Genomic DNA, 72,089 nt, shown 5'->3' on the forward strand with positions numbered 1-72,089 from the left:
GCAAGAGGGAAGGGAAGGTGAGGAAGGAGCCAATGGAGAGGAGGCAAAGGAGTTTCCCTAACATGAACTACGGAGAGGAGCATATATACATGTCCCATGGTTACGATAAGACCTTTTCCATTTTACTAGTTCCCTTCCAAAGCTTAGAGAGAATTTCGATAATAGGTATACCTAGATGGAGCAAATTGTGACATCTCCAGGGTTATGTGGGAGAACCTAGATGTGTTTGAAGTAGCGGCCCCAAAGGATCTGTGGGCAGAATTGAAGAGGGCTGTTGAGTGCCCTATTCAAAAATCGCCTCATTTGCCTGGGACGAATGCCCCTTCACTCATTGTTAGGGCCAAATATGATGAATTCATAAGGCATCTAAAGACGAAGGTTCCCCTAAGAGAGGTCAATTGGCCTAATATTTACATAATCTCTCAAGAACCCAAGGAATCAGTCAAAGCTTACTTTGAGGCATTGATGCTGGTGTATAGGGAGCACCAATGGGATGTATATAGACTAAGGCCAGAGATCAGAAATCAAATTATTCAAGGTATTCTTTGTTGGCAGAGAAAGTTTATTGATGAGATCTTGCAGTATGCAAAATATTGAAGTGAGACATTAGAGGCAAAGCAGAAGGGACTTTAAGAGAAGTTCATGATAGCCCTAACACAACTAGCCCAGAACATAAGGACTAAAGGATTTAAGATCCCACCTCATGGGTCCGAATTAGATCCCAGTTTTGGAATGGTAATGCAATGAGTTTCTCCATATTATGGTGTGAATACCCCTGCAACAGAAAGAGGCTGGGGAAATATGTTAGGAACAAACATAAGTGCCCTAAAGAAGGTTCCTCAGTGCAACATTTTCAACAGAGTACAGCATTGGAAGTAGGAATGTAAGTACAATCCAGACCAAATTGTGACAAACTCCCAAGTGATGACATCAGCAGGACAGGGAGACCTTTGCCCAATATGTAGACCCCTATGGCCACCCAGAAAGTTAAAGAATCTGGAGTTTCATCCAACACCTGTACCCCAATACAGATGCAAGGAGGTATTTCACCTCCTCAGCCAAATCACACAGTACCCCAAAATCCAAAGATGTTGCACAGAAGCCCAGTCCCCATGATGTTTGAAACTTCCATAGACCAATGATGGTACCTGAGTGGGGAGAAGGAGAGAATGCTCTGTGCAGTCAGAAGTGGATCATAGTGGGCAGAATGTGGACAGAGAAGTTAATGGACACCTCGTATCTTTCCTAATAGACACAGGAGCCTTTTGTTTGATTGTTAGAACTGTTGAAATCCCTTACCTACTCCTCTTATAAACAAAAGTTCAAGTTGTAGGCATTACAAACCAACAGAGTATGCACCCAGTTACTACCCAGTGCCAGTGAAAACAGACATTAGAGAGCTACACCAATTCGTAATCTGTCATTCCAGTCCTGTAAACCTCCTAGCTCATGATCTCCTTTGCAAACTCAACCATGTCATATACTGCATACAAGAAGGGATCATAATTGAAACCCATATAACAGATTCCGAGTTCAAATTACAGTCTCTACAGCCTGTCGTCAGGCTATACCTGGTCCTTCACTACGGAGGATTTGCCAATAGACTTGAGAGAGACTGTCAAGGAAGAGGTCTAGGATTTTACAGGAAAAGCAATTGGATCGATCAAAGGTGCTACGCTCTTAAAGATCACCCTCTGATCCAATGCCATTTACTCCCAGACTTATCCATACGAAATGACCCTAGAGGTCATCTCAGGAATCACAGAGAGCATGATAGAACAAGGAATCCTGAAGGACGTTATCAGGAATCCATGTACCTCCCAAATAATAGCCTTACAGAATTCAAATAAAAAGTGGAGGATCATTCAAGATCACTGAAAGATTAACCAAATTGTTGTTCCATGCTATCCTGTGGCACCGAACCCTGAAGTGATCATATTCCAAATTCCTCTAGACGCGGAGTGGTTCACGGTCATTGACCTTTGTCAGGCATTCTTCTCGGTCCCACAGCATGAAGAGAGTCAGTTTCTCTTCACGTTTCAATTCTAAGAGATGACCTTCATGTGGTGTTGCACCCCACACGGGTATACATAGAGCCTATCCTATTTCATTCACATTCACAAAACAAACCTATAATCCTCGCAGTTACCCTGTAGCTCAACATTAATTCAATACATAGTCGATTTTCTAATCGCCTCAGTGACTTTAAATCGTGAGTCTCCTGAGGCGGAAGCCGGGAGCGAACCTGTAATTTTAAAAACTTTGTTGTGTGATACCTTGCTCATTTTAATCACTCACCCCTTGCACTTAAACAGCGGATCTAGCGCTGCAACGAACCCTCCATTTCGCCATCACTGAGGGCGAGGCGCCACGGCGGACACGCCCACCTAAGCTGGCCACGCCCCCTTGCTCGTCCTTATAAGTGCGCGCAGCTGGAAAGCGCGTCACTTTAAATCGTGAGTCTCCTGAGGCGGAAGCCGGGAGTGAACCTGTAATTTTAAAAACTTTGTTGTGTGATACCTTGCTCATTTTAATCACTCACCCCTTGCACTTAAACAGCGGATCTAGCGCTGCAACGAACCCTCCATTTCGCCATCACTGAGGGCGAGGCGCCACGGCGGACACGCCCACCTCAGCTGGCCACGCCCCCTTGCTCGTCCTTATAAGTGCGCGCAGCTGGAAAGCGCGTCACTTTAAATCGTGAGTCTCCTGAGGCGGAAGCCGGGAGTGAACCTGTAATTTTAAAAACTTTGTTGTGTGATACCTTGCTCATTTTAATCACTCACCCCTTGCACTTAAACAGCGGATCTAGCGCTGCAACGAACCCTCCATTTCGCCATCACTGAGGGCGAGGCGCCACGGCGGACACGCCCACCTCAGCTGGCCGCGCCCCCTTGCTCGTCCTTATAAGTGCGCGCAGCTGGAAAGCGCGTCACTTTAAATCGTGAGTCTCCTGAGGCGGAAGCCGGGAGTGAACCTGTAAGTTTAAAAACTTTGTTGTGTGATACCTTGCTCATTTTAATCACTCACCCCTTGCACTTAAACAGCGGATCTAGCGCTGCAACGAACCCTCCATTTCGCCATCACTGAGGGCGAGGCGCCACGGCGGACACGCCCACCTCAGCTGGCCACACCCCCATGACGCCCATTTCCACAGACATAAATTATGTGTCTCGCTAGGAAGCGCAGCGGACGGGCGCAGCGGGCGCGCTGTCAGCGCGCCGAAGGCGCGCCAAAGGCGCGCCAAAGGCATGCCCGTCTGGGCCCGTCCGGGCCTGGACCGGGCCCAGGGTCAGACCCCCTGCCTTTTCCACTGACTCCATCCGTACGTGTTGGACCAACACCCAACTACACCAACTAAACCCCCGCCCTTGCTCGACTAGCACTCGCTGCATCCCAAACCACCTTGAGTCTGCTCATTTCCTTTGCCCGCAATGCAACTTCACTCTCCCGCCCTACCAACCTTGTCTCTCTTCTCGTCCCCCATCACAGCCACCCTCCTCCAATCAGCGGACCCTGAAAGCTGGCTTGATCAATTGCCGTTCTCTCCCCCGTCATGCCAATGACATCTGGATGTCTATTTCCTCAGACGAATGGGATATTTTATTCCTCACCGAGTCCTGGATCACTGACTCCTCTTCTCCGGATCTCTATCTGGCCATTCCCCCAGGATATGATATTAAATGCTTGAACCGGGCTGGCGGTAAGTCTGGAGGCGGTCTAGCCGTCATTCTTAAATCCTATCTCCAGTTGACCTTTACCAAACTTACTAATATTGGTATAATTGAAGCCATGTACTTCTCTATATCCGACTCCGCGGCAGTTATCCTGGCTGGCACATTAGTCTACAACCCCCCCACCGCCACCTCCCCCTCTCTCACTGCCCTCTTCCACCAACTGGCTGATTTATCCCTCAAACACCAATATTTCTTAGTCCTTGGTGATTTTAACCTCCACGTAGATAACCCGCTCTGCGCGAAGGCAAACAATCTGTTGGAAACTATGGAAAGCCTGAATCTCAAACAATTAGTCGTAGGTCCCACTCATGTGGCTGGTCACACCTTGGACCTCATATTCGCCAATTTCTCGAATATCACTGTCCTCCCACCCCTCCCTCTCACCTGGACTGATCATTACCTCATCCCCTTCTCTCTTGCCCTCGGACAAAATACTGCCCTCCTGGCCCCTAGGAAGGAGTTGGGAAGAAAGTGGCACAAGGTTACATGTGCCACCTTGGACCCGGTATTCCACTTTCAGACGGAGTACCTCTCCTCTGATATAGATGAAAATGTCTCTAGGCTGAATGCTGCTCTCGTCAATGCGATTGACTCCATTGCTCCTCAGAAAATTATCACCTCCACTAGATCGCGACCCTCTGCTCCCTGGTTTTCTACCCCCCTCCGTGAGGAGAAAAGCAGATGCAAGGCTCTCGAACGTAAGTGGAGACTAAACTACGACCCTGAAGCCAAACTTTTATACAGATCTACCCTGAAAAAATTCCTCAAACAAAAAAAACTCGCTATGAAAGATCACTTTGCCTCTCAAATTACCAAGGCCAAAAACTCATCTAAAACCCTATTTAGCATTGTCAAAGACTTTATTAATCCTCCGGCCAGGGCTCCTCAGAACACCGCGAGTCAGGCTCTATGCGAGGGACTTTCAGACTACTTCCTCGAAAAGATAAATAAACTTTGTGTCTCCTTCCCCACAGGGCTAGCCCCCATGCCTTCCCCCACTAGTCCCCCAGAGTCCCCGTCCTTTCTCTCTTTTAATAAACTCAACCGGGATGATGCTATCAGGTTACTCACCCATTGCAAATCCGGCGCCCCCTCCGATCCTGTCCCTGGGAAACTCATGGGAGAACTGGCGCCTTCGCTAGCCTGCTCCTTCCTTTCCATCTGGAATGCCTCCCTCCACCATGGCTTCTTCCCTACCACCTGGAAGGAGGCCTTGGGATTCCCATCCTAAAAAAAGCGGATGCAGATCCCACTGTTTTTGCTAACTATCGCCCCATCTCCCTTCTCCCTAAACCCGCAAAAGTCTTGGAAAAAGCCGTGCAGCTGCAACTCACGGAATATCTGGAAAACCACTCTCTACTGCATGAATCACAATCCGGATTTAGAGCTGGATTCAGCACTGAGACGGCATTGTTGGAAGTTTCCGAAACAATTCGGGAATGCGTGGACAGGGGCGAGGAGGCCATGCTGGTCCTCCTCGACCTATCCGCAGCTTTCGATACGGTCTCCCACCCTATCCTCCTTGACCGACTTAAACAGATAGGCATTGGTGGCACTGCTTTCAGCTGGATCGAGTCCTTCCTCTCGACAAGAAGTCAGAGGGTATTGTTGCGACCCTTCAAGTCAGAGAAAAAACCCCTGTCTTGCGGGGTGCCACAAGGTTCTGCTCTTAGCCCCCTGTTCTTCAACGTCTATCTTGCCCCACTGGCCGACGTTGTGGAGTCCTACGGAGTCAGGGTGGTCTCTTATGCTGACGACACTCAGCTGGTGTTTTCCTTCAGGGACCACTCGGACTCCGCATTCGCCAACTTCCGCCAGTGCCTCAACAACATCAGTGTCTGGATGACCGCTAATCACCTCAGACTGAATGCAGACAAAACGGAGGTACTGTTCTTCAATCAAAAAGCCTCCATCCCCTCTTCTTGGTGGTGGCCCACGGCGCTTGATCCCGCCCCATCTCCCGTTCACTCGGCTCGGAATCTGGGTTTCCAGTTTGATGACTCCCTGTCATGCAAAACTCAGATTAATAAAGTGACCTCTGCCTGCTTCCTGAAGTTGCGCATGATCAGAAAAATTCTTCCCTATCTCCCCCTGGATTCCCGCCGTACAGTTACCCAAGCCCTCATCACGTCCCACTTGGACTATGCTAACAGCCTCTATGCTGGTGCCCCCCAGTATCTGGTAGGCCGGCTGCAGATTGTCCAGAATGCTGCAGCCAGACTGATTGGTAACATCCCCTACCGCCAATCTGTTTCTGCGTATCGTAAGGAACTCCACTGGCTCCCAGTGGCTAGCCGCATTCAGTTCAAGGTCCTTACCCTCACCTATCGAGCCGTCAACGACCGCGGACCCAACTACCTGAAAAAACGTGTCTCGATATCCCGCTCCACCAGATCCTTGAGATCCAATGACCTCCGCCTCCTGATCTCGCCCCGTTTTAGATTATCTAGAATGGGTGGCAGAGGGTTCAGTGTCATTGCTGCTAAACTGTGGAACTCCCTACCAATCGAGTTGAGATTCTGTCCCTCCGAATCCATCTTCCGAGCCAAACTCAAAACTTGGCTCTTCTCCGGACTTTGAGTCACCCTACTGTTTCTCCTTGCTCTTTGCTCCCTCTTCTCCCTTGGAGGCTCAGGTTTTTTAGCGCCGGGACACCCCTTCGGGGGTAGCTGTGCGCTCTATAAACTACATAAAATAAAATAAAAAAAATAAACTAAGGAAGCCTGCAAACAGGACACTATTGCCTTACTCAACCATTTAGCTGAAAACTGACATAGGTTTCTTCCCAAAAAATTACAATACAGCTATGGGAAGTCATATATTTGGGACGCCAGATAGATAAGGGAGTGTGGCAAGTATCTAACAGATGCATAGACACAGTTCTTAAATAGAACTTCCTGACTACTTAGAGAGTAGTAAGGAAGTTTTCGGGCATGGTTGCCTACTGCCAACAATGGATCCTAAACTTTTCCTTTGTGGCGAAGCCTCTGATAAGGCTGACGCACATCGATGTCAGTGACCCAGTACCAAAGGATGACGAAAGCACGGAAGCCTTCCAGGAGTTCAAAAATATTTGCTTTGCAGAGCTCTCGCTATTGGAATGCCAGACTACACAATATGATTTGTGCTCTTTTGTCACGAGTGAGATGCATGTGAACTGTCTGTATTAACACAAGCCCACAGGGACACCAAGCGTCCCATCATCTATTTTTCAGTAACTCTTGATACAGTGGCCGCAGCATTGCCTGCTTGTCCCAATGTGATCGCAGCAGTTAGCCTTAGTATACAGCAAACTGAGGGGATTGTGATTGGCTAACATTTAATTGTGATGGTGCAGCACTCTATTGAGATCATCATGACCTGTGCCGCAACACAGCATTTGACAATTGGCTGCCTAACCCACAATCAGAGAACAATTTGGCCAGCTGAGTATGTTTCCATTCGTAGATGTAACACAGTAAACCACACTTCGCTATTACCAACCATAGAGGGAAATGAGGAGGGTGGCTTCGACCACGACTGTGTCATTTTAACTGAGTTGTGCACACAACCAAGACCCAACATACTGTAACTTCCCCTTCCTGAATCTGAGCATATCCTCTTTGTGGACGGGTCTTGTCTGAGAGACCAACGTGGCATCTTAAGAGCAGCTTATGCCTTATGTACGCTGAGCGGAGTAGTGGAAGCATCTTACTTGTGCCATGTAACCTCAGTGATAGTAGAAGAATTAATTGCCCTTACCAGAACTTACTGTATTTCAGAAGGCTTGCGAGTCACCATTTATACTGACAGTCCATATGGGTTTGAAGTTGTGCCTGACTTTGGCCAGTTATGGTCGCAGCAAGGATTTCTAACTTCGGCTGGTACCTTCATCTGAAATGAGTTGTATGTTTCAAATTTACTGAATGCTCTCCAAATCCCTAAGGAAATTGTAGTAGTGAAGTGTGTTGCACACAAGAATGGCAGTGACTTTGTCACCAGAGGCAATCGTTATGCGGACGAAGTTGCTCAATATTGTGCTCTTGAGCAGGAACGGTCCGTGCAGGTAAGAGCGGTGGGGCGAGTGGGGAGGGAGTTGACAGACGACAAGGGTAATTTACATAAAAAAATAAAAAAACACTTACCTTGCTCTCACTGGAGTACAAGGTACATGGTGTTCTTTTTTTTTTTCCTCATCATCGTCTGTCAACTCCCTTCCCACCCCGCCCCCATCGTCCACCGCTCTTACCTGCACGGGCTGCTTCTGCTCTTGAGTCCTGTACCTTCCATCTAGATGAATCATGTAATACAGAGGGAGATACTGTGTCCAATATGTTGTTGAATATTGTACACACCTTCAAAGAGTTGATGGAACTAAAGCACACTGCTCCAGCGATAGAAAAGGCAAACGGGGAGAGGATGGAATGTATGAAATATGCCAGTGATATTTGGGTATCTAATGAGGGGAAAGTAGTTCTTCCTGATTACCTCCTGCCCGCGATGTTGAGGCACATGCATTGACCAACTCATTATGTAGAGACAAAATACAATCTTACTTCCACTTGTGCCAACGGTGTATGTTATGACCTGTCAAAAGCAAAATGTGGGAAAGAGAGTTGCGGTGGCCCCGAGTCACATTAGAAAGTCCGATGTTCCTTTCAACCAGCTTCAGATTGACTTTGTGGAAATGCCACAAAGCCATTGGTTGAGGTCCATCCTTGTCATTGTTTGTCTGTTCTCATAATAGGTTGAGGCGTATCCCACCGGTGTATCTCACCCAGAGATGTGGTAGCCTAACAGTTGCCAAGCTATTGTTGCATGAGTTAATACTGCAATTCAGGATGTCAGCTCATCCTGAATCACATCAAGGAACTTACTTTAAAAGTGAGATAATGCAGTAACTATGTAGAGCTCTAGGGATTTATTTATTCCTCTGTAGACACAGACCAGCAGCATCAGGGATTGCATAAAGACTAAACAGAAAAATCACGGCTAAAAACTGGCTAAGGTTTGCGACTCTACGTCACTTGAATGGCCTGATGCCATTCCTTTAGTGCTCATGAGTATCCGAAGTACCCCTTGTAAATTAATCTGATTATCCCCACACTAAGTGTTAATGGGGAGAGCCATGCAAATGCCCTCCATCCCAGCTGCTGTCCTTGGGAATATTACAGATGACCTGGTCCTCGAGTACCACAACGGATTGTCTGATATGGTGCATTCTATCTCTCATCAGGTTGATGTCGCTACCCTAGCTGACCGACAATCTCCAGCGCATGACTTGAACCCTGGCACCTGGAGTGACCTTGAGAAACACATCTACATGTGTTGTCTAGAGGAATGCTGGCGAGGACCCTACAAGGTGATCCTAGTCACCAACACTGCCGCCAAGTGTGCTTATCTGCTGAATTGGATATACATCTCCCACACCAAGAGCACCAAGAGAGTAAGGTACGAAGTGGAAGAAGCTGAGTCAACATCTGCCAATTCCTGAAGTCGCTCCAGGTTTGAGGTGTCTGGGGCTTCAAAAGAAGAAGAGAAAGACCAGACCAGATATTCACAGTCTCCGTCAGACGAGCATCATACAGAACCAGAGATCGATGAAAGTGTTATCACTCCGGTAAACACTCTGATACCAATGAACAGATTGAGAATACACATTCCCCAGGACAGTAAAAACTCATGGGAGGCTGAGACTAACTTGCCGCAGCAACTTCCCAAGAAATAGAGGCAGCAGTGGAGCAAAGAAGCTCCTCCTCACAAAGGCCATCAGCCCCATCAGACTGAAAATCTCGAGCACCTCCAAGGAAGGTTTGGCCAAGATCTACCACCCCCTTAAAGAGACTGTTGATGCCCAAAACGAAACCAGAGATGATTAGGGAAGATAGTGAGTTAGAGGAACAAGAACAGTCAGATCAGGTTGGCATCACAGATGTAGGCTCTAAGTTGAACAACACAAAATGAGCTAAAAGAGAAAGAACGATCAATCGGAAATATGCAGGCCCAGACTTGACATATCTTGTAAAGATCACGTTTGACACTTATTACTGCTTGACTGACCCTGACAAGCTTCCCTGAGATTAAAGACTTGTGGTGACAAAACCCTCTTCAATGATAACTTACATACGTTTAAAGGATGAATAGAAAGTTAGGAATGCGATCAGAGGACAACAGCTCCTTTAGGCCTCCAGCTTACACAGAATAAAAATCAGGGTAGATTTCGAAATAGGATAGAGACAGTAGGCTAATAATTAGAGGATTCATCCTTTATAAGAGATTTCCTTGATCTGATTTAAGCTAAACACAGTTCAGCCGTGCTGCAAAATTTTGAGTACAAGTCTAGCAGTTACCATATTAGTTTTTGTGTTGGGAAGCCTTTGGACATTTAATTGCTGGGAGGAAATAATCCTCACGTTTCAACCAATTTCACCCTTAAACCTGTAGACAGATTTCCCTTGCCCGAGAGTAAGGTTTCTCACTTACCACCGCACGAGAGTGTGTGTACTGCTATAAAGTATATTACCAGATGTTGGCTGAATATGCCAAACTCATGGAGGTAGAAGACTAATTTGTCTGTTCTTATCTTCCTGCTGCATTATCTGAAGGAGCAGCTTATTTTCACTTACCCCAGTCATATTCATTGTCATGTTCTGTCTTAAACCTTTTCTACAAAATAAATTATGTTAAACTGTTTTACTCCGACTTTAATGATCCTTCAGAAATGTGCTGATTGTCTGTGATAACAAACTATATTTGTGGGCTACTAAACACATTTCTCGCTTATATAAATGCCCAAAATCAAAGGATCAGGGTGAATATATAATGAAATTCTTTACTCCTCTGAATAACATGAGCACTACTAATCATAGCATGCATGATGTAACTTGCGAAGTTAACCAGTTTGAAAGGGTTTTAATAGATGAATTGAACTAGAGGATAAGAATAGATGACGAAAGAGGGGAAAAGGAGATGGATGCAGAGCATGATATTGGAAAGGATAAGGAGATCATATAGGAACAGCCTCCCAGATTAAGCACTGAAATCACCAAAAAAGGGTCTTTATGCATAATAAAATATCAGAGGGAAATGAGACAGTTGCGAAATTAGGATGGAACAAGTGTGAGCATTAGTACTTGGCCTAAGGGAAAACGTTTTCCATTTTAGAGCTAGCATTAAGGGCATTTATCATGTGTTTAGAAAATCAGCTTATTTTCAGCTACCACAAAATTGAATAGGCAGTTGTTATGCCGCTTTATTTTTCCCCAGGATCTACCATATTAATGAGCTTAAGTTTCCCTTTTGAGCAATATAACAGGCGACACAAGCAAAGCAGTTTCTCAGTGATATCTTTGGAGCACTCATACCTTCCATAGGAGTGGCATTAAACAATGTTAAGATTAGAAAGCTGTCCACCTTAGTTGATCGACATCGAACTAACACTGCAGGTGCATTGAAAGAAATTCATAACAAATTGCTAGCAATGACTGCTATGATTAAGCAACGTCACCTTGCAATGGATTTACTCCTCCCCAAGGAAGTAATTCATGCTCAGGAATGCTGTGCATATATTCCCGTATAAATAGGCAGCTTGGCAGCTATGTTACGAGTATCATGAATATAATGCATGAATTAACTGAGCTGGAAGAATCAGGTGCCTTGGAAGGATTACGATGAATCTTTCAATCCATTGATAAGAAATTTGCTAAAATAGGAAAATGACTTGGTGGTGTAGGAAGAGGAATTCCAAAGTTGCTTCTGACCCCTCTCTTGATTATACTAATTGGAATTGCATGTGTGCTCATTTGTTTTGAAGTTTTGCAATGGAATTTTATCACAGAAGGGGATGAATTGTGGGTATGAGAAGCTGTCAGCAACGAGAGGAAGAAAGCGGAAAAGACTTGGGGCCATATGTAGGTAACTTGGAAATACCGATTCCTAAATACCAAATTTTACCGATTCGGTATTTAGAAATCGGTATTTCCGATGTACTTAAGAATTCAGTACATTTTACCGAATCGGTAAAAATCTGTAAATATTTACCGATTCCACAATACCGATCGGTATATCCGAATCAGTAAATACTGAATCGGTAAATATTACCGAATCGGTAAATACCGAATTGGAAAATACCGAATCGGAAATTCAAAACAACAGCAATTGAGGAATCAGCCAATCCTGTGCAACCACCACCCCTCCCAACCAGGAAATGGCCACACCCAGGCAGGTCACACAATCAGAACCTTCTGGAGAGGCTGGGAGTGCAGAGGAGAGCAACAGAGCCACTGCCTGCACTTTACCTGCAAATCTTGCACAATGGCCAGCCAGGACACAGATAGAGAAGGAGGTGGGAGTAAGAGGAAACTGAAATTCAGTCAAAAGGAACTGCAGGTCCTTGTGGAGGAGGTAGTAAAACAGCATACAAAGCTGTTTGGAAAGCAGTCCCTGCAAGTGGCTCAATCGGAAAAAAGAAAAATCTGGCTTGGAATCCAGTCCCAGGTGAATGCCATTGGAGTTACCCACTGGGACATTGAAGTGCTCAAGAAGCGGTGGTATGATATGAGGAGCATCAACAAAAAGAAGATGGCTGATCTAAAAAAACAAGCCAGCAAGACAGGAGGAGGAAGGAACAGGGCACCTGCCCTGACTGAACTTGAGCAGCTTGTGGAGTCCACGATAGTGCCAGAAAGTGTCTGTGGAATCGGGGATGCAGACAGTTCTGCCAGAGCTGCTACCAAACAAGGTAAGAAGCATGCACAGCATTGTTTACCCCCCTTCCCCTATCCCAAGTCCCCAGTTGGGCTATGTGAATCCCACCCCAGTAAAGGTTTTTGTTAAGACCAGCAATGCATTATGGGAGATGTAGTTAGTGAAACCCCTACCATGACAGGAATTACACTGAACCACAAGGCATGTGACACACATCAGCGATAAGCATCCAGAGGACAGTGAGATAGTGTGGCAGAAATGTATTTTTATTAATGCAATGCAGGGCTGCAGGAACACGGAGCTAATGTACAATTTCTGTCCACAGGCGAGACATCGCGCATGACTGCTCAGGACAAGGGAGAAAGGGCACCCCGGAAGGACAGAACAGAGAAGGCCAGTACAAGTGAACCACAGCCAGCCTCGCCACTACTGCTAGCCTCACCAATACTACTAGCCTCACCAGCAGCAACACCACCTGCAGTGGTTAGACCCAGGAGGCATGCTGTTGCCACACTGCAGGAGTTTGAGTCAGCCTCAGAAGACACAAGGGGGGGGGGGGGCATCAACTGTGCCACTGGATGGCAGCAATGCTGGTTTGCTGTCCACTTCTGAGGGAGCACACACAGGTGCCAGACGCCGCCGCAGGGCTCATGAAAGCAGTCCACCTCTACAGGGTGAGAGTCATGGTGTCTTTGCAGGGCTGGAGGCAAACATGGTGAAGGTGCAGCGCCTACAAGGCAAGGCAATTCAGTTGGTTCAGCGACAAATGAAGCACCTCAATCAGAACATGGTTAACATCGAGAAGAGCATTAGCTCAATGGCTGAGGGCATGAAGGAGATGGCTGCGGGCATGCGGGACATGTCCCAGTCTGTGATGCTGCTGTGCAGCAAAATGGATGAGGACAGGGTAACACAGCGCAGGGAGAGGCAGAAAATGGAACACCATACGAGGGCAGTGAACTGCCTACCAACTGCCACTTCTCTGCTCTGCAGGCGGTCCGTGGCCATGCAGGAGGGGCTGGTGCACTGCAGCACTGATGTCTCTAGGGGGCTGGTAAAGGTAACCACTGCACTTGAAGTGCTGCTGACAAATCAGTCTGCCACTACTGGTGCTGTAGAAGTTGGGGACAGCGAGGACACCACCAGTCGGAGCAACATTACCCCCCCCCCCCCTGTCACAGACACCTGGAGGAGCAGCAGATGGCATGGGGCTGGCACTGGTTCCACAGCTAGTGATAATGTAATAATAGCAAATTGATGTACACTGCTCAAATATAGTACAGATATTAACATTCACAACAATGGTACATAGGCCCTGCACAGACAAGCTGTGGGAAAATTGGCGTAAGTAACAAGGACCCCCTGCTAGACAACTGGATTCGTTATACAGGGAAAATAGACAATGTAATAATAGCATGCTAGTGATGACAGTCAGATGATGGCATCCAGCACTGTTGTGCATGGCCGCAGACGCTGATGCAGCCCACACAATCAGAACTGAATTGGGTGAAGTAATCCATCACTTCCTTCTATTGGTGTCACAAATTGGACTGCCAAGTTTGGCCGTTTGTGTTGTGGCGTAGTGCCAGATATTAAAACTACGTCATTACATAACAACTGGCTGTGTCTCCTTACTTACCTAAAAATAGTTGCGTGTGATCTCTTCCCGTCTCTGTCTCCCATCTGTTGCTGGCGCAACTCCTGCTGCGTTGGGCTCTGGCTGTGCAAATTTATCATCATTGTCCTCAAAATCAGTTCATTCCACTTCTGTACCTTTCTTTGTGGCAAGGTTGTACAGCATAGCACAAGCACAAGTTGCAATGATTTTGCAGCGGATGATGGGTGTGTACTGACGTGCGCCTCCGCTTTTGTGGAGGCAGCGGAACCTGCTTTTCAATAGTCCAAAGGTGCGCTCCACAACGTTCTGTGTTGATTTGTGTGCCACATTGTATCGTCTCCCACTCAGGGTTTATGGGTTTAGGTAGGGAGTGAGAATAAATGACCACACGGCATATGCGCTACCACCTAGGTGAGAAAGAGAGTGCTATTAGTTACATACACCAAAACACATTAATCTGCAGTAACTATAAGGGTGTGTCACAGTTCTTTACCTAGCAGGTATCCTTCTCCAAATTCTCCCTCAGCCAGGCGTGTGTAGATCCCACTGTTCTGGAAGAATTTGGCCACGATGTCAGTGATTATGTTGGCAGTATCGCAGATTACCTGCACATTTATGGAGTGGGTGGACTTTCTGTTCCTGTAGACATACTCAGTGGCTGCAGGTGGGCAGATTGGAATGTGTGTGCCATCAATACACCCTATGACATACGGGAACTGTGCCATCTGGTAAAAGTCTGTTTTGGTTTTCAGCAGTGTGTTTGGGAAGCTAATGTAGTGATGCATTCTCTGCATCATGGCATCCAGGAACTTTCTGAAGAAACGGGACAGGCAACTCTGAGACACCCCGCCTACCGCAGCTATCACCCCCTGGTAACTGCCAGATGCAAGTAGATGTAGGCTACAGAGCACCTGCACATGTGGTGGTATGACGTGCGCCCTTGGTGTTGGGTGCTCCAGGAGTGGGTGCAGGTCCCTTATCAAGTCCAGGATGGTGTGGGTGTGTAGCCTGTGCCTTTCATGGATCTCAGCCTCAGTGTGTTGGAAGAGTGTGATGCGCTGTCTGTAAATGTGCTCTTCCCGTCTCCAGATCCTCACTCCTGCTGCCTGTAGCCGTAGCCGCCTTGCAATCACATAGAAAGCCGCCATAGTGATCACACTGTTGCATTTTGGGATTGGTTATATACACTGTGCTGATTACCACCTGCTTTTAGTCAGTGTTAATTACCGACTCCTAAATACCGAATTTCATGAAATTCTGTATTACCGATTTTTCCTACATCTCTTTTCTTGTTTTTACCGTTTCTTATTTACCAATTCGGTAAATAAGGAATCCGTAATTCCGAATCGGTAATTTTGAATTCTGTAATGATGAATCAGTATTTACCGATTCATAATTACCGAATTCTTACCTACATCTCAAGTGCCTAAATACCGGTCGGTAACGGTGTAATTTACCGAATTTCACCGTTACCGACCAGTATTGGCCCACCTACATATGGCCCTTGATTTCAAAGTTGAATAGATGCAAAGCAAACTTTCCAACATTTTGAAGGATCTTGGTGAGACCAAACAAAAGAATCAAAAGTTGCTAAATGATGCGTTGTAATATAGAATTTAAGTGAGTATTAAAATAAACAGAAGAGAGGATTGTGAAAGTTGATTTCCTGTCAATAAAGAGTGTTACAACCAGAGCATATTCTAACATTAGATTGTGTTTACATTGTCCTCCATCTTGCTTTACCACCACAATATACCACATGATAACTATTGCTGTTTTCTGTTCTAAAATAAAGTAGTGCTAGTGTCCACAATACGAAGCAGAAAGGGTTCTCGGAAAAGGTTTCTCATTGTTCTGAACCAAGTACGTTTTCAACAGTCGCAGGTTCTTGCTGAAACAATGTATCTGTTCAACTGTTCAGGTAAAACTGTGAGAATGACTAAATCTCAATGTATTACTATTATGAGAGAATCCTCAAAAGTATTCTATAGTAAAATTTTCCTTCTAGATTATTCCCTATTGGTCCAAATCCTGAGAAACATGTATTCCCACAGAATGTATGATAGTCTTTGTCTACTCTTAAGCCCTATAAAAGTACGTGGAATTCTGTAATCAAGAAACCCCCTTGTTCTCACCTTCAGACGGCGAATCAATGTCAGATTTCACTTAGAACTTTAATGAGTTCCTTACACCTATGATTTGTATGCTTTGCAGCTAAACTCTTTCATGGCTTGTTGATAGTAATTTGCCTATTCATTATTTATATAAAGCTTTCAAACAACAAATCTTGAGGTCATTCTTAAAAGAATGTTTCAGCCTATTCATAAGAATTTATCTGACTAGAAATAGTGACGGTTCTAGTTGAGGAGCACCAAAGTCTGTATCGGGACTACACGACTCCCATTTCTAGTCTTTGGCACACCTATGAAATTTGAGACTAAATTGTCAACATCAAACAGTACTATCACCTGCAAATATTTTCACAAAATAATTGGGAGAATGTATTTCACCAATTGACTTTTATTGAAGCAGAGGCAATTTCAGGTGTTCAGGTGAGAGATAGTCTAACTTTAGCCATTTTTGGCTTAAAATATTGGCAGCCTCCCACCTAAATCGGGTCTATTGGCATTTATGAGGTGAGTGTTTACCTAGCACTGGCTACGGTAGATTGGTTAATTGAAAAGCCAGATCTTTAGTTTCTTGTAGAATTCAAAAAGAGAGGAGAAAGCTATGATGTGGAGGTGGTGGATGAAAGACATTGTGGTACTGGTTGAGGGGTGGGGGGACCCTTCTCAAATAGCAACCTCAATCCTTGTCAGGGTGAGGCCCAAGCAAACCCTCTGGTAGCTTGGCACAGAGGAATCAGGCTTAATTTAGCCGCAATGTATAAAGTATTTATGTAGCATTACAAACAGTAATTATGTGAAAACACAACACAAGAAAAATCTCACACCAATTTAGAGAAATAGAGAAGAATTAAAAAAATAAAACTTGACCAAAACGTCAAAAATCCAATCAGAAGAACTGGATATATGCAGATTTAAATGTTTCCATAAATATAGCACCAAGAAGCACTAAGAGCCAACCGTGAACATCTGCTCGCGCTGGACTGGGACAAAGTCAAAAGTTCAGGGTGACTACATTGGAGCACGGACCGGCTACAGGGACCCAGTGAGGCCCACTGAACAGGAGTACTTTAAATCCTGGTTTGTGGAGTGTTGCCAGGTACCGCACCAAGGATGTGTTGCACTATTGAGTAAATGCATTGGTCCTGAGGAGCTGCAGAGCTGTGATGAGAGGTCCTGCGTCATCCTAGTGACGAGGACTTGCAATGCTAAGGCCAAGCGTCAATGATGCATCATGCAATGCGTCTGTTCGGAAGATCTGCAAGGCTGTAATGTGAGAGCCTAAGTCATCATCAAGGCTGCTGGTGAAGAGAGATTTTCAATGCGAGGGCCTGGGTCAGTGAAGCTTCACATAGCGGTGGTTCCGATGCAGGCTGTGTGGTCGCTGTGAACCCTTGCAGCAGAGGCAATGCGTCTGTTAGACCTGGCACCTTGGCGAGAGTCTCGCTTCCACTTTTTGCTGATGTGCCTCATGTGTTTTGCTGGTGTTAGCTGCTCAGGGCACTGTGCCACTGCCAATCAGTGCCACAGTGCAAGTGCTCCCTATGAAAAGTGTACATTGATTGGTTTCCATGATTGGCTTATTTGTTTTACTATCAGTCCCTTGTACAGTGCACCAGGAGTGCCAGGGTTTGTAAACACAAATTCTGCTGGTGGGCTTGCAGCACTGGTTTTGCCGCCCACAGAAGCGGCCTAGTAAAATGTGTCTAAGGTCTGCCATTGCAGAACCTGCGTGCAGTCTAGTACTGTCATGCTGACTGCGCAAGTGCACCTACTTGCCAGTACCTAAACCTTCCCTTAACTTCATGTGAGTCACCTCTATGGTAGACCCAAGGGCAGGATGCTTTGTAAGCATAAGGTAGGACAAGCCCTGATGTGTGTGGCATGTCCTAATAGTGAATTACAGCCATTTTTGTTTTTCACTATTGTAAGGCTACCTGCTCTCCATAGGCCAGAATGGGCTGCTGGAATTATTACAATCTATAATCCTAACAGACTCAGAGAGCATGGTAGAAAGTCAAGTTTAGTATGCCTGAACTCAGAATAATAAAATACTTCTTTTAGTAAAGGTTATTTTAATATCCTGTGTTTGCAAATGCTACTTTTAGAAAGTTAGCATTTGCTTGCCTAACCATTTCAGCCCCCCTCTGCTAGGATGTGTATCTGCTGTCTGGTTTCTGTGAGTGACAGGGCTGGGGGATTCCAGGAGACAGTCTGGGGTGCCAGGTGGTGAATAGAGAGATCACAACAGGATGGGTGGGAGGAGTGCCCCTTGACTCTGAATAGGGCTGTGCTCTGCCACCACAATGCTGGCTCCACCTCCTGCGGTGCGTCTGATGTCTCTGCCCTGCACCCTGAAAGAAGCAGCAAGAGTCTCCAAAACAAAGTGCCCCAAAACTGGGTTGAACCAGGCTCAGGCCCCCTGGCCTGCAAGAACAAAGGATTTTGCATATAAAAGTAGGAGCCCTGCCCTAAACATCAGATCCTGCTTTTGAACCATGAATAACTCTCTGCCTGAGGAGGAGGAACCGGGAAAGCTGAAGGAGGAAGACTGTCCCTATCCTGGGGGACTGGTCTGCAGTGGTTGCCTTGCTGCCAAAGGAGAGGAAGAAACCTACAAAGACTTGCTACTTTTCAAAGACTTGCTATTTACTAAAAAGAACTTGTGCTCAAAACAATCTCCAAGGGCTTGGAAGCGAGCTTGCCCCCTGAACTGAGCCCCAGGACCATTGGGCTCTTTCCCCCCTTCAAAGACGAGCTGCTGGGCTGCCTATGCTCGTGCCCTGCTGAGACGCCGTCGCTGAGTGTGCCTCATAACTCTTTTTTGGACCCTGAAGTTCCCCGAGTCCGTGCTGTTGCCGCCCGACACCGTGTGCCCCCGCTGGTTGCAGCTGTGCCCACACCGTGTCACCCCAGGGCCGCCCGCACCTGACTGACTCCCCCTTCACGGCCGGAGCCGCACCGCCACTGCCGACAGCCGCCACGACCTTGAATCGCAATTGCCCAGAGTGGTACGGTGCGTATGCCTGAAGCGTACCGACCCGCACCCCCCTTTGAAACTCCCGAAGCCGCACCGCCTTCAATCTCTGCCCAGTACGCCTCGTACTACGTGTCGAAATGCCAGGTGGCCGCTCCAAGGAATGAAGGTGCGGTCCGTACGCTGGAAGCGTACTGAATCCTACCGCTCCGTGTCTCACCCCCCAGAGGACGCGGCGCACAAGGAAAGCCGCCCTGTACGTCGCGTACATGCCGTTCTGTGCCGCATTGCAGCCTCTGAAAAAAAAGCAGCTTCGCCCTGAAGTAACATCAGGCTGGACTCCGACGCAATGAGACCCCTCCGCAGCGCCTCCTGAGTTTCCGCCCAAGCCCCACATCGCGGCGCTGGTCGAGAGCTAAACCTGCACACCAGGGGCTACCGACGACCATCTTCGCTTTGCCTGCATTGTCACAGCAACCTTTCAGGTACTTTTGCACTCATCGCCTAAGGGTGCCCACCTCGTTTTGTTGTTAGAGATTCTTTTTACGCTTGCACCATCAAAGAGTCACCCCAGGCAGTACGAACTGTGCCAACCTGAAAGTAAGCCTATTTACAAAGAGAACTCTTTTTCCAACATCAGTATTGTGCGCAAATAAAACGTTATTTATGGTCTTGGATTACGCCTGCATAAGAGTTATATATATTTACATAAAGTCTACATATTTTTATAAGTCCTAGACTGGTGTCCATTTGTGGTGCTGTCATTAAATTACTGTATGTGTTTACAAATGCTTAGCCTATGACGCCCTGAGATTAGCCTGGTCTGCTTGCGCCACACTACCTAAAGGGTGAGCAGGGGTTATTTTAAAGGGTGATCCCCTTATCCTGACTAGAGGAGAGGGTCCCTGCTTGTCACAAGTACTTACCTGTGCCAACCAGAGACCCCCAAATCTAACAGCGTCAGTTCTGCACCAGATTGTGTCGCACAGCATAAGAGATGCGTTAGTTTGGCAAGGTCCACATAGGGGCTGGCAGAGCATCTTCAGGGTAACTTCCAAGGGTCCAGGACTGGGGTGATACCACTTGGAAACTTAGGACTCACAAATGGCAGAGTCCAGGTGCTGGGTTCAAGGTTGTTGTGAGCCTTTTGTCCCAAAGGCTCTAGTCAGGAGGCCCGCCAACTAGCCCTTGGAGTCACTTTGTGGTCCTGGGCTCCACAAATGCAGGTCCAGCACTTTTCACCAAGGCAACAGGGCAGCAGGTCAGCAGGGCAAGGCAGCAGTTCCTTGAAAGCAGCAGTCCATTACAGTGGCAGTCCTTTCAGCAGCACAGCACCCTTCTTCCTGGCAGAGTATCCACAGGTCCAGAAGTGTACTGAAGAGTTGGTGGCTGAGTCCAATATGTATACCTGATGCCTATCCTCTCGAAGGTAGTTGAAGCTTTTAGTAACTCCCATTGAAGTGAACAGGCTTCCTGATTTCTCTGCCCTTTCTCCAGACTAACTACAGGGGGAATGCAGCCCTTTGTGTAGACGCAAGACACAGCCTATTCAAATGTAGGTAGGGCTGTGCCCAGCTCCGCCATCTTATCCTGGAAGTGATGGCCCATCTAGGCACAACTAAGCTTTCTATTGTGTGTGTGTGTGTCTCGGAGGGCTACACAAAGCCCAACTGACAGCTACATTCAGTCATGTGACCAAGAGACATGCATACTGACACTAAATGGCTTGGGCAGGAAAATGCCAACTTTCTAAAAGTGACATTTTCAAAATTGTAATGTAAAATCTGACTTCATCATGAGAGAAGAATTTTCATTATCATTCCAAAGACATCAAACATGCGGAAAAGAGTGATAGAGACTGAGCAAACTGCAGGATAGGCCATGCTCTGGAGTGTAGGCCTGGTGGGATGGACATAGAACAGTTCCCTATACGCTCCCTAATTGTTATAACGGAATAGTTGAATTGTATACTTAACTCAGCAGATTGAGCTGTTCTTGATGGATACCACGCGCATGTATTGGGCTCCCCTGCTCAGATGAGATGATGCTCTGCCCCCTGGGAGACTGGGAGGCTTTCATATATGTACATAATTGTTTCCGCAGCATTCAGGACCCAAAGCTCTTTAGAAAAAGACTCAAGACTTTTCTTTGTATCTAGTAGTCTTTTCCGCCTTTCCTTCCAGTAGCTTCACACCAGGACACTCTTTGAGTAGCTGTGCGTGTTACAAATCACATAGACATAATTGTTCCCTACCTGCTGCCTGAGGATTCTCTTGGTGAATATCAACAGACTGCCTGTTGCTGCCAAATTATTATTATAGTTTTTTATTGTTAGTTTTGTTTTTTGCGCATGACTAATTTCTATGGGAGTTGTCCTACGTGTCATACTTGACGGTGTATGCCCAGCAATGGCACTTGGAAGCCGAGCACATGGGCGAACGTTAAGACCGCTGTTACATCCTGAACTACCTACCTGATATGTAAGGCAACCTGCAATTCATTTTTCATTGCTTTGCGACCCGATGGGACAACATGTGATGTGATACTTGTGTGATATTGAATAAAAGACAAGTTAAAAAAAAAAGACACCAAACATGAACTGGTGCCCCGTTCCAATTTGGAAATGATCACATATTAAATGTAACAAGGTAACCCCAACATTAGCCTATGGGAGAGGTAGGCCTACAGTAGTGAAAAACAAATTCACGAGTTTTTCACTGCTGGAACAGTAAAACCTCGAAGTACATGCCCAGCGTTTTAAATACATGGCACCTTGCCCTCTGGGACATCCAGGACAAACCTTAGGGGTGACGTATTTGTAATAAAAAGGAGGTTTTGGGCCTGGAAAAAGGTTTATCTTGCCTGGTTGAAATGGCAGTTTGAAATTGCACATACAGACTGCAGTGACAGACCTGAGACATGTTTAAAAGGGCTACTTAAGTTTGTGGCACAATCAGTGCTGTAGGACCACTAGTTTTTTTTTTTCCTAAAAGAATTACCTGGCCACCAGTTTTGGAACTGCTAGTTACTCATGCAGATTTGGAAATACAACGCATCACGTAATTGCATTTTACTTTCACAGTTGTATTGATTCAACTTAATTTCAAACATCCTTTCATTTTTTTGAAGCATGAAAAGAATACACATTTCAATCATTTATACATTCCTCATGAATAAATGTTAATAAACACATAAAAAACTGGACAATTCAAAAACTTAAACATGACAACAATAAATTCAAATCTAACGATTAATTCAAACAATTACACCAGTCGGTGATTCAAACAATGCCTGTAGACGCTATGACATTGAGTATTGTTCAGTTCGTTGAGCGCTTCAAACAGGTATACTGCGGGGACAACTTTCTCTGGAAATGATTTTCTCTCGGGGTATACTTCATGTAGTGGCACCCTCTCTAGAGCTTCAATTAATGTGGATCCCTCGCAGGCAAAATATTAGTATGCCAACGCGTTTCCAATCCCCCTCTGTCTCAGGGGATTATCATCAGGGCTTAGACCACGGTGTAGGCTTATCTTCTTTGCTGAAATTCAATCTCCTAATAGTATCCTCTTAGACACTGGAGTCTTCGTGTTTACTTGCGATGACTCCCACCTTGTATCCTTATTTGCGATTTAAATTGAGCCAAAATACTTCATTGAGGGCTTTACATTCTACCTTGTGAATGTTGTAATCCTCTTTCAGGGGATTTCTGGCTCTTCTTAACAGGTTATGACTTCCTGATGGAAATTTAGGCGATAAAAAAAAAAAAGTAGGACCACTAGTAGCATTTAATGTACTGGCCCTGGGAACATGTGGTACCACTTGACTAGTGACTTACTAGTAAATAAAATATGCCAATTGGAGATTAGCCAATGTTAGCGTATTTTAACCCTTTCGATGCTGATGACGAGCTCAGCTCGTCATGATGCACAGTTGAGCTGTGCTGATGACGAGATGAGCTCGTCATGAAAGCAGCAGAAGTGCAATTTTCAGCACAGGGGGGGAAAACGCCTAGCAGCCAAGGTGTTAAGGAGTGAGTACATGCACTTTAGCACTGGTTAGCGGTGGGAAATTGTGCATGGTCCTAAGGTCAGCGAAACGAGAGCAAAAAAGTAAGAGGTGTGAAGGAAAAAAGTGTGAGGGAAGACCACCCTAAGGCTTTCAGATCCGATAGAGGGCTTTCCACTTTTTAGGAGGGATGTAAGCAAACCCCCATCCTCCTGATATGGTTCTGTGTATGCGTGTAATGTGTGAAAGTAGGAGTCCTGCGGAGCGGAGGTGCCAGGGTGGGTGGTGGAAGGAGTTGCAACCTTTCAGGTAGGTAAGGCCTTAGGTGTGTAGTGCTTTCAGAGAGAGAGTGTGTGTGTGTGTGTGTGTGGGTGTGTGTGTGTGTGTGTGTGTGTGTGTGAGGAGTTTATAATTAACACTTTTGTGTATTGTGATCGAATGGAGCTCCCTAAAGTGTAGTGGGATTTCTGGGTGTAAGGTTGACGATGAGACTGGATGCCAGTTCTGGATGGTTTGTAGTCTTCTAATGAGTTGCTTGGTGATCCAGGCGTAGAGGGTGTTTCCGTAGTCCAACTTACTGGTGACTAGGTCGTGAGTCATAGTTCTTCTTGTGTTGCTTGGGAGCCATTTGAAGATTTTCCTCAGCATCTTCAGGGTGTGGAAGCAGGATGTATTGAAAGCGTTGACTTATGCAGTCATGTCCAGTTTGCTGTCAATGATTATTCAGAGGTTCCTGACATGCGTGTTGGGTGTGGTCCAAGTTTGGCAGCCACCAGTTGGAGTCTCATGGTGAAGTATTCTTGTAGTAAGTAGTTCACTAATTCTGTCTTGTCGGTGTTGAGCTTGAGACAGTTGGCTTTCATCCAGTTAGCGATTTCTAACATGCAGTTGGTAAACTTATTTCTTGTGTTGGGAGTCTTGTCCGAAAGAGAGAGTAGGAGTTGTGTGTCATTGGCGTAGGAGAGGATGTTGATACTATGTGTGTGGATGATGTTGGCCAGCAGGATCATGTGTGCATTGAAGAGGGTCGGGCTGAGTTATGAACCTTGAGACACACCACAAATATGTTTGCAGGCTTCCAAGGGGTAAGATTCCTGGCTGACAGGTTATGTTCTATCCTTTAAGAAGGAGCAAATCCAGCAGAGAGAAGGTCCTTGGAAGTCAATCCCGAGCAGGCGCCTGATGAGGATAGGATGTGCGACCATGGCAAATGCTGCGGAGAGGTCCAGGAGAATGAGAGCTGCCATGTCTTATCTGTCATGGATCATGTGGAAGTCATCTGTAGTGGTGATGAGTGCTGTTTCAGTACTGTAGTTGGGCTGAATCTGGGCTGTGTGGTACCAAGGAGCTGGTGGTTGCCGGGTTGGTCACTAGAGTGTCAGTTGAATCATTTCTGTAAGACGTTTGCTGGGTATGGTAGGAGGGAGATGTGTCTGTATTTGAAAAGTGTGACTGGATCAGCATTTTTTTATTTTTGCAGGGGCATGGCTGTGGCATGTTTCCAGGTGTCCAGGAATGTGGCTGAGTTGATGAAGGAGTTAAGGATGGATGTTAGTCATTTGCTCATCTGTAGGAGTCCTTTGATTAAGGTTTGGTATGACATGGGCCAGATGGGGCACCCCTAGTGGAGGGTCTTCATGGTAGGAGCAATTATATGGTAGTAATAGCGGGCCAGAAGGGCAGGGTTTGTTATTCAGCCGTGATGGGAAGTTGAGTTGCAATAGTTACGGGATCTGGTTGTGGGTCGAAGTTGCTCTATGTGGAGGTGATTTTGTTAAAGAATTCCAAGGTCTTGTGAGGAGATGATGTTGCTGAAGGCAGCAGGAGGTGCAGTGATATCTTTGATAATGCTAAAGATGTCCTTGCTGCATTAGTGGTGTGTCAATGGGATCTGCAATAGTTGTCCACTTGGTGTTTCATATCTGGTCGTGTTAGTTTCCTAAGGCTGAATTGAAGATTTGAGCTTACCCTTCTTTCATAAGGACAGTGGGCAATACCAAAATATAATTGACAAAATATGAGTTGAATTGATGTGTCTAAAACTGCTCTCAAAGACACTTAAATCGATGTAGCCGTTAAGTAAACGGTATTCATAGCAATACCTTGTTAGGATTATGCTGATAGAATTGAAATGCTTTAAAAAAGAAATGAGAAAATTAGACTAAAGACTAAACTGGATGTGAGACACCATCCCCGGGGCCCCAAAACGGAGGCCGCCCTCCCCCGCACATACCTCCTTCGAATCCACCGGGACTGCGACCCAGCAAACCAAACCCCATAGCGGAGACAGGACTCGGAACACCAGCCATAACACACGGATCCCCGCCCTTCTTTCTCCCGCAGGGACCAACCAGAGCAACGAGTCCGGAGGAAGCATATCCCTCTGACCCCGGAAGTCCCGCCCCAGGGGCAGCGCCAGCACAGGATAAAACCGAGACTCGAGAACAGAACAGCGTCGGAGCATCGTGGCAGGACACTCGGACTGGAGGTGGAGAAGGAGAGCAGACGTGCGACGAAGACGTGTGGACCGAAGAGTGGTGGAGTCCTCAGGAGGTGGCTGAAGAGCGGCCGTAACTCATTGGAGAGTTACGGCGGACCGCGTGAGTGCCTTAAGCCTTCCTTTCCCCTGCTCGCTAGGAGTCCTTGTAAAGTCCCTGTAAATTCTTCCCCATCTCTGTAGTATCACGTACCCTGCACTGTAGCATAAATGTATAGCACCCTCACAGCATAACGCCGACCGTTTCCCCACCCCCGCACGTCCCGACTCAATACCCTTTCTATCATCCGACCTGTGTTCCTACCTCCCTATACCTCCCTGTCTCTTTTCTCTCCCCCCCCCCTCACTGCCCGGGTGACGGTGATCGGTATCTAGCGCCTGGTAACCAGGATAAGACTAACGGTCCTTTGTTTTTCCTCTCTTACTGTCCTCCGTGGACCTCCCCGACATCGGAGCCGTCGTTGGAGTATCCGAGGACCTGGACCACAACCCAAGACCCGGAGCGGACTGCGACCCCCGAGCCTTCCTTGTTTTCCTTTGGTTGTGACATTTCTTTCTGCCTCCTTGTACAATAAACGACCAGTATAGCCCACTATATACGGCCTCCTCGCCTGCTTTTCCGGCCCGCAGCACACCCACCATCACACTGTCAGCATCACAAATCCGCCCTTCAATAAAAACTGTTTTATGCCCAGTTCTGCATTTTATTTTTTTATACAACAGTCTGTAGTAAAGTATTATTACTCAACCCGATGTGGTGTACCAATGTGCCACTTGTAATCCTGGCCATGTTAGATTTGGGAGTCTCTGGTTGGCACAGGTAAAGACTTGGGGATCAAACTCTAAAATAATCCCTGCTCACCCTTTAGGTAGTGTGGCGCAAGCAGACAAGACTTATCTCAGAGCGTCATAGGTTAAGCATTTGTGAACACATGCAGTAATTCCAGAATACACCACAAATGGACGCCACACTGGGAATATATCAAAAATAGGTATATTTATATAGATCTCAAGAAGAATTATTACAAGACCAAAATAACGTTTCAAATCAGGCCACCATATTATGCAGCAAAGCGTTATCGTTGACAGCGTACTCTTTGAGTCCTGTGCGACTCGTTCTCTTAAATCCGGGCGTTCGGTACTGGGAAATGCACAGAAGAGTCAACTGAGCGCAGGGGACGCGTCTGTCCGGTGCATGCAGGGATATTGTTCAAGTTGATCACAGTACCTTACTTGCAGGGTTCGTCGTGCACAAGTGGCAAAAGCGAAGGCGAGGCAAGCGGCTTTGTTGGCCTGGAACGGTGCGAGCTCCGGCTCGTTGGCATCGGCAGTCGGAGGCGTAGGTCGAGGAGCTGGCTGTGATGCAGGCAGACGGTGCGGATTGCGGGGTGTTCGCTTGTTGTGCGGCGTACGAGCCGTACCTTTCGTTCAGGCTGTGGACGAGATGTGGGCCGGGCGGCACGGAGCGGCCAGTACGGTGCATACGGGCAGGCTCCTTGGTGTGGCGCGGTCCCCGAGATCAGGAGCGTGGTGCGGGGCGGTTGGTACGCTTCAAGCGTACGGACCGTACGGGCCTGGCGCTGTACCTCCAATCTCACTTCTGGCGGTGGGGGCTGTGAAGCGAGCAGTGCGGCTCGACAGGAAGGAGGAGGCAGGGTGCGGGCGGCCCCAGCAGGACGGGATAGACACGGCTCTGGCAGAGCGGAGTCACCCGTGGCGGGGCGTCCAGGAACAGGCTGCACAATCGATGGGCGATGAAGCGCACTTAGGGTCACGGCTTCCAGCGGTACATAAGGGGTCGAGTAAACGTCCAGGAGCTCGTCAGGAAAGGCGGCGAGAGTCCAATGATCCCGGGACTCTGGTCAAGGGGCAAGCTCAGTTCGAAGCCCTTGGAGATTGTTTGAATGCACAAATAGTCAAAGTCTCTTTCAGTCCTTCTCCTCTCCTCCCTCAGCAAGGCACCTACTGCAGGCCAGTCCCCCAGGTCAGGGACAGTATTCCTCCTCACAGCGTTTTCCAGGTCCTTCTAGTTGGGCAGAGGTTCTTCGTGGTCAAACAGGATCTGATTTCTTAGGAGCAGGGCTCCTATCTTTATACCCAAAATCCTTTGTTCTTTCAGGCCAGGGGGGCCTTTGCTTAATCCAGTCCGGTTCCTGAGCACTTTGTTTTGGAGACTCTGGCTTTTCTTTCAGTGTGCAGGTCAGAGACATCAGACGCTCCCCAGGGGGTGGAGCCAGCATTGAGGTGGGAGAGCACAGCCCTATTCAGAGTCAAGGGGCATTCCTCCCACCCATCCTGGTGTAATCTCTCCCTTCACCACCTGGCAGCCCAGACTGTCTCCTGGAATTCCCCAGCCCTGTCACTCACTGAAACCAGACAGCAGATACACAAAAGAGCAGAGGCGGGCTGAAATGGTTAGGCAAGCAACCACCAGCTTTCTAAAAGTGGGGTTTGCAAACACAGGATATTAAAATAAACTTTACTAAAAGATGTATTTTGTTATGCTGAGTTCAGGCATACCAAACGTGACTTTCTAACATGTTCCCTGAGCCTGCTGGGATTATAGAGTAATAATTCTAGCAGCCCATTCTGGCCTATGAGAACAGGTAGCTTTCCAATAGTGAAAAACGAAAATGGCTGTAATTCACTATTAGGACATGCCACACACATCAGGGCTTGTCCTACCTTATGCTTACAATGCACCCTGCACTTTGGCTACCATAGGGGTGACTCACATGAAGTAAAGGGGGTTTTTAGGGGCTGGCAAGTGTGTACTTGCCCAGATAGCATGACAGTACCAGACTGCACGCAGGTTCTGCAATGGCAGACCCTAGACACATTTTACAAGGCTGCTTCTGTGGGTGGCACAACCAGTGCTGCAGGCCCACTAGCAGCAGTTGGATTTACAAGCCCTGGCACTCATGGTGCACTTTACTGGGGTCTGACAGTAAACCAAAATAAGCCAATCATGGAAACCAATCACATATACACTTTTCATAGGGAGCACTTGCACTGTGGCACTGATTGGCAGTGGCACAGTGCCCTGAGCAGCTAACACCAGCAAAACACATGAGGCACATCAGCAAAAAGTGGAAGGGAGACTCACGCCAAGGTGCCAGGTCTAACACGTGTCCCCTCCAGCTGAAATGTGGGGAGAACTACCCTACCCCAGGGAGTTCCTCATCACTAAGGCGGAAAAATCTGGACAGAGCGTCAGCATTGGTGTGATCTGTGCCAGGGCGATGTTCCACCATGAAATCCATACCCTGTAGGGAAATGGACCACCTCAACAACTTGGGATTCTCACCCCTCATTTGCATCAACCATCTGAGGGGCCTGTGGTCTCTTTGAACCCGGAAGTGAGACCCAAACAAGTAGGGTCTTAGCTTCTTCAATGCCCAGACCACAGCAAATGCCTCAAGCTCAATTGCACTTCACCTTTGTTCCCGGGGAAGTATCCGCCTACTGATGAAGGCTACAGGTTGGTCCCAGCCCTCCTCAGTCATCTGTGAGAGAACAGCCCCTACACCATGCTCTGAAGCGCCTGTCTGCACAAGGAACTCTTTGGAGAGGTTGGGTTCCAGGAGCAAGGGTGCCGTGCACATGGCAGTTTTCAGGGTGTCAAAGGCTTTCTGAGAGGTGTCAGTCCAAATCACTTTCTTGGGCTGCTTCTTGGAAGTCAGCTCTGTCAAGGGTGCAACAATGTTGCCATATCCCTTGACAAACCTCCTGTAGTACCCTGTGAGTCCTAAAAAGGCCCTCACCTATGTCTGGGTCTTCGGGGGTTCCCAAGCCAGGATTGTTTCAATCTAGGGTTGGAGAGGCACCACCTGGCCGCTCCCCACTTGGTGTCCCAAGTACACCATGGAACCCTGCCCGATCTGGCACTTACTCGCCTTGATCGTGAGGCCTGCCTTGCGCAGTGCCAACAACACTTCCCAGAGGAGGCGCAGATGTTCTTCCCATGTGACACTGAACAATGCTATGTCATCCAGGTAGGCGGCACTGAATTCCTCCAGCCCAACCAACACCTGGTTGACCAACCTCTGGAAGGTGGCAGGGGCATTCTTCATCCCAAATGGCATAACCCGGAACTGGAAATGCCCATCTGGTGTGGAGAATGCTGACCTCTCTTTGGCCCCAACAGTCAAGGTGATCTGCCAGTACCCAAACGTGCTAAGGTACCGTGCAGCCCCTAACCGATCAATGAGCTCATCAGCTCTGGGGATGGGGTGCGCATCAGTCTTGGTGACTGAATTGAGTCCTCTGTAGTCCACACAGAACCGGAGTTCGGGTGTGGCACCTGGCGCTGCAGCCTTCGTGACCAAGACCACTAGGCTGGCCCAAGGACTGCTGTAGGACTCAATCACCCCAAGAGCAAGCATCCTTGAGACCTCCTCTTTGATGCAGGCCCTTACCCTGTCAGTCACCCTGCAAGCCTTGTGCTTCATAGGTAAACTGTCGCCTGTATCCACATCATGGACGCACCAGTCAGTGATACTAGGAACCAGGGAAAACAGGTCAGAGAACTGTCCAAGCAACTGGCGGCAGTCATTCTGTTGTTCAGGGGTCAGGGTGGGTGAGAGGTTAACTCCATCCACTGACCCATCTTGCTCTCTGGCTACCAGGAGGTCAGGAAGAGGCTCAGTCTCCTCCTCTATTCCATCATCTGTTGCCAAGAGCATGCTCACTTCGGACCTCTCCAAGTGGGGCTTAAGGTGGTTGACATGCAGGAACCTCAAGAGGTTCCTGGGAGACTGCAAGTCCACCAAATAGGTGACAGGACTCTTGCGCTCCACAACCTCAAAGGGGCCTGTCCACTTATCCTGGAGTGCACAAGGCTCCACGGGGGCCAAGACCCACACCTTCTGTCCAGGCTGAAGCTCTAACAGAGTGGCATTCTGATCATACCAGTGGGATTTCATATACTTGGATATGAAGTTGGTACCTCGGTCAGACACCACCTCTAGAGGGAATCCCACTCTGGAGAAAATTCCCATCAGTGCACGACTCACTACGGGGGTCATCACTGTCCTCAGAGGGATGGCTTCCGGGTACCGGGTGGCATGATCCACCAGGACCAGGATGAACCTGTTGCCCATGGCTGTCCTGGGGTCCAGTGGCCCCACTATGTCAATCCCCACTCGCTGGAATGGGGTACTGACCACAGGAAAGGGCTGGAGAGGAGCCTTCTGCTTCCTCCCACTTTTCCAACTTGCCTGGCAAGTTTGACAGGTCCTACAGTGAGCATCTGAGTTTCTGTGCATTTGAGGCCAATAGAAGTGGGTGACAAGCCTTTCATAGGTCTTGTCCTGCCCCAAATGCCCTGCTAATGGCACATCGTGAGCCAGCCCCAGTAGGAAGGCCCTGAACTTCTGGAGTACCACCAGCGCACGGGCTGACCCAGGTTCAGCAACTTTAGGCTCTGAATACAGGAGGTCATTCTCCCAATAAATGAAATGTGATCCAGACGGATCACCATTGGCCTGGTCTGCAGCCTGCTGCCGCAGACCCACGAGCGAAGGGTATTCTTTCTGCTACCTGCAGAATTCCTCCCTGGAGGGGCCTCCTTCCTGCTGCCAATGGGTCAGCTCAGGCAGGTCCCCCAGTTCAGCTATCTGTTCCCCGGTAGGCTCCAGGGCATCCCCCACAAGGTCTGCTTCCTCCTGGGCCGTGGGAACTTCAGGGGCCGGTTTAGCGCGCCTCCAGCGCCTTCTCTCTAAGGCCGGTTCCTGGGCCACTCCCTCATGCTCCAGGACCTCTTAAGCACCCCTACTGGCTGCCATTGACTAAGTGGTCACGCACGCCCAGTGAGGCAGAACCACCATCCTTAGGTGAGTACTCTTCTCCACCTCCTACCAAGGTGAACTTTCCAAGTCATTCCCTAGCAAACAGTCTACAGGCATGGCGGTCCTCACAGCAACCTGAAGAGTGCTAGAGACCCCCCCTACTCAAAGGGAACCTGAGCAATTGGTACGGTAAGGTAAGGTAATTTTTATTATGCATAGTTAATTAAAACCAGTGCAAACATTTTACAAAACAGATTAAAATATCATTAGAAAAATTGATTCATTAAAACGTCATTAAAAGAACAAGCAGTAAAAGCCCGATCTAATGTCCAGATACAATACTTTTAAGGCAGAGAGCAGGTATCATTGAGTTCTGGTTAGCGTCTGTATGTTTCCTGTGTAATGTTTTTTGACAGTTTCTGCTCAATTAGCGCAAGGAACTTTACATACCTGCAGTTCAGTTTCGTGTTTGCAGGGTTTAGGCAAGCCAGCACTGCTTGCCTTCTGGTGCAAGATCCTATCTGTTTAAGCTGGTCCTTTAGGAGCTGTTGGCGTGCTGGCCGAAGCTCTTGGCAGAGGCAAGTCATATGAAGTATATCGCCCTTCTCTGTGTTGCAGAAGGTGCAGGCTTCGTGGCCATTGCTCCTGAGCCATGGTGGAAAATGCTCTCTAGTGGGCAAAACCCCATGTCTGTATTTCAAAAACTTCAGTTTTATTATCTTGGAATAACCCTGACTGAAGTTTGGTTGTGGTGTCAGGGATTTATATGAGTTTATGATCATCCATGCATGATTTCTTTCAGCAAATGACTCTTTATCCTCTAGTAGTGAAAGAGTTTTAACAGTTTTCCAAACCAGTTTTTTTAACGCATTGTGGCCGAGTTGCATATCCCAGATCGCTGATAGTTTAGTAGCCCCCAAGGCTGTCTTCAGATAAGATCTTGCCTGAGATACGTCCCTGCTTTGAATGTCTTGCCATAGCAGCACATTTAAAGTGTTAGTGGTAGCAGAACGAAGTTTGTGGCAGCAGATAATATAAGCTCCCTGTCTTGCAAGAGCTTGTTTTTGTAATCCAAATTCCAGCCTGAGTTGGGCGGGCGATGTATAGGACGGGAGCGAAAACATTGTTCGGTAAGCTTTTATCTGGATTGAGTCCAGATTCTTGGAGTCTCTCCCACGTAGAGCCTCACTGCCATAGCAGATGGAAGGTAGTAGCTTAGCCTGGGTGATTTTCAGATAAGGAGTCAGAATTGGTCCCATTAGTTGGTTAGCTATGCTTTTTAATGTGGCGGCAATACAAGACCCTCTCCTTTTCGCTTCCAGCTTTTGCTGTGAGAATGAACCGTCTTGGTCGAAGATGACTCCCAAGTATTTGTAGTCCGAAGCTGACTCAATGTTTTGGTCGCCCAGTGTCCAAGTCTTCTGAGGCTTTTTATGTATGTTTATCGACATAGTGCGAGTTTTGCTCAAATTTATTTTTAGTTTGTTTTCCGTGGCATACCTATGCATTTGAATTAATAGTTGCTTGAGGCCGATGTAGGTATGGCTCAGTAGCACGACATCATCTGCGTACAAAAGGTTACTCAGGGATTTCCCTCCCACCCACGGGGAATGGGAATTGCATGTGTTTAATATGCCTGGTAGATCCGCCATATACAAATTAAACAATATTGGGGCAAGCACGCACCCTTGCTTAAGGGCTTTGGTGGTGCCGACTTTAGATGACAGATATATGCCGCCTCCTAGCTTCACCTGCACCCAGGTATCAGAATGGAGAAGCTTCAGCATACTTAAAGTGGAATACGGTATTCCCCATTGTGCCAGTTTCCTCCAGAGTCTGTCTCTCTCAATGTTATCAAATGCCGCACTGAAATCAATGTAGCACATGTGCAGCGGCAATTTTCTTGTTTTTCCTGCATCGATCATTAGTGAGATAGCCAGAATGGTCGTAGTTGTTCCAGTATTTTTCCGGAAGCCGGTCTGGTTCAATGGTATAATCTCATTAGAGTCCGCCCATGATACAATCTCCTCTAAGATAGTACCCGCAAAATATTTTGCCTTATTGTCAAGGAGGGCTACTAGACGATAGTTGTTTGGATCCATTTTATCGCCTTTTTTATATATGGGGGGCAATCGTTGACCCTCTCCAGGATTCTGGAATTTTATTCAGGAGTCTAACTTCCCAGAATAGCGGTTGCATAATAGTAGCCCATTCTATGCTCTTTTCCTTGAAAAGAGCTGGCGGTATGCCATTAGGACCTGGTGCGCTTCTTTCCTGCCCTTGCGAATCTGTTTTGTTATTAGTGTTATTTGCTGAGAGGCTGTTGCAACCATGGTGCTTTCGGGTAGGCCTTGCTCCTTCTTAATCAGAGACTCCTACGAGAGCGTTGTGTGGTCGGGCTCTATTTTGTTGGATTCTTGTGCTCCTGCCTGTTCCAGGTGGTTGTTGAAGTGGCCGTAGAGATAGTTAATCCATGACTGTTCCATAATGTGCGAGCCTAGTTCTTTATATTGTGGACGCAGAATCCTGTTCACTGATTGCCAAAAATGTGCGCTATTACTGCTTTTGGTATCATATAGCAGTTTTGCCCATGTTTCGTTTTCAGCCTCTTGTTTTATGTTCCATTTTGTCAGTTTGAGTTCCGCTCTTTGTTTCCTCAGCTCTATCCGAAGGTTTGCATTCTCGGCGGATGATCTTAGCTTCCGCAAGGTCGAGTTAATTAGTTTTTTGTGTAGCCTTAGTTGTGCTCTCTGTCCTCTTTTTAAGTTTGATTTGCTGCCCTTATTAGGAAGGTTGCTTTTTTGGGCGGGCTTGGTTGCCAGATCTCGTAGCAGAGACTCAGTGTATAGCTCCCAGTGTTGGATATGCCCGACCACATTTGATTGTATGTATGTAGTTGAAGGGCAGTTTCTGCCAGAGTTGTTAGATTGATTGGCGTGCATTTAATTCTTTATTTTTTTCTTTTAAATTCTTTTCATTGACAGATCGCATATAAGACACAGCACTCCGTACCCCGGAGCAGCTGCAACAAGTACATCATAGCATAATCAGCGATCCATAAAACTGTTTAATACGTAACCCCTGCCCCCCTACCCCCTTCCCCGACCCCTGTGGCCCACTTCCTCCCCCCCCCCTGCACAATGTCTCTACATTCCTAAAGAAAGTTTGTGGTCTATACAGAACACAGTGTGTATGATATCACCTCCATGTCACCAGCACATCAATCCCGCTTCATCTTCCAACGGTGCTGGGGGTTCCAACCAAAGACCCTGTAGTCCGCCCACTTTTTCCATATTTTGTGATGTTTCCTAGGGCAGCCCCTGGCTTCAAATATTGGCCGCTCTAACCCCATACAGAAATCCAGGCCTTTTTTCCATACAACCACTTTGGGAGCCCTGGGATCCTTCCAAGCCTGAGCTACATCCCTCTTAGCTACTGTAAGACCCAGCCAAAGTAAATGTCTCTTGTAGATGTTACCACCCACCACTTCAAGCACATGTAGCAGTCCTAATTTGGGGGTACGATGGAGGTCCCAGCCCAGCACCTCCGATAGACAGTCCCACACCCCAGTCCAGAATCCAGCTAAACTTACGCAGCTCCACACAGTATGTATGAAGGTACCCACTTCATGTCCACATCTCAGGCACATTGGAAACTCAATCAAACCAGCCCACCACAATCGCTCCCTGGTGTAGTAGGCCCTGTGTAGGTACTTGAACTGTATAAAGCGCAGGCGCATGGCAATGGCCACTCCTCTAGGGGCCTCAAGGGCTTCTCGCCAATCCTCCTCCTCTAGCTCCCCCACATCTCCCACCCAGCGGTCCCGTAAGGTCTGTAAATTGGAAGAGCAATGTGTGACTAGTGTTTGGTAAATGCAGGATATTTTCTTTTCCTCTAGGTCCCCCATGAATATCTTCGTCTCTATTGGGCTGAATTCAGGCATGGAGTCCAGTCCCTCCAGTGCGGGCATGAGGGCATACCTGAATTGTAGGTACTTAAAGAACTGCGTTCGGGGCATACAGTATTCTGTACTAAGCTCTTGAAAGGATTTAAGTGTCGTGCCTTTCAGGACCTGCCCTAATGTGGATATTCCTATTGAATCCCAGCCACGGAAGCCCCGCAGCGATGCCAGCACCGGCAGCTGCCCATTGTGCCAGAGCGGGGTCTCCTCTGTCAGTCTCCCCCACCATCCCATATGACGCAGTGATTGTCGTCAAATCTGAAAGACCACCTGGGTTGCCCTGGGCAGCCCCTTCCTCAGCCTTGCGGAGTATAAAATAGTGTGTAACGTATCCGGGTCCATCAAGTATCTCTCGAGGGCATATGCTGGGTCCCCTCTGTCTCCGTACCACCATTCATTCAAGACCAGTAGATGGGATGCTTGATAATAGGACAACATATTGGAGGTCGCCAGTCCTCCGCAGTACGTGGACAAAAAGCAGGTGCGCAGGGCCACTCGCGCCACCCCCCCTGCCCATAGGAACTGGCCAAGAGCCGAATTGACCTGCCTGAACCATTACGACGGGATCGTGTATGGGTGATTTTGCAGCTGGTATAGAAGGTTCGGAAGGGCTACCATTTTGAAAATAGCTGACCTGCCATAAAGGTTAAGGGGCATGCGGGACCAGGACTTCATCTCATTCTGAACCTTGTCCCAGACCGGCATTATGTTTCGTTCCCAAGCAATCGCCGGCGAGACCGCCAAAAACACTCCCAGGTATTTGAGGCCCCCCGCTGTCACTTGCAGTATCGATGCCTATGCCCCATTCCTGTGCGGTCACCTAGCACCCAAAGGGTGGATTTCCGCTGGTTCAGGTACAGTCCCGAGACTTCACCAAATATTTTCATTATTTCTAGGACTCTAGGTCCCGACCGATTCACATCTGTGAGGAAAAACAGGACGTCATCTGCATATAGTGCGATTCTGTCCGACGGTCCTGCCTCCCATTCGAATCCCCGTAGCTGCGCGTCCATCCGAACCCATTCGGCCAACGGCTGCATAGCCAGAGCGAACAGGTATGGAGAGAGGGGGCACCCCTGACGAGTACCTCGCCCTATCGGGAAGGCCTCCGATATCGCTCCCGCCACCCTCACCGAGGCCGTCAAATCGGTATACAGCAAATTTAGATATGACATAAAGTGCGGCCCTAGATTAAGACGCAGGAGGAGCGCAAACAGATAGGCCCAGCTCAGAGAGTCAAAGGCCCTGTCAATGTCAGCTAGTAGCAACGCCGCCTGGGCCCCAGTTCTCTCCATTGCCTCTACCGCCACATGTGCACGTCTGATGTTGTGTCTCGTCCCCCTATGAGGCATAAATCCGGCCTGATCCGGGTGGATCAGTTCCGGGATATAGGGGAGGAGTCGATTTGCAAGCGCCTTGGCCAGTATCTTGGCCTCAATGTTTAAAAGGGAAATTGGCCGATAGGACTCATGTCTGTCTGGGGGTCTTCCAGGTTTACAGAACACCACAATTTCTGCGTGTCGCCAGTCCGCTGGCAAGAGGCCATGTTCCCTCGCCGCTTCCAGGGCTGCCTTATAATGTGACCCTAACTGGAGGTGATATTTCTTAAAGAACTCGCTCGGAAACCCATTGGGCCCAGGGGCCACACCGGTATTGAGCTCCCCCAGGGCCGTGCCCAGTTCTTCGGCCGACAACGGGATCTCAAGGCGGTCTTGCACGTCCTGTGGGAGCGCGCGGGCGGAAGGTCAGTTATTGAAATTGTCAACGTCCAGCCCCGGAGTCATTCCTGCGGAGCATATTGGGCCGCAAAATATTGGGCAAAGCTGTCCGCCAGTTTCTTTGGGGCCAAGATTGATGCCCCAGCATCCTCTCTGAGACCCGGCAGTACTTGCGCCTGAAACCTATTCTGGCAGAGTCTATGCAGAATCGTACTCGATTTGACCCCCCATTGATAAATTCTGCTCCTTGTCACCAGCCATACTTGTCGAGCCTCGTCCAGTAGCAGGGACGCATACGACTGCTGCGCCAGGAGTAGCTGTCCCACCTCCCCTCCATCCCGTGCAGCCCCGCACCGAGTCTCTAACAGTTCCACCGCCACCGCGGCCTTCACCAGCTCCTCCTTCCGTTTCCGCCCCGCACCAAGCAATATCCACTCCTCGGAGCGTGGGCTTCAGAGCCTCCCATGCCGTCCTCACGTCAGTCACCGTGCCTATATTCTCCTCCCAATAGTGGGCTATGGCCTTCCCTATATGGCGTTGGTAAGCTTCCTGTTGCAGATTCCAAGTTGAGAGGCGCCACCGAAATGGCTGTCTCTCCCTATCCAATGTTACATCTATTGTAACGGGAGAATGGTCCGACAGTCCGCGCGGTAAGATGGTCGCCGAGTCAACCCTCCCTATTGCGGCGCTCGGGACAAAGATGTAGTCGAGTCTAGAAAAAGATTTATGCACAGCAGTAACATATGTGTATTCCTGATCCTGTGTATGTAAATAACGCCACGTGTCCACCCATCCCATTCCCTGCACCAAGTTTCCCAGTTTGGTGGGTGTGTCTGCAGGTTGCTCACTTCCAGGTCTGCAGCGGTCTAGTCGGCATTGCATAACATCGTTCCAATCGCCTCCTATTATTGCCAGACCCTCCGGAATTTCCACCCATATGGTATACAATTTCTCGATCAATGCCCACTGTAGTGGAGGCGGGGCGTAGACACTCCCAAGTACAAGCGACTCCGTGCCTATCGTCCCTTTTATAAACACATACCGGCCCTGTGGATCAATCCATTGCGTTGAGTGGACATAGGACAATCTACTATGCACCAGGATCGCCACACCTCTCGACCCCCTTACAAACCCGGCATGGTAGACCTGGTCATAGCCGTAGCGCGTCAGGCTTAGCGCGTTATTGCCCAACAGATGCGTCTCCTGTAGCAGGAGAATGTCTGCTCTTTCTCTCTTCCCCTGTCTTAGTACCGCACCTCTTTTAATCTTATCTAACATCCCCCGCACATTCTAACTCATTACTCTCATTGAGGATCTAGGCAGCCTCAGTCCGGGATCCTCAACCGCCATCTAATCGCAAGCATAGCATTGGGTTCAGCAATGGCATAGTAGGCGTAAACACATTCTAAGCAACAAACGAGACAGCTGTGTGCAGTGCAACCCGCCCCCCACCTTCCCTCAACCCCCCTGTCATCCCCCTCCCCCCGCCCCCAACCCCAAAACTCCTGACCCCAACTCCTCCGCATCCCCCCGGCCTCCCCCCCCCCATACTTCAGCAACGTTGAAGTACCTGTCGCGGCATAGGATATCACCAACCCCCAACGGGAGGCTGGAGACCATCTATCCCAGTGGATCCCCATAAACAGCCCCTCCAATCCCCAACATACCCCCCTAAGATATGAACTCCTCTAAACCTGGGGAATGCGTCCGCCCTCCCTCTCGCTCCCCCCCACCCATACCCGCATCCCATGTCTGCAAAGTCATAGGCCTCTACACCACTCTGTCCGTGATTGTGAATGTCTACTGCCATTTTCAGCCTGGCCTCTTACAGCCGCTCAAGGGTCTCGCTCAGCACTGCATGCCACAGAGTCAATTAGTACTTCACCATCCTTCACGGATCTAACTTCTGAGCATCTGGAGCTTCGGTCTCCCCAGCTCCCATTTCCTTTGAGGGAGATTATTTTGACGTTCGGGATCTCCAGTTGCTCCTACTCCATGAGCGTCTGGGGGTCCGCGGTGGTGCTGCCGATGAGGACAAGTGGGAGTCTCGAGCAGGCGGAGTATGCGCCCTGATTCGAACCGTTTCATCGGTCCAGGTGAATACCTCCTCAGGAGAGTTAAAGAACTGTGTGCGGGACTGATAAACTACCCGCAAACGGGCCTGGTAGAGCAAGGCATATTGAATTGTTAGGTCCCGGAGGCGAGCTTTGGCCGCTGTAAAGGATTGCCGTTGTTGTTGCACCAGCTTTGTGTAGTCTGGGAATATCAGAATTCTCTGGTTGTCGCACATAAGGGGCTCCTTCAGTCGCGCTTGCCTCAGGATAGTGTCTCGATCGTGGTAATTGAGTAGTTTGGCTATTACCGGCCGAGGGCGCTCGCCAACCGGCGGCTTCTGTGTAAGCGCTCTATGTGCTCGTTCAATTATGAAGCAGCGAGAGAGGGACTTCGGCGGGTGCCAGCCCTCCAGCCACCGAGTTAGGAAGGCCTCCATGTCGCCCTTTTCACATCATTCCGGAAATCCAACAAACCTTAAGTTGTTGCGCCGAGCCCGCCCTTCCGCGTCCTCTGCCCGGAGCGCCATGCCCTTCTGAATCCCTTCCATGTTGGCCACCTTCCTCTTCAAGATCGCCACATCATCCTCTACTCCCGTTATTCTGGTCTCAGCTTCCGTTATATGGGCCACAGCATTCCTCATATTTTTCCTGCGTAGCGGGGAGCTTTGTGGAGGTATGGTGTAAATTTTGTTTAAAGCCAGAGCCTCTTCTTTTGCTGATGAACCAAGCATGTTTTGGTTAAAATCCCCAGTCAAGAGGAGGAGTGGTTTTTCCATTTGAGAGACATACTCCGCTAGTTGGTTTGAAATTGAGTTGGAGTCGTTGACTCTATGTTTGGGGTGGACGTATGCGTTAACCAGGCATATCTCTTCTTCTTTGTTGCCGAGCTGTAATTTTATCTTTACTGATAAAGTTGTCGATGTGGAAGATTCATAAGAGCTGCCGATGAGATTGTTGTGTTAGATATGTATGTAGCCAAGCCTCCTGACTGGTGACCAAATCTTTTGACTCTAGTTGCTGCCGATGAAAAGCAAGTGAAACCCGTGATGTGTTGTGTAGATGTTAACCACGTTTCTTGTAACATAACTATGTCAAATCGAGAGATGTACTTTTGAAAGTCTGGGTCATCCATTTTTGATGAGAGGCCATTTATATTCCATGAGCAGATGCCTATAAGTGGCACTCTGCCCTTTATATTGTCTATTGTCTGTTGGTGGCATCAGGCCTCCTCGGGCGTAAGAAGATTGTTTGAGACAATATTTCTCTTGTAAATGCTTGGTTTTGATGAGAGGACCCCTCAATGTAGCTTCTGTCCATCCCCAAGGTCTGCATGTATTGTTATTTGGCTGGCTTCCTCTCAAAAGCTTAGTCATGGGAAGGGTGTGGGTCTGATAGACCTTCGGCGTTGGCCGTCGCCCTCTTGTTGAATGTGCTTCTGCTGCCCTCGGTCTATCTTCCGAGCATTGCCACGCTATATTCTCTCTTTTTGTGGGCGAGCTACCCAAGGTACCTCTAAGAACGCTAAGAGTGTTTGTCTGTATTGCCACTGATTCTGGGCTTGTCCTCCTCTGTAGTGGTGCGGGATAAGCTGGTTTTGGTAGAGAAACTAGCTTAATGCCCCAGGACTTAAATTGCTCCACTTCTGTTGCAATTAAGTCTGCAACAATGCTAGAGGACCAAGCGGTTTTGGTTGCAACCAGGCTATTTGGATTTATGGCAGGCAGGAATTCGACAGAGATTACGTTATTCGAACTTATTACCTCCAGACTGGGAATGTGTTCCATTAGTTTGAGAATATTGCTGCGATTTAGCGTGTCATGCTGCCCTTGCGACGTATACTCCGGAAGGAAGACGAGCATCTCCGTTGCTTGATTGGTGCTTCTTTCCTCCTGATATTTTTTTGTTGTATAAAGTGCTAGAGCTGACGAGCCCTGAGCTGAGGGAGCTTCGTGGGTTGCAGGGGTTGTGTCTTCGCATTGCCGGTTGCTATGTGTGTTGTTGCTTTGAGAGGGAGCATTTGCTTTGGTGTTATGTGTGTTTCAGACGACCAGTTTGTTTGGGGATGCTCAATTTGGCTTGGATCCAGATAGATAGTCTTAGCTAGTGTATCTCTAAGGTGGACTGCATGAGTTTGGCTTATTGTTTGGCCAATCTCTCCATTCCTATCCCCAACCTCAGAATTTAGCCTGAGTGGGTAGTTACTTGCTGGTGTTGATGGTATATCTTGATTGATAATTGCTTCAAGTGATTCCTTTTCCCTTTGAAGTGGAGGATCCATATTATGCGGTGTTGGAGCTCCCAAGTGGCCGTCGAGGTCCCTCATTGTCTTGTTCTTGTCACAGTTTGGCTGTGTGAGTTGTTTGGTCTTTACTGCCATATCTCTGTATGTGACTGTTTGTTCCGGTTGGTCCTTTGCCGGTAGTCCTTGGGGTCCTTGCCCTTCTTGATTTGGCAGGTTACAAATTGTATTGTGCTGCTGCTGAATTAAACTAGGGGATGAGCGATCTTCGCCCTCTGTGGAATGGGCATTGATGATGTTACGAGGAGATTTCTCCTTCGAACCAAAGAAGATTGGGAAGTATTTGGAAGTAGATGTTTCAGTTTCAATTTTTTGCTTCCGCCCTTTCCTTTATTGTTGACGCCGTTGTTTGGCGTTGAGTTTCTTTGGAAGTTCCTGTCACGTCTGACTTATTTCTTCGTATGCGGGAATGTGATCGACAATTAGCTCTGATTTGTTTTCGGGTAACTCCTCCTTCCTATGCGCTCCATCGTCATGTTTAGTGAGGCCCTTTTTTACAGTTGCGTTTCCTCTATGTAGGTTCCTTAGGTCTCCTATTAGGTCAGTTAGCATAGTCGGCAGTGTGGCTACTTTATCCAACTGCAATTGCAACTTGGGTAGGTATTTGTTTGTGCTCTCACTATTAAGTTGTTTAAGTTGGCTAACTTGTCGTCGATGCCAGCTGTAAAAACTGCCAGTGTGTTAAGGAGAGTGAGTTGGAGCTCCATTTTTTCAGATTGGTATTGTAATGCATCTACTGCTAGCTGAATGATATTTAGCAGTGAATTCCACGTTCCGGTGTTTTATTCTTTCCCCCGCCCGTTCTCCTTGGAGGTGTTGGAATGCGAATTTATATGTTTGACTGCCAAAGATGTATCGAGGGCGTGGGGATCTTTGTGATCTGGTGTGTAGGTTGCTAACATGTCTTCCCATTCTTGTGTGTTGAGATAAGACATTATAGCCCTGCCTTCTGCTTTGCGGCTGAGGTCATGTGGAGTAGCTGCCTCGTGGGTTCTCTGGTCTGTGGGTGGTGTTGCACGTCCAGCCGTTAAGTGAGACTTGATAGGGGTATTGTGGGTTTGGCCCAAAGATTGTAACGCCAGCGCCGGGCTAAGTGAATAAGTGATGCTTCCTTGGTGAAGATCTGCTCTTGTGTCTGTAGGCCTGTCTGTGGGCCTCTCCCAGAAGCCCTATCAGTTGAGCAGATGTCTGTTCTGTTCGCTGATTTTTGTGCTGAGAAGGGTATCTCATTCACATTCGATTTGGCGTTGAGATCGTCCAATGGGGTTGGTAGCACTATTTCCCTGTTGTGTGGGGCCGTGCTGTCTGAGTAAGCAGGTAAAAAATTCTGATTCCGGTTGAGCTGAACAGCAGAATTAAGTGTCTCTTTGCTTGCACTTGCGCTTGAAATCTCCAAAGGAGTGATTGTATTCCTGTGCTTTGAGATCCTAGCTTGCGTAAGGTCTAGCCAATGATTTCCTAGGAGAGAAGGGCTTGTAGATTCTGGCGCGGATTATGGCGGGCATGCTGGGCTCACAGCAGCTGGAAGTAGTGGTGTTTGCAAGCCCTGCAAGTGGCTTTTGCTCGAAAAGATGACTGAGCCTGCATCCCTTAGGAATTCACATTTTTAATATATTTTGGGCTGGTAGGACTTTTTAGTAGATTGTAGCGCCTTTACTGCAGGCTCTGATGACAGGACCGCTGTCGAGTCCTGCTCTGTTGAGCTTTGGTTCAGCCCCGATGCTTGCTCTGATGAAAAAAAGTTCACCTCTGTACTAATGGCAGGATTTGCATTCATTTTCATTTTCTTATGTCCTTCCCCATTTCCAGTTGTATCATTCATTTTTGCTGTGGGCTTTGGTTTTGGCTCCGGGGTCTCCGGGGGGGCCCTGACTTTCCCTGACCTCATGATGATGTTTGCGGGCTGTGAACTGCCGCCCAGGGGCCGCCAAGGAGAGGTGGAAGATAACTGCCCCCATCTTTATTTGCCGCCCCTTGCTAATGCGTTTGCTCCTCTGCCGGTGGTCGAAAACAGAAGGATGGGGAGGTTTTAAGGTACGATTTGATGAAGAGGGAAATATTTGTAAGAGTGGTCCCCCAGGACAAGGAGGGCGTTGGAGTAGGCTGTGAGAGGGCTGTGGGGGAACTGAGAAGCAAGAAGCAAGGCTGAGAGTAAGGCTGTGAGCGGACCACTCAGGAGAGACCTGCTGGCAAAGTCGGACCTAGTCGGACCTGCCTAGGTCAGACCCCCGGGCTCTTACTTGGCGGCCGCCTCTATCGGCAGCCGCGCTCATGTCACGACTTTACAGTCTCACCTCACCTCTTTGAAGTGGCTGATTCTGACAGCAGGAAAGAGCGGCGGTGAAAAACAGTGTATCCGCACTGAGATCGAGCCAATGCTGGTACTCGCTTTGAAGATCTCCGCCTGCACGCTCCTCTCACACAGCGTGATCCATGGACTATGCGGCTGCTGTCAGCGGGGTTGTGGGATCTGTAGTCTTTAATCCCAGTGGTAGCCTAGCAGGGGCTCACCATCTTGGTGCGCTTTTATCTTTTCTCTGGGGAGAAGCGTGGTGTAAATCCCCAATCGCGATGGTCGGGCTGATTGGGGGGAGTTCTTCTCGCTCCTCACTTAGTGCCTGCAAGACAACAAACCAGCGGCATACCAGCGGGGCTGAGGAACGGCTTCTCGGTCAGGCAGATAGGCAGTGAGTAGGGAGAGGCGGCATATCCAGTAGCCGGTAGCCTGTTTTTCCGCTGCGCCTGCCTGCACCTGCCGAAGATTTTCGTTTTCGTTGTTTTCGTTGTTTTTCCTCCGTGGCAGAACAGTAATGGCGATGGTGACCACGCCCGTAGAGGTCCGTAGAGTTCTGGCGATTCTGTCGATTGCAGCTCTCTAGCGCCACCCAGTGACGGGATGACCTGAGCCATTGGACACTGACTCTCAGTGTTGTCAGTGTTGACAACACGGCAGTATGCATGGGGTGCAACCTGCTCTTGAGACACCAGGTGCTGCTGGACTGCAGTCACACTGGCTCCGGTATCTCTAAGAGCCTCCACCCTTTTGCCATTGATGGTCACCACCTGCCCATATTTCTTAGTGTTAGAGGGCAGTTGGTTCTCAGGGACCATCTCACTGTCTCCTAGGGAGACCAGGGTCATCTGACCGGGATCCCACCCACCTTGGACTTCTACTTCCTCCCCAAAGGCTACACTAGCCATCTGCCGGGGCGGAGCACCAGTGGGTGCTGGTTTACCAAATAGGCGACACGTAGGATCATTGTCAAAATGACCCAGTTCACCACATCTATAACATTTTGGGGGCCCTCTTTGAACAGGGGTACCTGTCGGGCCCCTGTCGGTTTCTGGGCGGGGGAGGCTGATAACCTTTCCCTTGGTTCCCTTGGGGATTAATTTGGGGCCTCTTCTGAAACTCCTTCTGTTTACCCTTGTCCCCCCCCCACTCTTCTGCTGGGGACCCTGCCCACCCATGGCGGAATCTCCTACTTGACCCTTGTGGACCCTGGTGCTGACGCAGCTGTCCGCCTCCTCAGCAAGCTTCCTAGGATTAGTCAGCTTGCTATCAATTAGGTGCTGGTGTAGCTCAGGAAAACAATTACTAGACAAGGGCTCCCATGCAATTAAATCAAAGAGACCTTGAAAATCATTTACTTTGCTACCCTTCACCCAACCATCCAGTGCTCTGCAGAAAAAAGGTCAAATATTCAACATAGGTACTCCCAGGAATCTTTGTACAACCCCTGAACCTCTGTCTGTACAATCAAGGCGTTAACCCATACCTGGTCATCAAAGCTTCCTTCATGTGGGGTTAATAATTATAAACCTCAGAGGGCAAATCTAGCAGTGTGTCCCGCCCCTCACTAAGGAACCGCCCCCACAACCCCGCTCCCCAATCTCTCTCAGGGACCCGGTGGGAAGACATGGCTACCTCATAGGCCTTAAACCACTGCCCTATGTCATCATTTTTAAAATATTCTTTCACCACATCCTTTGGCATGTACACCCTTGCTTCTATCTGCACTGCTTTTGCGCTGCCACCAGAGGGAGTATTTTCCAAACTTTAAGTTTTCAGCTCCAACTCCCTCAATCTCATCTCATGCTCCATTTGGCTTTTTTTCTCTTCCATAGCCAGCCTTTGGCTTTCCATTGCCAGCTGTCCATTAAGTTTTGCCATCTCTACTTCATGCACCCTGGTTTCCTTCCTGTCCGCCAACTCCTCTGGCGACAGGACTCTGCCAAATTCCTGGACACTTTCTGCGCGTTCAATTACCACCATATTTTCAGGGGAGCTTGACTCAATCCAGGCCCTCAGTGCTTTTTGGTATTGGGTCTTGTTTTTACATCCAGATTGTGAAACTCTAAACTTGAGGCAGAAGCCCTTCAGCTGGTCTAAGGAGTAGTTCTTTAATCTATCCTCTTCCCAGTCCATCCCTTCAATGGCAGAGATTATAGAGGCTGCCCTTCCTCCATTGAGTGAACCAGGCATGATTTCTTTTTTTTAAAAAAAATGGAGATCTATTGGCGAAACAAAAATCAACAAGTATGTGGCTGCGTTATTGGTCTGAACTCACGACGTGGTGTTCAATAATCACTGTACATATATCACTAATGCAAATTCATAATCCTCACCGCTGACCACCAATGTTAGATTTGGGGGTCTCTGGTTGGCACAGGTAAAGACTTGTGACAAGTAGGGACACTCTCCTCTAGTCAGGATAAGGGGATCACCCTCTAAAATAATCCCTGGTCACCCTTAAGGTAGTGTGGCGCGAGCAGACAAGACTTATCTCAGAGCGTCATAGGTTAAGCATTTGTGAACACGTACAGTAATTCCAGAATATACCACAAATGCACCACACTGGGAATATACAAAAAATAGGTATCTTTATATAGATCTCAAGCAGACTTATTACAAGACCAAAATAACGTTTCAAATCAAGCCACCCTATTATGCAGCAAAGCGTTATCGTTGAAAGCGTACTCTTTGAGTCCTGTGCGACTCGTTCTCTTAATTCCGGCCATTCGGTACTGGGAAATGCACAGAAGAGTCAACTGAGCGCAGTGGACGCGTCTGTCCGGTGCGTGCAGGGATATTGTTCGAGTTGATCACAGTACCTTAATTGTTATTGTTATTGTTATTGTTATTGTTATATGTACTTCTAAAGCGCGACATTCATCCAACAGGATATCACGGCGCTACAGTTAAACAGTAAGCCATAGGCAAGATACCAGGGACTATTATTTATACTATTTAGGGAATAATGCAGTTTTTAGTTTTTTTCTGAAAGTAAAGTAACAATCAGTACATCGAAGATCAATAGGCAAGTCATTCCAGCACTTAGCGGCAAGGTGCGAAAAGGCGCGCCCGCCCATCCTGGATAATTTTATTCGTGTAGTGACAGCTTTAGCTGTGGCTTGTGAGCGTAGGTTACGAACTGGGGCATAGAGCTTAATTCTGTTCCGCAGGATGTAAGGACCAGTATTATGCAAAGTTTTATGAGCAATGCACAACATTTTAAAAACTGCTCTTTGCCTCATAGGCAACCAATGTAACGCTCTCAGGCAGTTTGTAGCAGAATCGTACTTTTTTTTATCGCAGACAGCTTTAGCTGCCGCATTCTGGACCAGCTGTAGTTTTGAAAATAGATAATCGGCCATACCAACAAACAGCAAGTTGCCGTAGTCCAGCCTACTAATCAGTAAAGATTGAACTAAAATCTGTCTGCATTCCATCGGAATCCAGGGAAAAACTCGCTTCATCATTTTTAGTATGGCGAATCCTTTGCCACATATTGTGGTAACATGATGCTTCATGGATAAAGTGGTGTCCATATGGATTCCCAGATTTCTAGCGGTCAGGGTTGGGTTTGGTGGGGTACCTAAAGTGTTTGGCCACCAAGAGTTGTCCCAGAGCTGTTTGGATCCGCCAAATAGAAGAATTTCTGACTTGTCAGCATTTAATTTCAAGTAGTGCCCATGCATCCAGTTAGATAGTTCTGACAGGCAGTTATGTAACCTATTTTTGGCGCCCTCTTCACCATTGAGGGTTACCATCAGCTGAGTATCATCAGCATAAGAGCAGATATTGATACCCCATTTATTGCCTATAGATGCCAGTGAAGAGACATAAACAGTGAACAATGTTGGGCTCAATATTGCTCCCTGTGGCACTCCATATTTGATCTTCCGAGGAGTGGAGGTGAAGTTTCCTAAGCAGATGGACTGGGATCTGTTCGATAGAAAAGACTCCAGCCAGTACAGGGCTTTACCATGTATTCCTTTAGCAGCTAGCATATTTATTAGCAGTTTGTGGGAAACGGTATCAAACGCCGCTGATAAATCAAGTAATATCAGGGCGACCGTTTTGCCTTTATCAGTCTGCATTCGAATATCGTCCATCACAGCCAGGAGCGTTGTCTCAGTACTGTTATTTGATCTAAAACCAGTCTGAGAAACGTTCAGCAAGTTATTAATTTCTAGAAAGCTTGACAACTGTTTAGTTACCAATCGTTCTAAAACCTTTGATAGGTATGGAAGTTGAGAAATAGGACGGTAATTGGCTGGATCATTTATATCCGCGCCAGCTTTTTTTAGTAGGGGAATTACAGCTGCATTTTTCCAGATTTCTGGGAATTCGGCTTGATCCAAGGAAAAATTAAGAACTTTTGTAACTGCTGGACAAATTACAGGTGTAAGTTGGGAAAAGATATAGTGTGGACAAACATCCCATGGTGATCCTGATTTAATTTCTAACATAGCTTTGCTGACTTCTTCTTCAGAAAAAGGGCCGAAAGTAGAACAGCTAGCCTGCAGAGTAGAATCAACCTGATACTCTACATGGTTATGGCTATTATTTACAAAGGAAGAATAGATTTTGTCAATTTTTTCACTAAAAAAATCACTAATTTTAGAGCAATTTTCAAGTGAAGGAGTCAAGTTTGAGTAATTGCATGGTTTGTCGCGCACAAGTAGCAAAAGCGAAGGTGAGGCAAGCGGCTTTGTTGGCCTGGAACGGTGCGAGCTCCGACTCGTTGGCGTCGGTAGTCCGAGGCGTAGGTCGAAGAGCTGAATGTGATGCAGGCGGACGGTGCAGATTGCGTGGTGTTCGCTTGTTGTGCGGCATTCGAGCCGTACCTTTCGTTCAGGCTGTGGACGAGATGCAGGCCGGGCGGCACGGAGCGGCCAGTACGGTGCGTATGGGCAGGCTCCTTGGTGCAGCTTGGTCCCCGAGATCAGGAGCGCGGTGCGGGCGGTTGGTATACTTCGAGCATACGGACCGTACGGGCCTCACGCTGTACCTCCGATCTCACTTCTGGCGGTGGGGGCTGCGAAGCGAGCAGTGCAGCTCGACGGGAAGGAGGAGGCAGGGTGTGGGCATCCCCAGCTGCACGGGATAGACACGGCTAAGGCAGAGCGGAGTCACCAGTGGCGGCCAGGCACAGGCTGCACAATCCATGGGGGATGAGGCGGATTTAGGGTCGCGGCTTCCAGCGGCACATAAGGGGTCGAGCAAACGTCCAGGAGCTCATCAGGAAAGGCGGCGAGAGTCCAATGATCCCGGGACTCTGGTCAGGGGACAAGCTCAGTTACAAGCCCTTGGATATTGTTTGAATGCACAAATAGTCAAAGTCTCTTTCAGTCCTTCTCCTCTCCTCCCTCAGCAAGGCACAGTATTCCTCCTCACAGCGTCTTCCAGGTCCTTCTAATCGGGCAGAGTTCAGGCATACCAAACGTGACTTTCTACCATGTTCAATGAGCCTGCTGGGATTATAGAGTGTAATAATTCCAGCAGCCCATTCTGGCCTATGATGACAGGTAGCTTGCCAACAGTTAAAAAACGAAAATGGCTGTAATTCACTATTAGGACATGCCACACACATCAGGGCTTGTCCTACCTTATGCTTACAATGCACACTGCCCTTGGGTCAACCATAGGGGTGACTCATATGAAGTAAAGGGGTTTTTTAGGGGCTGGCAAGTGTGTGTACTTGCCCAGCTAGCATGACAGTACCAGACTGCACGCAGGTTCTGCAATGGCAGACCCTAGACACATTTTACAAGGCTGCTTCTGTGGTTGGCACAACCAGTGCTGCAGGCCCACTAGCAGCAGTTGGATTTACAAGCCCTGGCACTCCTGGTGCACTTTACTGGGGTCTGACAGTAAACCAAATAAGCCAATCATGGAAACCAATCACATATACACTTTTCATAGGGAGCACTTGCACTGTGGCACTGAGTGGCAGTGGCACAGTGCCCTGAGCAGCTAACACCAGCAAAACACATGAGGCACATCAGCAAAAAGTGGAAGGGAGACTCACGCCAAGGTGCCAGGTCTAACAGGCCCACATATACAATTCTTTCATGCAATGCAGCATGTAAGAAAATACCTCTTTTCATTCTCAAAGTTTTGGATTTATGCTGCTGGTTTTTCGATTCTGAGAGTGCACTGAGGCCTGCTAACCAGACCTCAGTGCCAGTGTTCTAACCCATTACAAAGTGCATGTTGAATTGGCTACCCCCAATTGGCATAAGATTACTTACTTATTAGTCCCTGTTATATGGTATCAAGGGTACCCCGGGCATTTAAGTTGGAGTATCCACCCAGGGCTGCAGCACTGATTGTGCCACCCTTTGTGTGTGACAAAGTACAAAATGGCTCCTAACGTGCCACTGCAGCCCGGAAGAGCATTTTTTGAAACTGCTAGTTTAACTTTGCCATTTAAACCAATGGCAAAGTCCCAACTTCACTCCCTTAATATATGTAAGTCTTCTCTAAGGAAGGCCCATAGATCCCTAAGCCAAGGAGTTGTATACTATTTAGTAGGACATACTTTCAATACATCCTAACAAAACTTTCAAATTGTTTATTTGTTTGCTGTGGAAAAGTTAGTACCCGCATTGGCTAACACAGAGTTATTGGCTGACCCCTCAGTCCGGCTAACTTCTAAATGGGACTCCCAAAGTTGAGTACTTTAAGGTATCAAATTAATTATGGTATCACTCTCTTTATGCCCCTGACAAATTTATTGTCCCTTTTAAGGAAAGGCAACTTTTAGAAAGATGTTACTCTGTTGCTCAGTTTTTCCAGTGCCCTCGCACAGTTGTTGGCCACCAGACAGCCTTCTTCCCTCCTGGGGAGTAGTATGAACGACTCCTTGGCTCAGGAACAAGAGAAGCATGCTACAGAGTCAGGTGTTAGGTCACTCTTGCAGCAAGGCACACAGGGTGTTGGCACAAAAGACGAGGTTCAAAGGGGGAAGCCGTATTTGATGGGCAAATCAGGAGCACACTCATATAGGACTGCCCCTTTGTTCATATAGACAGGCTGGCATCAGAAACCGAGAGGGCAACCAGTGGCCAGGGGCATCCTCCCCAGGTCACTTTCTAGACACAGCTGGCACCCTGGACCTCAGATCACTACAGAACTGGGGAAAGGACCAAAGAAGGACTGCCCTATTCACCCCTGCACCTGTTAAAAGGGACTACACTGACTGCTGGGTAGCACCGGCTGCACTTTTTGCAAACAAAGGGGGGACTGTGGCTCCTGGCTCATGGAAAAGCCACTCCTGAGCCCCAGACCAAAGAAGTGACTCCAAGGGTCAGTCAGCTGACCCCCTGGAACCAGCACCTGGGCCATCAAAGCAGAGTAGCCCTAGTAGTCAATAGCCACATTCTTTGAATGACCACTGTCCGTCCCTGTGCAACTCAGGAGACTGATCTTCGATGGCCAAAAGTTACACCTTAGTCTACTGGTTCCAGGAGTGTAATTTGAGTCCAGATTGGTAGGCAGAGACAAACACCAGTCATCACCAAAGGATACTGCTGGACCCGCTATGTAGAGAGATCGGTAACCCAGGCGCTGCTGACCTTCTACTGGCTCAAAGAGAACTTCTAGGGACACTGAACCCTGTAGCCAAAGTCACCCAACCTTACCTGTGCAGCAATAACCTCAAAGACACCGCGCCACAAGCACAGCACCTAAAGAATCTTTCAGCATCCTCAGCATGCTGCATCCAATCATCAGGACCTCTCCATGGAAGTCTATGACGGTCTTGATGTAAAGTGTGGAACTGGATTTGAGACTGCTTTGGTGGTCAGGTAACTGTCCAAATACTCCCTATAGGCCCCCCTGACCCTCTCCCTGTCAGAATTGGATGCCCCTCTGTGGCCGGAGCAGGTGAACAAAACTCTTTCAAACTTTTCAAAATGTTCTTAACTTTACGGTTACCAAAGCTTGTGTGAACTTTGTATTAAAAAGCTAAGATTGACATTTTACTTAAAAAATCTATATCTCTAGTACCCTCTGGGACATTTTGCTAATCTTTGTGTCTAAAAAGGTATAAAAAATATTAACTGTTATTATAAATTGGTGTCGGATTTCTTTCGTGTTATGTGACTTTCTTATTCTGCTGTTTGGGGCTTCTAAATGCTTTACACTAGTTCTTTTGGTTTACCCTTGTAGCTGAAAGTCACAGCTAGCCATGGTTGAGCTAAAAGTTTTACAAAATATAGCATCTTCACCAGGGTTGGGTTCCCTAAGGAGGTCCCATCAGAAAGGGGTTCTAATTTCATGTCGGCTTATCTGAAAGCTATGTGGGATTAGTATGGAGTGACTTATACATTCACTACCCCTCTCCACGCAGAAGGTCAAGCAGGTTACGGTGAGGACCAGGAAGACCCTGGGAACTCTTCAAGCAATGGAGAGTCAGGGCACATCTGGAGCAACAAGGAAAGCCCAATAGAAATCAAGATGAACCTTAAGAGGACCCACAGGTCGAATAACCAGGAGTCACGAGGGGACCTCGAGCAAGATTACAAAGTACCAGCCCACGGAGTTCTTTGTTTGGGTAGGTCGGAGTTCTTTGGTGCAAATACTGCTCAGGATCAGGACTACATGGAGTCCAATGCACAAGCTCTGTAATCACCAACAAGCTTATGCAACTGCAAATTGACAAGGTGCACCGGGCTTCAGGTTATGCAGTCCCCACAAGGGATACTGGCCTCAAACTTGCTGGGAGGGCAGATCGACCTCAGTGACCTTGGAAAACCCACCTCCTATGTTCCTGAAATCTTCGGAGACAGCAGAAGCTGGGGGAGCAGCCGACCGGTCAAGTGCATTAAGGTGCCTGCAAATGCAGGGGAGTGACTCCTTCACTCTAACGGAGATTCTTCAGTTGTCCTTGGTGCACCACAGGTCCCGCACGAAGCCTGTATGGAGCAAGAGCACAGACAATGCTTTGGACAGAGAGGGAGATGAAGTTGGGAGCAGTCAGAGTCCAGCGAAGTCCAGAGTGTCCAGATGGTCAAAGGTCAGTGGTTTCTTCTTGTAGAACCTTGTACACGTCAAATCTAAAGTCTTACAGCCAGGTAAGCCCTTTTGTACCCACTGGAGAGGGTTGGACAGATTTGGGGGACCCTCCTAGGGAAGGTTCAGGACAGAGGGGTGTTTACACCCATGTCTTTTGTCCAGTTTCACGCCAGAGCAGGAGCCAACGGCTCCCAGAACTGGTTTGAGCTGTTCTATGCACAGGGACATCAAATATGCCCCAAGTGCAGACTTTCATGCACTCTCAGAGTGCACCCACCCATCTCCAATACACTAAATCCTGTCTGGAAGGTGGTCACCCCTCCCTGTGACAGGATGCCTACTGTGCTGCCTTCCCCTGCTCGAGCTTGGCTCAGCAGCAGAAGGGCAGAAAAGTGTCTCTGGTTGGCAGTATCCATGTTGTGCTGTCCGGGTCGAGAAGGCTGGCACTCGATAGACCAGTGATACCACGAAGCTTGCTTCAGAAGGGTGAAATCATACCTCCCACACCGGTTACGGGTGTGACGGGTATGATTCCAAGGTGTTTGATCCCAAACACAATATGTTTCTTTGCAGCCTTTTTCGAGATAGCATTTACAACAAGGTTATAATGTACCTCTACCTATATATCCGACTGAGTCACAGACAACCCGGGAGAATAGTCTCCGAAGGCTGCAGAGAGGCTCTGCTCATCCAGGGGCACCCTCTCACTAAAAACCCAGCACCCTGCCATCAGGATTGATAAGGCCTGGTATGGGCTGACTTATAAGTGTTAAGCGTAGTGACCTATAGATATAGTGAACCTATATCTAAAGTAAGTGGTGGCAGCACCAGTTTACACAGGTTGCAGTAGCAGACATGTAGTTCCATTTTGCTTGGCTTCTCATTGTTATTGTTATTGTTAAGTACTCTTATAACGCGCAATAGCTACTTCGAAGAGTATCCCAGCGCGGATCCAAGAGGAGTCCCTGAGCTACACCACCATCATTTATGGAAACAGGTGAGTTTTTAAAAGTTTCTTAAAGGCTAACGTGTCATGTGTATTGCACAGTAGAAATGGAAGGGAATTCCAAGCCTTGGCAGCCTTAACAGCCAGACAGCAGCCGCCCAGCTTGTGGCGGATGAAATGGGGCACCCTAGCTAGATGGAAGGATGAAGAACGCAGTTGTCTCAGCGGGACATAAAAGGAGAACCGCTTCTGTAAATGGGCGGGCCCACTTACGTAGAGGGCTCGATGAGCAATGACCAGGGATTTAAATTTAATCCGATCCGCCACGGGAAGCCAATGGAGTGTGCAGAGATGTTCATGCATGCTGCTTCTCTTAGTGATTCCCAGGAGCAGCCTGGCGGCCGCATTCTGAGTAGCCTGGAGTCTATTCAGAGAGTATCCAGGGATGCCTAACTACAATGCATTAGCAAAGTCCAATCGAGAAAGGATCAAGGCACGGATAACCGTTTCTTTGGCAGGCCTGGGAAGGAGAGGTAAAAAACTCCTTAGGGTTTTTGAGAAGGCCAAAACAGCTGCCTGAGAGCTTTTCACCTGAGCAGAAAAGGAGAGGTTATCCTCAAACCACTCTCCTAGGTTTTTTGCGGATTTCCCATTGGAGGTTGGTAGAGGGAATCCAGAAGGCCAGAATGTGTTTCTGAAGCCAGGGGGGAAATTACCGTAGAGTAGGATCTCTGATTTGTCTTTGTTACATTTGAGATGGCCGCCGCAAGCCACTCAAAAACTGGAGACAAGCAATGCTGTGCAAAGGCTACCGAGTCCTCATCCTTTTCCCAAGTAAAGAGGAGTTAGGTGTCGCTATCACCTTAGCCCTAACTCCTTGGCTAAATAGACCAGAGGAGTAACATAGACATTAAAAAGAAGAGGGCTAAGGGAGGACCCATGTGGTACACCAGTGGTGACTGGCTGCGGAGTAGAAGCGGCCGATGGCAACCAAACCTGTTGAGCCCACCCTTCAAGGAAGAACCTCAGCCAGCCCCAGGCAGCGCCAGAGACACCAATCTCGGTGAGTCGGGCGAGCAGCGGAGAGTTCGGGACTGTATCGAATGCTGCTGACAGGTCAAGCATTACCAATGCAGCTCTCCCACCGGTATCTAAACAGTCACGGATGACTTTGAAAATCTACACCAGCGCTGTCTCTGTACTGTAGGTGGAGCGAAACCCAGACTGCGCTGGATGCAGAACATCAGACTCTTCTACAAACTCCGTAAGTTGTCACCACCTTCTCACAGACTTTAGCTAAGCTACGCAGTAGGGAAATAGGGCGATAGTTCCCTGGGATCAGAGGGTCAAGAGTAGGCTTCTTTAAAAGGTGAAGGATTTTTGCCTGTTTCCAGTCCTCCAGTGCCCAAGCCTCATGAAGGGAGGCGTTTATGATTGAATTAACTTCGGGGTTAATAATCTCCGCGACTGCGGTAAGCAATCTCGTCGCAAAGAGGTCTGCGGGTGAACCCGATTTCAAGCCCTTCAGGATTTTGAGAAAGCTAGACAGGTCCACAGAAGAGAAGGCTCGCAAAGCATGCCTGGAGACAGCAGGTGGCATGGCCGTAGGCACAGGGACAGAAGGAGGACCGGGTCAAGTGAAGGCCGCCTGAATCTAGCGTATTTTATCCAAGAAAAAATTAGATAGAGTATTGCACCAGCCCTCAGTGGCTGGGAGAGGGCACGATTGAGCTGCAGGAGACGTAAAACTCTGAACTAAAGAGAAAATCTCCTTGGATTTGTTATGGGCCTGCTCAATGAGGGCTGTAAAGTACTGCTTTTTTGCCTGTATTATATGATTTTATTTGATTTTTAGATTTATAAAGCGCAGGGAATGCCCGGAGGCGTCTTGGCGCTGAAGTACTCAGAGGGGCGTGCATGAGAGGGCTGTGCAGAAGTATAATTAGAAGTCTGCTAGGAATAACCATGTTTTTACAGATTTACTAAATGATTTGAGATTCGGGCTGTTTTTAATTGTTAGTGGAAGAAGATTCCACGATTTTGCAGATCTTAACAGGAAGCTCCTTCCTCCCCACCGTGCCGGCTTAAACCTGGGGACATGCAGCAGTTTTAGTTGTGCAGATCTCAGGTTCCTGAACGGCACATAGTATTTTATGCTTGACGTCAGGTAAGAAGGGCCCCATCCTTGGAGTGCTTTATGTTTAAAGAATTTTATTAGGGAGGTACAGCTGCATAGCAAAATAAACGTATAGGTATGCAATGTTAGCGGCAGGATGCATTTCAGGATTACAATTCTAATGGCTCAGCTTTCACGGCCGCCGCCGCATCCTGCGCCGTGCGTGGAGACATGCAAAAGAATAAAAGGAGCATTTCCGTACAGTCCTGTACCCCTCCATAAGTAAACAACAACCCCCAACTGCCCTCCCCTCCTCCCCACCCGCCCTGCCCAGTGTATCGCAATGTAAAAATCAGTCACCAACACAGCAATCTATCTTGATCACACTCGCACTCATGGGGTCGTTCCCTCTTCTTGCTACCAGAACGGTGCTTCACTGTGGAGGCGTAAGCCTCAGTAGTCTTAAGTACCTAGGGCAGGTGATTTCCTTAAATTCCGTGGCCAATAGCGAATGGAAGGGCTGCCACAGTTCCTCAAAACTGGATACATCTCCCGCTAATGTGAGGGACAGCTTTTCCATCCCCAGAACATGCCACAACCTGTGGAGCCAACCTGTGTGAGACGGAGTGGTGGGTGTGCGCCAGTGTATCAGTATGTTTTGTACCGCCGAGCCTAGCATAATGGCGATCTGCCGTCCCTTCTTTGATTTCAGCGGGTACATTAAGCCATTCGGGAGTCCCAGCAAAGTATACGCTGGAAAGCGGGGCAGTTCAATCTCAAAGCACGCATCAATGTTATCTATCACCTCCGACCAATAGGCCTGCAGAACAGGGCAATCCCAGAGGATGTGTGTCAGTGTACCAATTTGCCCACACTCACGCCAACACTTATCACTAAGGAGCCTGTTCATTTCGTGCAATCGTTCCGGGGTATAATACCAGTATGTGGAAACCTTAGTAAACGTTTCCGTAAGGCCCGCATGGTAGGCCGAATGCCGTGCCCTGTGTGACATATGGTCCCATTCTTTATGGCTAAGCTGTCGCCCTAGTTCTTTGTTCCAACGCTCCCTACCCGGAATGTGGAAGTGGGAGGACGGGAGCTGGAGCATCTTGTATAGGTCCGTTATGAGTTTGGCATCTGAAGTGCGCGTGACTAACCGCTTTTCATAGGGCAATAACTTCCTATCCGCTGAATCCCTGACACTCGGCTGTAGGGCCCAATGTCGAACCTGCCAGTACCTCATGCGGTCGTGTTCGGTCATCTGGTACTCCTCTTTAAAGTCCTGGAAGGAGATCACCCCCTCATCAGCATACATGTGGAAGAGTGCTCTGCAGCCCCTGTCTCTCCAGTGGGAGAAGGCCCCCTTCTCTGTTCCCGGTGTGAAGTCTGGGTTGTCTACGATCGGTGTGAATGGCGATGGAAACGAGGTGAAGTCAAAAGCGCGGCAGGTGGTGTCCCACACTCTTAGTGGCACTCGTGTGATGTAGGAAGCGTAGAGATTGGGGGGCCGATGTGGCCTGCGAAGGAATGGAATTTCCTGTAGTGGGCGTCCGGCTACAGCTTGGTCCTGGAAGAGCCAATGTTTATCGGATTCCCACCTACTCCACTCCACCAAGTATCGAAGTTGTGATGCTTGGAAGTATTTGCGGAGATCAGGAATACCTAACCCCCCGGCTTCTGGCGCTAAGGTTGTGAGGATGCGGCGCATTCGGGGCTTACGCCCCTGCCACACAAAGCGGGACACTTCAGTTTGCATCTGTTGAATCCAACCCTTGGGGGGTTGCAGAGGCAGAGCTCGGAACAAGTACAAGATTTGGGGTAAGACGGTCATCTTGACCGCTGCCACCCTACCAAGCATGGAGATCATCCCTTTGTTCCATCTCCCAAGTTCTTCCCTCACCTTCACACCCACCGTTTCATAGTTAATGGAAACCATGGCTTGCAGCGTCGGGGCTAATGCAATCCCTAGGTATTGCACCTGATCCCGTGACCAACGAAGAGGAAAGAGCCTCTTCAGATCGTTCATTGTCGTTGGTGACAGGGATATGTCTAAAGCCGTGGACTTTTCAACATTCATTCGGAAGCCCGCCACAGTCTCAAAGGCCTTAAGTTCAGCCATACATGCAGGTAGTGCCCGCCTTGGGTTTTCCAGTGTAAAAAGTACATCGTCCGCGTAAAGGCTTATTGCGTGAGTGAAACCCCCCATTCGCACCCCAGTCACTGCCTCATTCTGTCGGATCCGCTGGGCGAAGGGCTCCATATAGAGCGCGAAGAGGAGGGGGGAGAGAGGACACCCCTGCCTTGTTCCGCGCTCAACATCAAACCGCCGTGAACTACAGCCATTCACTCGCACAGTCGCTGAAGGGGATTTATAACAATTAAACACCATGGTCCGGAATTTCTCCCCCATGCCGAATCGTGTCAGCACCCGCTCAAGGTAGGGCCAGTGCACCCGATCAAACGCTTTCTCTGCATCAACCGAGAGCAGCATCCTCTCCCCAGGGATACATGACGATTTTTCTAAGATGTGTGTTATTCTCTTAGTGTTGTCCACAGTCTGGCGCCCAGGTACGAAGCCCGCCTGATCTGGTTCAATCAGGCCAGGAAGATGTTGTGCCAGTCTCGTGGCCAGGATCCCCGTGTAGATTTTCAGGTCTACGTTCAACAAGGAGATCGGCCTATAGGAGCCGCATAGTTTCCTGTCTTTGCCCGGTTTAGGGATTACCGATACTGTTGCTTGTAAGAGGTCCGGAGTGATAGCACCGGGGTCAGAGAAGGAATTAAACAGTTTGGCCAGGACCGGAGCTAGCGTCGAGCTGAACGTTTTATAGAACAGGGCGGAGTAGCCATCCGGGCCCGGGGCTTTCCCCAGCTTGAGCTTGGCGATCGCTGCGATCACCTCCTCAATTCTAATGACTCTCTCCAGATAGCTGGCTTGGTCGGGCGACAGGGACGACAGGGTAACCGAGTCCAGGTAAGCGTCTGGGTCGTCCATGTGCGCGGTTTCTGCCGTATACAGGCCAGCGTAAAATCGGCGGAAGGTCTCAGCAATTTCTTCGTCGCCTGAGATCTCCTGTCCCGCACTTCCCGCCAGCCCCTTCACCTGGCGACTCTGATGCGCCACTCTGAGTTTGGCTGCTAGGAGGCGGCCACAGCGATCCCCTCCTGTGTAGTAAGCATGTTTTAGACGCAACGCAGCGTACTCCGCCCTATCCATGTCTAGTGAGGACAGGAGTTTCCTAGCCACTTTCAACTGTCTCCAAACCCTCGGAGCTCCGGTGCGACGATGTACCTGCTCCAGCTCCCTAACCTTCTGGGTGAGCTCATCGCGTTTTATCTTCCTCTCGCGGTTGTCCGCAGCGGAGATTGCAATGAACTCCCCCCGTATTACCGCTTTGAGGGCCCCCCATTGAGTCGCTAGCGAAGTGTCATTGTTAGAGTTGTGTTGTTGGAAATCCTTCACTACATCCATAATACTCTGCACTACCGCTTTTTTGTGTAGGAGTGTGTCCCTGAGTCGCCAGATTCCCCTCCGGGGAGAACCCCGTGGAAGAAGGAAGGATCCCGAGACTGGTGCATGGTCCGAGAGAGAAATGACTCCCATGTCCGAGGCGGTAGCCAAGTCACGGACCGGCCCGGAGACCAGCAGATGATCCAGCCTAGCGTATGTTTTATGTGCGTGTGAGTAATAGGAAAAATCCCTGTCGGTGGGGTGGAGTTCGCGCCAGAGGTCGTGTAAGTCGGAATCAATTAATTGCGTTTTCACCGCTTGCGAGAGCTCCCCAGTCTGCGGGTGTCGTTGAACTGATCTGTCTTTCGAAGAGTCAAAGACCAGGTTGATGTCCCCTCCCAATATGATATGTATGTCCGGCGACGCCGTGACATCCTCCAGTGCCGTGCGTAAAAACCTATCTTGGTGTTCGTTTGGGCCATAAACCGTGCCTATCGTGAATATCAGTGTTCCCAGTCTAAGTCTGTAGGCCAGGAGCCTTCCCTTTTGTTCCACCAATTTGTGCAGTACCTCCCCCTTGAACGTTTTCGATAAGAGGATGGCCACCCCAGCCGTCTTAGTTGTGTTGGAAGAAAAGAATTGTGTGGGGAAATGGCGGGACCTCAATCTATGACAATCGCTGGCCAGTAAGTGGGTTTCCTGAAGCAAACAGATGTCTGCCTGGGAGTGTTCCAATAGTGACAGTACAGCTCTCCTCTTCGTGGGATTGTTCAGCCCTTTAACATTCAGGGTAACTATTTTTAACTCTTCCATGGATGAGCGGAACCACTTTGGCTATGTGTGCAAATTAGGATGTGTGGCTGCTCGGGGACTGCCAAGTGAACGCGCGTATCTGGACCACTATCTGTAGATACCGTAAAAGCACTGGGCAGGGCAGCCCATAACTCACCCCCCTCAACATTCCCCAAACTCAACCCCCAACTGACCCTCCCCCTTCTGTCCCACAACTCGCCTTGAAACTTCTGATCAGACATTCTCCCCCCCTTCATTCCCTCAGCACTCTTCCCCTCCTCCCAACACCTACTCATTCCTACCCCCCAACAAACTCTGAAAATGGTCCCTGGAAGTCTCAACTTCCCAATCTTCCCTGGTTTGTAGTCCAAATAGTCCCAGACCTGCCCCTACTGGACAAGCATGTGGTGAATTACCTTTGTGGGCGACTTACCACCAGCACTCCTCCCTCGCCTTCCCGCGCCCACCCCCTTCCCAGAGCCAGCTCCAACAGTAATGCATTGTCAATCTCCCCCCGGAGCCGCATTATGCGGTTAGCGCCACTTCATCTTCAGCCGTTGAGGTCTCGGTCGCCGTCCGAATTGCGTCTGCCATTCCTGCTCTGATCGTGGGCGAACCCGGTCTCTGTGGAGCACTCGGAGTCCTGCGCCTCGGGACCCCCCGCCAGCCTCCATTAGTTGAGTTCCTTCTCCGCGGCGTGGACGATTCCTCTTCCTCAGCTGTGATCCCTAGTACTGCACAAACCTCCTGAAGCGACCGCAGCTGATGCGACTCTCCATTCCATCGGAAAATGAGGCGAAAAGGGTGCCCCCACGAGTAGGGCGTATCGTGGTGTCTCAGGAAGTCTGTTGCAATCTTAAACACTTTGCGCTTCAGGAGCGTGGTCGCGGCTAGGTCCTGATACAGCGCAACTTGATGGCCTCTAAACGATATTGTCTGTTTCCTTCTTGCTTCGGACATGATCCGCTCCTTCAGCGGAAAGTCGGGGAGGAAAGCTAATACATCCGGCGGGGGCCCTGTTGCTCGCCGCTGCGGGCCTACTCTGTGAGCCCTGTCTATCTTGACGGGAAAATCTGCAGGTTCGCCTACGATGGTACGGAACAGTTCCTGGAGATAGACCACTATGCCGGAGTTCTCTTCCGTGGGCGGCACTCCCCGGACCCTAATGTTGTTCCGCCTCGATCTATTTTCCAAATCTTCATTATGCAGCTGAAGATCAATGTGCTGGTCTCTGAGACGGAGTACCTCCTGTTGTAAGTGCGTAATCTCCTCTTCCTGTCTTTGCGTGGAGTTTTCAACTGTGTCTACCCTCTCCCCGAGTCCATCCACCTCCCTGCGTAGTTCCCGCACCTCACCTGCCACCTCTTTTTTAAGTTCTTGAAAGTCTTCCCTCAGTGTCCCGAAAAGTGATTCCAAAAAGGATCTGGTGACTGGGGGTTCTCCGCCGCTCCCTCCTTGAGAACCGCTAGCGCCACCTGACGGGGTTGAGGTCTTGTCTCCTTTACCAGGTGGTTTATTGAGCATTTCCGTGAGCGTGCGGTTGCTACCTTTGCCGCCCTTCTGCCCGGCCATCTTCCTTACCGCCCTGCAGCTCGTGTGTTGTCAGCAGGAGGCTCCAGCTAATTTATCATTGGTCCAGGTCGATACCTCTGGTGCGAGTCTTTTGGGTCCACCTTGGTGGTTATTGCGACACTAGGTCAAATCCTCAAAAGGCCCCAACTAGCTACGTGTCAGGTGTGAGTCAGTATCTGCAGTAGGTGCTCTGATTGCTCCTGATGCGAGCAGCAGTACGGCCCGGGCTTACTGACCGCCCGGCCTGGCCGCCCGGTGGGAGCACCGCTGTATCAGCAGCCTCCGGGGCTATATCATGCTTCACCAGTGTTCCAACTTCCCAGATTAGGTGTAAGGCCTCAGATACTCGGGACCAGACTGCCACTGCCTGAACGTGTGCCACGCTATTCACAGTCCTCCTCCTCTCCTCCAATGTCTGTTCTCCCAGGTGGAGCTCTACGCCACTCCGTTCCTGTTCCCAGGCTACGTCTCCTTCCTGGCAGTGTGCTAGTTGCTAGACGGCGCGTTGCCTTCCACTCCACCCCGGTGTTTTATGCCGCAAACTTACGCTCCATTCAAGCAGTCCGTCACTCCTACGAGGGCTCCGAACCCCAGCACCCTCACCCAGCCCGCACCTCACCTCCTCTGTCGAAGCCGTGGGGGGAGGGGGAAGCCGTGTCCAGGGCCCCGTACCAAGCTGCCCGTCCCTGATTTTCGGGCCTGCTTCACTCCGGTCCCCAGGGGTGTTCCGCAGGGCACCAGGTGACTTCCATTACGGCAACTGAGTACTCAAGGGGAGTCCCTTCCAGCCTCGTCTCTGCTCTCCGGATGAGTGTTTCTGGACCGGCTATGCTTCACAGGCCTGGCGCCATTGCAGTGCCAGTTCCACCCCAGCGTCGCGTTCCGCGGACTCTGTCTCCTTTGCAGGGCAATCCGCAATGTTCCTGGGCACTCTGCTCCTTCTCTGTCACCCTGAGATGCTCCTCACCGTTTCCGCCGGTTCGGGGGGGAAATCATACCCCGGGCTCGGTCCCGTCGCAGTATGGCCTCTAGTCCCCTGATCGGTACCGCTTCGGCTTTAGGTGCAGTTCCGTGATCGGTAGTGATCTCCCTGGCAGAGTGCGACACCCCTCCGGCGCTGTCTCTCTGGCGCACTCAACTCCTGGCCAACTCTTCCTAGGCCGCAGCCGCGGCCTCGCGTAGTCCCTGGGGCGGGACCAGGTCTCCTCTGCCACCCGGAGGCCGGTCAGCAGTCCTCGCGCTCAGGCTCACCGTTCCGGCGGGTCGCCGGTGTTTCTCCGCTCCTCCCGGGACCTTCTGCCAACTCTCGCCACTGTACTAGCGCCGCCTCGCTAGCTCTCCGGGCCTGCGCCTCCTCCCGGTCCGGCTGCCACCTCGGCCTCGAGTAGTCTCGGGGGCGGGCCCGGGGTTCACGGCACCGCCCAGGGGTCGAACAGTACACCTCGGTCTCTGGCCGCCGGCTCTGTGGGTTCGTCTTCGGGTACCTCAGCCTCCGCAGGTCCTCTTCCGTGGCCCACTGGGTCTGCGCCACTACCAGTCAAACCTCCAGGCGGCCTCGCTCCACCTCCGCTGCTTAGGGATCCCGTGGGTCAGTTCGCCTCTCTTGACGCTTCGATCGGCGGGGAAACCGGAGCTCACCCAGCTGTGTCCGGGGGCTGTCCCGACCACACTCGGTCCCCCTAGCTGATTGGGGGGAGAGAAAGGCGAGAATTCAGGGCTCAGGGCCTTGTCGGGCGCAGGAGCTCGGGAGGAACACGTCCGTTCACTCCGCCATCTTGGCCACGCCCCCTTGGAGTGCTTTAAACGTGATACACAGTGACTTAAAGATTATTCTTTTCCTTACCGGCAACCAGTGCAGAACTCCTAGTTGCTGGGATATTGATTCATGTTTGGGAATGTCCAAAATCAGTCTTCCTGCTGCAATATGCAGACGTTGGAGCTTTTTCAGATATTGTGTTTGGATCCCCACGTAAAGGGCATTGCCATAATCTTGCCGAGAGATAGCGAGGGCAGTCACCAATGTTTTTAGAGCCTCAGGGGGGATGAAGGAACGAATCTTTCTAATCATTTTTAGTATGGCCCAGAAACTGGTGGTAAGACAGTTGATCTGGCTGTCAAAGGTCGGCCGACAGTCAAAGGTCACCCCTACATTTTTTGCCTTTAAGACAGGTGTTGGGCACTCACCCAGCTCTGTAGGCCACCATTTCGGGGACCAGAACGGAGGATAAGCTCCCAACAGTAGTACTTCGATCTTGCCACCGTTGAGTTTTAAACAATTGGATTGCATCCAGATGCTGACATGGGCCATACAGTTGTTAAAATGGTCGGTAGTCTCATCCTCATAGTCAGTTATTAATACGACCACTTGCGTATTGTCTCCGTAGGATATTACAGAAAACCCAAACTGTCTAATCAATGCGGCCAAAGGGGCCACGTAGACATTAAAAAGCGTAGGGCTCAGGGACAAGCCCTGCGGCACTCCGCAATGCAAAGTAAATGTTTGGGAGCTTGTTCCGCCTAATTCAACTCAGAAGGATCTCTCGTGAGATATGATGTTAGTAGAGTCGTGGCAGATTCTTGTAGCAGCATAGTAGATTTTTTGCCTGCCCCTGTGAGTGGCCTTAGCCAGGGGGCAGTACTTACTGAGGCGCCAGGCCCGTTCAAGTTTTTTACACTCCTGCTTAAGCAAGCGCAAGTCACGGGTAAACCAGGGGTCAGAATGCGATTCCCTGGAGAACCTAGACAAAGTCGGTGTAGCAAGCGTGGTCATAGAATTGGATAGCCAGATAGTGAAGCCAGCAAAAATCCCATCAAGGTCTGGGGTAAGTGCAGGTCTAGAAGCCACCAGAACCGTAGCAAATTTGGATGGATCAATTTTTTTGAAGCCTGGTTTCTGGGAGCAGGGGCCCGCAGGGCAGGTTGAGACTAGCTTCCAGGAAAAGTAGGAGAGGGAGTGGTCTGACCAGGTGACTGGCAGAGGATCCTCAGCCGCGATAGTGAAATTGGAACATATAGGGTCGAGAATATGACCACCTTGATGAGTAGGGCGGGTGACCCATTGCGATAGTTGGGCGAGCCAAAATCGAGTCTTTCGAATCGGCCTGGTCAAGGTGGATATTCAGATCCCCTGTACCAAGTATTGTGGAAATCCAAGAGCCCTGGAGGTCAATGCATCGCCCCAATGATTGCAAAAAGGACCTAGCAGGGCCCAGGGGGCGGTAGCTCAGAGAACCTCCCATCAAAAAATGGGGGGAAACCCTGATACTGTAGTCCAGAGCCTCGCAGTCACCCCAGGCGTGAATGTCCCATTTGTGCTTATATATATGATTGCCACTCAACCCCCCCTCCCCCCAGGCGATCTGCCCTGGCAATTTTTAAGCCCTTAAGGATGGCCAGTGCAACAAACGGGTCAGATGTGTTATTCAACCATATTTCTGTGATAAACAGTAAGTCGACTGGTCTTTCAGAGAGGAGCTCAAACACATCACAATGGTGTTTTTTTAAGGAGCGCACATTAATCAGAGCCGCTAGGATAGGTCGTGGTTTGGAGGGCCTAGACAGAGAACCAGGGGATTGCGAAGATAAAAGAGAGTCTAAACGTAAGCAGAAGCCGCATACAGCACAGAAATTGTCCTGGGCCGACCGCAAGTCAAACTGAGAATGAGAGTGACCTGCTGGCAAGCGGAGAGCCCATAGGGCCTCCCTGTAATAGGACACCCTCTCCAGGGTGCCGGTAGACCAACAGGCATCGTGACTGGCCTTGGCTGCTTCCGGGACGCTGACGGGCACAGACGAACTTGCCTTAGGTGCGCCAGTGGCGCGTCCGTGCAGCATGCATATTTATGGGCCGGTAGCCAGAGAAAACTAGAGAACGCACTGCCTAAAAATGGCGTCTCTTAGTGGTTGACCAGCAAAGCAGGAAGTGAGGAAAGCCCCTTTGTGAAGATTCAAATTCCCCACATTATCGGGACACACAGTAATTTAAAAAAATTCCGTTTCCTAAAAGTGTGTAACGGGGTGTACAGGAAGGATACAGACTCTACACATGCATCTCAGTTAATACGTACATGTCATCCACGAGCCGGAAGCCCTACCGAGGGGAGGCTCGACCTAACGCTTGTTCCTCCCCCCCCCCTCTCTCTTTCCTCATCGCAGGACCCGGGCACAAGCTTGAGTGAAGCAGACACCATGGACTGGCCCTTTAATTCCGGAGAAGAAGTGGAATGGGAGGAGCCAAGTTACCAGAGCTGTCCGTCAAAAGGAGAGCCCGCGGACTCACAGGTGTGCTTGTTCACCTGGAGGTCGGAAGAGAGGAGTGTGCGGAGAGCAGATTGGAGTGCGGAGAAAGCAGAGGACGTAACGACTGAAACACCGGAGGAGAAAGTGGGAAACGACGACGGAAGAACCGAGTCCGAGTGGAGGATTGCACGAGAAGGAGCTCGGCGTCGGACGGGAGAACCACCTCGAGCAGAGGAGACGAGACAACGAACAGAAGCAGACTCGGCGCCTGCAACGGACGGAGGAAAGCCAGGAGGCCACCGTTCCTGTGAGCCGCCCAGCCACTCACCCAGGGGAGGTGCGTGGCTCAGCCAGGTGCATGACCGGTTACGGGGCTGGGTGGGAGGTAACCGCACCTTAAGTACAACTCCTCGGGACGCCTGACTTCCCGGTACCCTTCCCTGTGCACTTACCCTCACCTCGTCTCTCGTTAGTGTATTATAGAGCACCGGTGTGAAGTCCCTCACTCCCTTTCCCTAAAAGTACTATAGCGGACAAACGCCTGATACTTTCCTTCTCTTCTCCTTTTGTTGACTGAGAGCTACTCAGCACGCCGGGACGGACTCCGAAGAGGAAGACCCTCCCTCCAGAGGACCGGAAGGGACTCGGAAGTCGGAGACCGTTCACCATTGGAGAAGAATCCGGAGCCGTTCACCCCAGAGACAACCTAGCCGTAAAAGTTGTACAGACCAACTATTTACCTCAATAAAACCACAGTTACCCCGAGTACGGCTCTTGCCCAAATCTCCTGCGCAGCTTCCCGCCAAAAGCGTAACAGTGGTGGAGAATGCGGGCACTGTGAATCCCGATACAGAGATGGAAACACTTATCCAGGAACTAATCAAAGGACAGGAGAAACTCGGGTGGGTAGCCGAACAGCAATTGGCATCGGCTCAGGCCGACCGCGAAGTCTTGAAGAAAGCCCTAGCCGCTAGAGAGGAAACGCAGCAAGTGTGGGTTGATCCAGGACCTACTAGTGTAACGAGAGTAGAGAGCACAATTCCCCATGGCTCTTCCGCTGTGGCACTGCAGAAATACAATGCCGGGGACGACCCGGATGCGTTCATGCTTAACTTTGAAAGAGCCGCGAGGGCCTGTGGCTGGCCCATGAGTAAGTGGCCCTTCTTCTTAGCGCCTCTTCTATCTGGCGAGGCCCAAGCAGCATATCAGGTGGCCAACCCTAACAGCGATACCTCGTATCCGGATGTGAAGAAGATCATTCTCGACCATTTAGGTCTTGACCAAGAGGCCTATAGACTACGGTTCAGAAAAGAGAGGGGCGCTCTGGGAGAAAACCCCAAAACCTTGTTTGTCAGACTAAAAATGGCCGCCGACAAATGGCTGACTCCTTCCACCAGTACCAAGGCAGAGATCATGGACCGTATCTACCTCGAACAGTTTCTAGAGGCTCTACCATATGCTACGCAACGGTGGTTACGTCAACACCATAATCTGACCACAGCAGAAGCTGTCGACATGGCCACCACTTTTTCCAGAGCACAACCCCGCTCCTCGGGCTGGGAACCCGAACGCCCTCCGAAGCCTCAAGTAAAACCCGAGAGACAACCACCTCAGCGTCCCCTGGAACCCCCAAAACCACGTGTATGGAAACCGGAGATCCCCACCTCCTCAGGCCCACAATGTTTCGATTGCGGCAACTGGGGGCATATTGCCAGGTTCTGTCCCACCAAGAAACCCCCGGAGGAACCCATGGAGGTCGGATATTTGCCACGCGCAGTACTTTACTCAGCCGAGATGGGGAGCACATACAGGGTGAGTGTATAGGTGAACGGCTCTTCCATACAAGCCTTACTAGATTCAGGCTGTAGACAATCCATTATTCAGTCCCAGCATGTTCTCAGCTCCCAATATCTGTTCCAACAATCAGTCGCTATAAGATGTGTTCACGGGGATGTAAGGACATACCCACTTGCTCAGGTACCCATAGCCCCCCAGGGAGGACCCCAGCAAAGGTCAGAGTAGGGGTCCTCAAAACGCTACCGGAATCCTTAATAATAGGAACCGACAATCCTCGGTTTCTCCAATGGTTTAAAGAGAGCATATGTAAAGGAAAGCCCAGCAACCTAAAGCCCAAACCCGCCCTGTTGACTCCCGAACCGTGGGTAATGGACCGGACTTTTAAGTTCGCCCAGATAAACGACCCCTCACTGTTTAATGCCTGGGAACAGGCCCACCAAGACTCTGACAACGCTCATCCCCGATACCCCAGGTTCGTCATAAACAATGAACTACTCTATCGGCAGGCGAAGGAAGAGGAGCCTGAACAACTACTGGTCCCCGTCTCGTTCCGAGAACAAATTCTATTCTTCGCACACACTCACCTGGTAGCTGGACACACCGGTGCCGAAAAGACCACCCAAAATATACTCCGGTATTTTTATTGGCCCGGAATATACAAAGATGCCAACCGTTATTGCCAGGAATGCAGTACATGCCAGATGAAGAATATGACTCGGCCACCCGCCGTGCCTCTCCAGCCCCTTCCCATTATAGGCAAGCCATTTGAAAGGGTCGGAATGGACATAATTGGTCCCTTACCAAAAACAAGAAAAGGTTACCAATATGTGTTGGTAATAGTGGACTATGCCACACGGTTTCCGGAGGTTTTCCCTATCACCGCTACGACGACGAAGCAGGTTGCAGACAAAATGATTGAGATTTTCAGCCGGGTAGGGTTTCCAAAAGACCTCCTAACGGATCAAGGAACCCCCTTCGTATCAAGGTTGATGAAGGAAGTGTGTAAATGTCTGGACGTACACCAAATCAGAACTTCCGTGCACCACCCTCAGACGGATGGATTAGTAGAGCGGTACAATCGCACACTGAAGGCCACATTGAGAAAGATGATGGAGGTCAATGGGAACGAATGGGACCAAATCCTTCCCCTGGCTCTGTATGTCATTAGAGGGCAACGCCAAAGCAGCCTGGGAGTGTCGTCCTTTGAACTCCTGTATGGACGCCAGCCCAGGTCTTTGATGGAGATGACAAAAGAAGCCTGGGAGAACGAGATTCCAGAAGAAGCATCATCTACTCTCGACTACGCACACAACCTTAAAGCAAAACTGGGAAAACTGAGAGACTTAGCCTACGCGAACATGGGCGTTAGCCAGCAGAGACAGAAACAGGCCTATGATAAGGGCAAGAAATGGAGACAGTTGAAGGAGGGAGAATGGGCCCTTGTCTTGCTGCCTTCTTCCACCCAGAAATTTCGCGCCAGTTGGACCGGACCCTACAAAGTGGTCAAAACAATCGGAAAAACCACCTATAGCCTACAAACGGGACCCAAGAAGACTCAGTCCTATCATATAAACATGTTAAAAAAATGGATAGGACCACCACCCTTGGACGTACAAGTGACAACTAATGTTAGCCCTACAAGTTCCACGAGAGAACAACTGAACATCAATGAGGAGTTAACTCAAGCACAAGTCGAAGATGTACAGAAGCTCCTTCTCCAACACGAGGGATTATTTTCGAATCAACCGGGCCGAACCACCCTGACAGAACATTGCATAAACACACCTCCGGGAAAAGTAGTGCAGATCAAACCTTACCGGGTACCTGAAGCCAGGAGAGCAGCCATTAAGAAAGAAGTCCAGGACATGTTGGAACTTGGTGTGATAAGACCTTCAACGAGCCAATGGTCAAGCCCTATCGTAATGATTCCCAAGCCTGACGGCATCCGGAGATTTTGCATGGATTTTCGAGCCCTCAATGACATATCCAAATTTGACACATATCCCATTCCTCGCGTTGACGAACTCATAGAACGCCTGGGAGAAGGGAAATACATATCCACGCTCGACCTCACAAAGGGTTACTGGCAGGTTCCCTTACGTGAGGAGGACAAAAAGAAGACCGCCTTCAGCACTCACGAGGGTCATTATGAATTCACTGTCCTCCCGTTCGGGTTACATGGGGCACCTGCCACATTCAGACTGCTCATGAACACTGTACTGGCTCCGGTATCATCCATGGCTTCCACTTATTTAGATGACATCGTCATCCACAGTAAAACATGGGAAGAACACCTGCAGCACCTACACCAGGTGTTTCTTGAACTAGAGAAAGCGGGACTTCGAGTCAACGCCAAGAAGTCCCGACTGGCGTTTCAGAAAGTGAAATACCTCGGGTACGTTTTGGGCCACGGCATGATCGAACCACAGATAGAGAAAGTAAGGGCGATAGCGGACACTCCCTTCCCCTCCACTAGAAAAGAGATGAGGGCCTTTCTAGGGTTGGTGGGTTATTATAGGAGGTTTATTCTCCGCTTTGCTGACATTGCCGCCCCCCTTACGGATGCACTAAGACACCCGGGAAAATCCACAGAAAACATGACGAATGCCTTCAACCACCTAAAGCGCATAATAACCACCACACCTGTACTGACCTCCCCAGATTTTTCAGTTCCTTTTATGCTTCACACAGATGCCTCTGATTACGGCATAGGCGCGGTTTTGTCCCAGATAGGGAAGGACGGTCTTGAACATCCAGTGGTGTATGTTAGCCGTAAGCTCTTCCCCCGTGAGTTAAAATATGCCACCATTGAAAAGGAGTGTTTGGCGGTGAGATGGGCGGTGGAAAAGCTGGCTTACTATTTGGAGGGTCGACCGGTCCACCTGTACACTGACCATGCTCCCCTCTTATGGATGTCCCGTAACAAATCCAATAACGCCAGGGTGATGCGGTGGTTCCTGGCTTTGCAGCCGTACACCTTCACCGTATGCCACAGGAAAGGGTCAGAGAACGTCAATGCAGACTACCTTTCTCGTCATCCGCTCCCCAATCGGGAGCATCCTAGGGGGGAGGTGTGTAACGGGGTGTACAGGAAGGATACAGACTCTACACATACATCTCAGTTAATACGTACATGTCCTCCACGAGCCGGAAGCCCTACCAAGGGGAGGCTCGACCTAACGCTTGTTCCTCCCCCCCCTCTCTCTCTTTCCTCATCGCAGGACCCGGGCACAAGCTTGAGTGAAGCAGACGCCATGGACTGGCCCTTTAATTCCGGAGAAGAAGTGGAATGGGAGGAACCAAGTTACCAGAGCTGTCCGTCAAAAGGAGAGCCCGCGGACTCACAGGTGTGCTTGTTCACCTGGAGGTCGGAAGAGAGGAGTGTGCGGAGAGCAGATTGGAGTGCGGAGAAAGCAGAGGACGTAACGACTGAAACACCGGAGGAGAAAGCGGGAAACGACGACGGAAGAACCGAGTCCGAGTGGAGGATTGCACGAGAAGGAGCTCGGCGTCAGACGGGAGAACCACATCGAGCAGAGGAGACGAGACAACGAACAGAAGCAGACTCGGTGCCTGCAACGGACGGAGGAAAGCCAGGAGGCCACCGTTCCTGTGAGCCGCCCAGCCACTCACCCAGGGGAGGTGCGTGGCTCAGCCAGGTGCGTGACCGGTTACGGGGCTGGGTGGGAGGTAACCGTACCTTAAGTACAACTCCTCGGGACGCCTGACTTCCCGGTACCCTTCCCTGTGCACTTACCCTCACCTCGTCTCTCGTTAGTGTATTATAGAGCACCGGTGTGAAGTACCTCACTCCCTTCCCCTAAAAGTACTATAGCGGACAAACGCCTGATACTTTCCTTCTCTTCTCCTTTTGTTGGCTGGAGAGCTACTCAGCACGCCGGGACGGACTCCGAAGAGGAAGACCCTCCCTCCAGAGGACCGGAAGGGACTCGGAAGTCAGAGACCGTTCACCATCGGAGAAGAAGCCGGAGCCGTTCACCCCAGAGACAACCTAGCCGTAAAAGTTGTACAGACCAACTATTTACCTCAATAAAACCACAGTTACCCCGAGTACGGCTCTTGCCCATATCTCCTGCGCAGCTTCCCGCCAAAAGCGTAACAAAGTGCTAACACATAAATCACAATACAAGGTTAAAAATCAGAGCAGCTACGGGATATGTGCAAAATCGGCAATTACGAGGTCAGAATGCAAGCGTTTGAACAGAGAACCCCTCAAGGCACCTGCATCCACGCAGCGTGCATATTTATAAGCCGGCAGCCAGAGAAAACTAGATAGCGCACTGCCTAAAAATGGCGTCTCACAGTGGCTTAACGGCAAAGCAGGAAATGAGGAAAGCCCCCCTTATGAAGATTCAAATTCTCCACATTATCGGAACAC

Source organism: Lissotriton vulgaris, chromosome 9 (assembly GCF_964263255.1).
Source record: "Lissotriton vulgaris chromosome 9, aLisVul1.2, whole genome shotgun sequence".
NCBI lineage: Eukaryota > Metazoa > Chordata > Amphibia > Caudata > Salamandridae > Lissotriton > Lissotriton vulgaris.